The sequence below is a fragment of the Fistularia commersonii genome, chromosome 1 (assembly GCF_037954325.1).
Source record: "Fistularia commersonii isolate RoL2024-O1a breed Wild chromosome 1, RoL_Fcom_v1.0, whole genome shotgun sequence".
NCBI lineage: Eukaryota > Metazoa > Chordata > Actinopteri > Syngnathiformes > Fistulariidae > Fistularia > Fistularia commersonii.
Genome location: NC_141284.1, coordinates 17,835,960 through 17,897,074, shown reverse-complemented (window position 1 = coordinate 17,897,074; position 61,115 = coordinate 17,835,960). Strand labels below are relative to the sequence as shown.

The window sequence follows — 61,115 nt, the reverse complement described above, 5'->3', positions numbered from 1 at the left end:
GTTGATCTGGAGAACGTTAAGTTGGCACATTGGAGAACACCGTAAAGCGGAAACAATGGACAATGGAAGTTGAAAAAGGGTTGAATGTTCCATCGTCCTTTCAGACTGGAAATGTCGTAAAGCGCGGTTGTTTTCCTTTAGTGTGTGGATACACTTTAGATTCTTCCCACAAAACAAACCTTTTTTTTTTTTTGTCTTCCTTATCTCAGTCAGCGTCTGTGTTCACCGCCTTCGCTCCAGTGTTCGATAGAAATATCAGATGTCACACAAACTGATATCCGTAGAACGTGGACCGGGAACTGAAAGGAGGAAGCAAGTATTTCCTATGATCTCTGGTTCTGTATGTTCTGTCATTGGAGGTTTTGTAAGTTCTATATTCTCTGTGCCTGGATGTTCCTTCGCCCTGTATGCTCTATGTTCTGTATGTTCTCTCTCCCAACATCTCCAAAAAAAAAAAAAACCCCGCCACCCAACCCCCCTTAGTGTATTGCTGTATTGATGTTATTTTCATAGATGCACAATTAACTGCATTCTCATTGCATATATATTTATATGTGTATGTGCAGATATATATGTACATGTACAGATGTACAATATATTATCACAGTCTGATTATTAGATTTTTAAGATCTTTAGATTAGATCTTCAGATGCTTACGTTCATCCTTCAATTGGCCTTTGGGTGCAAATGAAGTGATTCGGTTTCCACTTCTAATATTCCCTGGTTCTGTGCATTCCATTCTCCCCAATTCTGTCTTTTCTGACTCCAAATGTTCTTTATCCCCTGATTCTGTATGTTGTGTGTTATCTGTTTCTGTGTTCTGTTTTCCTCGTACGCTGTATGTTTGTTCCTCGGTACTGCACATTCCACGGGGCACAGTTAAATTTCCGTTTCATGTTTTATTTTGGTAGTCCCCTTTCTTACCTCGCATCCTGTCTGTTCATCGTCCTCACCTGTGGATGATCAGTCCTCGTCAGAACGTCCCGTTCCCGGTTTGTTTGTCCAATCGGCCCTCAGTCGAGTCAAACTTTGGTTCCGCTTTCTGCTGTACTGGGATTTTCAGGCCTGGCCATTTTGAAGTTTTACTGTGAACTTGCTGAAAAAAGTGAACAGATCTATTCAGCTGAACATGAAGCTGACCCATAGGTCACAGGAGAAACGCCTGGACCGAGGGAGATGATAGAAGGCCGGCAGGAACTGCGGCACAAACCAGCGCCTTCATCTCGAGGCAGATGGACCACAGACCGGAGGTCCGGCCCGAAGATGCTGTCGCTGACCAGGTTTGTCCTGCTGTCACCATCGGGAGCTTGGGCACATGTCAGGATGTGATGGAAAATGCAATCGGCGTTCTGGATTATATTTACATTACATTGCAGTAATTTGGCAGACGCTTTTATCCAAAGCGTCACCGAAGATCCGAAGTCGGAAGACAGAAGTGACCACTCTACCAAATAGCCATCTCAGAACCATATACACATGTGATATCACATGTATGTATCACAAGATGATGCCGTTCCGGAAGCTTTGACAGCTAGGATTGTTCTACAGGCAAAATTTGGGCTGATCCAGCGCTAGCAAAGAGGACCCAGGGGAAAAAAAAATGTTAACTAATCAAATGAGATCACGGGGCCGGTGTTAACGCACAAGGAACTAGCAATGGTGTCAGAATGGTGGTGACTGTAGATTAGCCACATTAGCTTTTCTATGCTATCCTATCTGCTCGATGCCTCCATGGTTTTATACCATCCAGAGCAAAGTTTTCTGCAGTGCTAAATTTGAAAATGTGATTTTTAATCCAGTGGGGGGAAGGGCATTTACATCATTGAAATGAATACAAATTTAAAAAGAGAGGGAACTCCTGCACTCTCGCTCCATGGGGGTTTTAGCATCTGTTTGATTTGACGTTCAAAAAGGTGTCCAGAGCAGACAGGGTAAGAGAGGAGTCATGGAGCGGAGGCTTTCTGGAGGATTCCACATGAATCCAAACGGCCCGAGCCAAAGGGCCTCACTGGAGCTGAAGAGCTCGGCCATTTTTATCGCCATCTGGCTTCATCTTCTGCCAAGGAGCACTTTAATTGTTTCCCATTTCGGTCGAAGCTGCCGAGCGTCAGGCGTTCCAGTATATACAAACTGTCGCCCTCCCTCCTCCTTTCACAGACCTGAAAATAATTGCAACTTTTACTTTTAGCCTGGATTTAGAAACGGGGTTTGATGTGGCGTGTTTGTACAGTTTGAAGTTATTTTGGGGGGAAATCAAAGATGGCTGCAGGGACCTCTGGCTGTTTGTCCTGTCATATGTGGCAGCGGTTTTTAACGAGTGAGTGTGTCGGTCCTGGGTCTCCAGTGATAATGTATGTGTGTGCATGCGTTCCTGAAACTGGACCTTGGTATGTTGTCACTGTAAGTGTGCCAAATCAGCGATTAACCGTGCTCCCTCGGAGACAGGCGTGTCATCAAGTGACACTCGGCAACAGGTGTGCGTAAAACTATCCGGGCTTCAGTGTTCCTCAGAGGAAAAACCATGCCGGAATAGACACGGCGAGGGCCGATGGCGGTTTGCGCAGTGGCGTGGATGCATCTGTGACGGCAGGCTCCATCTTTGGAGCATCAGTCAAGAGGACAGCATTTGTTTTTCTTGCGATCTCCATGGATTATTAAATGGCAGGTAAAGTCAGTGATCAAATTGTCATAACTACTACGAGCTCTATAATCCCAGATCTGTAGATAAACCTGGTTCTGACCTCCTGCCTGTCAGTCAGCCGATCCAATAAGTTATACAGCATCAGAATCAGCCCCTTGACTACACCTCATTCCCCTCGCCAAACGTTGGTCTTTTTGACACATTTGACACAGGAAGTCCTCGGCTACAGTAGCAAGGAAACTGGTGGTCATACTGGTCCTGCCTAAAGCAGTTTCCCTTGAGATTTGGAGTATTAAAACAGTATTATGAAAGTATCCCTCAGTCCATTTAGTGATGAAAGTAGTGCTTGGTCTGCTCAGATGTGATATTTGACGTTACTGAAATACAAGCGACAAATGTGTTTAAAATGCACGTGGCTGTTAGGTGTTCATCACCCTGAACCGCTTCTCGGGTTGCTCAAACACATCGGTGTTTGGTCTGGAGTCGATGTAAACGGACATGAACCAAGCAATGCAATAAGAACTGAGTACTTCATTGTCTGTAGTGCCTGTCCTGCACTCCAGGTTGGGTTGGGCATGAACCAATTCCAGCTGACATTGGAGGCGTGAGGCCGGGTTAAAACTGAACAGGTTACCTGTCAACTCTTGACTCCCATTCGCACCTATGGACGACTTGGAGAGTCTCAGTGAACCAGCTGACTATTTTTTGGACTCTTGGCAGAACCAGGAAAGCATGAAGGTTTGATACAGAGAGAATTAGGAAGGAGGTTAAATGTTATACCCTGTGCAATGTCGGACCCCCCAGCCCCCAACGGAATCATCAGAATCCCCGAACACCTGTAACACGAAACATTTTACCTGGATAAGAATCGATACTTATGATTAAACGTACTTTTTTTAATTTCCCTGTCGTAAGATGAGTCATGTTTTGCACGAGTGAATATGTAGTGTGTATTTTTTTTTTGTTTGTTTTTTTGGAAGAGAAATTACTTCAGAAACACTTGAAAGAAAAAAAAACTACATTGAACACATCATTCTGTTCACAGCAGTTAAATGTCACCGATTTCACAGTGTTTGTACTTCGAGACAGAAGTAGCGTATAACTCTCAACTCCCCCACGTCCCGAGGGGAACCGAGAAGCGCACCCCTGTCAAAATGTTGGACGCCACTTCAAACCAGAGGCATTTGGAGCAAATTTTTAGAAATCGGTTTCACACATCTGTGCTGATCTGCAGCCGCAACTGCACGTCTTTCCCCCGCAGGCCAGCTGGGAAACAATTACCGCGACACATTTACGGCTTAGCGTCGGGTCGCCAGGCGACCACCCCGCCCCCAGGACCAGAGCTGGAAAAGCCCTGTCCAGATTCACCCACTGCAACGTGGGCAGGACTTGTTTCTCTGCAACCAGTGGGAGGCGGGAGAAAGTCAAGCTGGAGTTTTTCCATATATTTTCAAGGGAAGGGTGACATACAGTGGACCTGAGAGTGTGTGTGATAAAATGCAGTCCTTACTCATTTATCTGTTTGACTTTTGTCCATCTCTGCAGCCATGACGCCAGAGAGCCATTCCATGTCCATCCTGAACAAGCGGGACATTTTTGGCAACAGTATATTTGTGTTGACTCGTGACATGATAGTCATCGATTCGCGCCGTTAAGAAGCTGCAATGCTAGGCGATTAGCATCATCTGTGGTCGGCCGCCCTCCAGTTTGTTTGACCCGTCATCTAATCCCCAGGGATAGTGAGTACTGGCTGGTCAGCTGTTCGTAGTTACCACAATCAAAGACTCACATAAGACTGGTTCCTGCTGAAGTTTTTCTTTTCATTCTTGGGTTTGGTTTTAGACATCGGGTACTCCAGAGATGAAGCCCCGGCCAATACTTGAAGCACACCTGATGTCAGAACCTCAGCAGCTGCAAATCTTCCGGTCCTGCTGGAACCCCTTTGCCAGGTGGACTGGTACTGTTGGCATTATGAACTGGGATCTATCCAGGGTTTGGACCCCCCCCCCACACACACACACACACACACACACACACGCACGCGCAACCTCCCAACCCCCACCCCGGTCATCCGTGAAGAGATGAAGAACAGCGTTGGCCGCCAGTCCTCCTCCTGCCTTTCCATTTAAGGAACATCTGTTCCATCTCCATGGCCTTTTCCCTTAATTGCTGGATTAGATGGTTGGGGGGTATACTTGTTGAGAGTCATGTCTGAGCGCTGGTGACACATCCAGCCCCGGGGGGGGAAGTTAGTCCCTGCATCTCAGCCTTCAGCAGGACATGGTGTTTATGCTTTTCTGGTTCTCGTCATGGTTGTCAGGGGTCACCGCAGGGGGCGGGCATGCGGGTCAGTTTTATATATATATATGTTTTGTTTTTTTTTTCAATTGTCTATTTGCTAGAATCTTCATTAATGTTGTCTGGCATCTCAAAGATTGGGGTTCTTCATCACTGAGGTTGGCAAGGGGTCACCGGAGGTCGGTTCTCCGACATGGTACAAAGGAAGAGAACTTTGGAGAAGAAAGGGATGGTTTTCTGAGCCAAACTCCATCTTTGCTGTTCCGTTTATCTGCCGTTAAATTGAGCCGTGGAGAGGGAACCGGTTCCACATGTGAGACAAACCAGCAGGTCCCAGATGGACCAGATTCTCCATCCCTGCCTCCCCACTGCAATCTCCCCATATCTACTTCTCTATCACTCACTCCCCCTTTTCCTTTCTGTCCAGCTCCTGCTCTTTCTCCTCCTCTCTCTCTGCCTCACGCCTGATCTTCCACTTTTCTTTTCCTGTACAAATCAGCAACCAGTAACAGGAACTTGTCTTCTACCTCGTAACCCTGAGGCACACACACCCACGCACACGTACCTGGCTTTCTCTTTCCGTGTGTGTTGGCCCGTAGATGGAGTTGGGCGTGAGCAGGAGGCGATACGAGGGTGGGTGGACAAAGTACCGGACAACAGGGAGAAAAAGAGGAAATCTTTGAGGTCAATTTGTGAAGCCAATATTACAAACACATCCTTCGCAGCAGTTTGATCATCCATGGGCAAGATATTAATCAATGAAATTTAGCTATCTGTCGCTGCTCCATCTGGCAGCTATATTTTTCTAAACATGTCCCTGTTTGAGGGTAGTGGGTTTGCCTTTCTGTAACTGCATGGATCTGTTGGACTTTTCCCCCCCAACATCTGCCCTCTGGTGCTTCACTGAGGAACCGTTATTAAGTCCCATCGTTCCCCAAGAAGTACGTATCTAACGTCGCCGTGGCCGACAACCCAAGAACCACTGAAATGGCTGTATTCCAGCTCCCTCTAGAATAGATCATTTTTGTATTGATATATTAATCTCAAAATGTTAATCTCCAATTATTGGATAAGGAACAGAGACGTGACCTCAAGTTTTCACCCTGAGCAGACAAGGTTATCGCTAACAGGGCGAACAAACATCAACCAGGGGTGAAGACATCCAAAGATAACCTGACAACAAATCCGCCAGAAATTTTTTTTTTTTTTTTTTTTTTTCAAAATTAGCAAGAAGTTCCCTAACCAGGAACAAGAAATTGCATGGAAAAATGGGTAAGAAAGTCCTGAAATTACCAAGAAACGAAGTGAACAATTAGGTTAAAGTTATCAGAAAATGTTTCAACAAACAGAAAATGAAAACTAGCCTGGAATTGGAGGTTACTTGCACCTAAAATTGTGTTACAACATTCTGGGTCCTTTTGATCTCAAAGTGATAGGAAAGATAAACGATACTGTGGCGAGGCACGAGTGTTGGGGTTTATGTTGATGCTTGTTTTCTGTGTGATTTTGGGTTGCTGGGAATTTTGTGGGTGTGGTTTGGGGTGCACGGAATTCTGTTTTTTTTTTTTGTTTGTTTGTTTTAACCTGGAATTAAGCAGCAACAGTTAGTTGTATTGCAGGCTTGTGTGGCATGGCTGTGGCCAAGGACACCTATTGCTTATTTAACGAACATTTTACCGTCAACCGGGCGTTTTCCCTGACTAAAACGCTACAACACAACACAAGTCCAAGGAGGGATGGGTTCCTTGAGGATGAAGTGGTCTTCCTTCCTTCCTCTGACCAGGGAGATCCTATAACCACCTCAGGGCGGCAGTAACCCCCCCCCACCCCCCGACACACACACCACACACACACATACACACACAGCACAGGTGATCAAAGCTGCCAGACGCTTGGTGAAACCTGGGGGCCATTATTTAATAATGAGCTGATGACATTTGGATCCGTTGAACGGCTGCTGTGCATGTCGATGAGAGGATTCCCAACGTCAAGGAAATCTGGCCCTTGGGTCCCCAGGCAGCGGGGGAGGGGGGGGGCCGCTAGAGGATTTTCACTTCTCAAATGACATTTTTTTTTTAAACCATTAGAGATCGTTGCTGCAAAAAAAATTGCAAACCGAAATTTTACTTATGGCAAGTAGAGCAATTTAAGCAGAATAATCAATTTCCCTTTTAGATGCACTGAGTGGTAAGAAAGGATCTGAAATGTGAAAAAACACTAAAACTAAATAAGAAATAAATAACCTGGTGGTGTGTTTTGCTTTTTCAAAATGTAAGAAATTACCCAAAAAATTAAATTAGGAAAACACAAAAATCTGCTAAAGAATCAATTTGTTTAAAAAAAAATCTAAAATAAAGATGCAAAAAAAGTTTGATTCAAATAACAAAACTCTACTATAAATATATTTGACTTCAAAATACAATTGTAAATGATTTAAAATTCCAATTTTTTTTCATATTCAGCCCAAAGAAATCCGCTCTAAAATTCAACGCAACCAGGACATTTAGGAAAAATAAAATAAACAAAGCAACCAGCAAAGCACATCCCTGGAGGCAATATGAAAAATGATAAATAATTTAAAAGAATACATCTATCAAGAGATCAGAGGGTCTGCCACCAGTATGTGGATCACTTCTTCAGGATTTCATCAGCGGCCCCTCCTGCTGTGAAAATCCATTTCTAATCACCTACTGCTCTTCGCCTTCCCCTGGAAACAGTCACCAGTCAAAGAACTCTGGATTATGTAGCCAGGCGGCGTTAAGAGCGGTAAACATGGCTGCTGAGTGGGATACTGGGACCTCCTGCGGTTGGGAGGAGGAAGGAGCCGGACAGCGGAGGCCGCGCTTTGTTCTCGCCGATCAATTGGCTGTCAGGAAGGGAAGCCCCGTCAAAGTGACAGTGAGACGTGGCGCTCCTTGGGCCGAGGGGTGGGGCGTCCAGCGTGGCGTTTCCCCCGGCAAGCAGCTGAAATTAGCTGCCTTTGCGACCAAAACTAAAAATCAAACTTTATTTTGCACATCTTTGCGCCTCTTTGTAGCTTCCCCCTCAGCTAGTCGGCAGAAAAATCCTCCAGAAATGATCGCCATCTGCAAGAAAATTGTCCGAAAGCACGAAGTTGCTCAAAACTACAGAGGAATTCGGCAGCAACACCGAGCTGGATTTATTAAAGCTGCGATTGATCACAGAAACTTGAAAGTACTTCAACACATTGACTACCAGCCTGGCTCCTATGCTGGTACAAACCTCCTATGACGTATTTCACTGCAGACTCTGCTGTTTCTCACACTTGACATCGATGACTTATTTTCTGGTTGTAGGAACAAAGTATCTTGGAGGCCGTAAATCAAGTAATATAAAAACTGGTGGCCGTCTGACCCCTGTCGATAAAACTCTTATGCAGGAAGTGAGAGCAAGCGGGAAACAGTAGTCAAGGTCGTGTGTGTGTGTGTGTGTGTGTGTGTGTGTGTGTGTGTGTGTGTGTGTGTGTGTGTGTGTGTGTGTGTGTGTGTGTGTGTGTGTGTGTGTGTGTGTGTGTGCGCGCGCGCGCGCGCGTGTGTGTTTTCTCCTTTTGTGTGCATTAACTTTCTTCCTTTTAAGGCACCAAATGTTCAGCTCCCTCATTTCTCTGGACGTTGGCAGCCCTGCGGAACTGAAAGGAACCGCAGGCTGTGGTTTATAGAATAATTACATAGCATGTATGTCGGGTAATTACAGTATCGCGTGGAGCCATAGGGTTGCAGCGTTGTTTTTTTCCCTCGTGGTGCCAGAGAGGGGCCAAATATGTTTAAAATATAAAAAAAAAAAAAAAAAAAATCATAGAACTCGCCCGACTCTTCGTCTTTAACCCCACGGCCGCAACTGTGGCTTCATAGCATAGTTCCCATATGGTGTAACTGCAGCGCTGCAAGGCCATGCGTGTGCACACACACACTCGGTCTTTGTGTAGTATTCTAAAAACAAAGAATAAATCTTGTATTTCTGTGCCCTCAAAGGAAAAACATACTGTGACTGATTATGGTGTAATTATGTGGAGGATCCGTCCATGTTTATCCTGTTCTGGGTCACCGGGGGCCGGAGCCAAGAGGAGCATACGCTAAAAATTGTAATTATAGTAAGAATTGCAATCAAATGATTTTTTTTTTCTTACACCAGTGGCTGTTTTTTAAGAGGGTGACTGTTATTACGCTGCCCCATTTTTTTTTTTATTTATCCCAGTGAGACATTTGTTTTAAAGGTCATAAAAGAATTCACCAAAAAAGGGGTTGTTTATATCAAATGGGATTCAAAAGTTTCACTTTTGTTGCATACTGCTGCATTTTATTTTGGCAACCAAAGTGCCCATGGCGCCGCCCTGAGCAGACACACTTGGGTGGGCCTGGTTGTACGACAGTGGCTGAATTCATGACCAAAGCCAAACCCTGTCACGTCCAGCGTCCAAAATGAGCCAAAATGAGAAACCGAGGATTTTACAACATGGTATCCGAGAAAATGTTGTATGAAAAGCCGCACAAAACGTTGTATTGGAGTGACTCATAATATGACCTTTAAAAATTTGTCATTAAAAACATTGGACCAAACATGGACCTAAATAAGAGTCAGGTGACCAGAAACACGTGGATCAGTGTGAGGCTACACTTATGAATAATGATCAGTAATGATGAATATCAGGAATAATGATTTTAATTGTTGTTGTCATTTGTTTATTCTATATATATATATGTTTTATCCATTTATATTCGTATTTATTTATATTCATATTTATCAATATTGTTATTGTTGCGCAGCTGTAACAAACTAATTTTGTATGTTTGTACTAATTAAGTGTTTCATTCCATGTTCAAGCGGCAATATGATTGTCGCCATGACAACAAAATCATGAAGTTTTGAAATTTGTTATGTTAAGACTAAGGTGACACCTCGACCACACTACTTGATCCACATGAAAAACTTCTATAATTCCGTATGATGTGTAAAAGGCCCAAATCTATCTGAAAGTTAAAAAAAAAAAGCTCTTAAAACACATAAATGTTACCTTTATTGACATTTAGTTATTTTTTCGAATTAAAAGCCTGAAATTGAATCTTGCTTTTCAACAGTCCAATCAGCATCTTCCAGGACATGGTCATGTGTTTGGCCTAGAAATGTTTCACTGTTAGCTTCAACTGCTTCCATAAATCCGGACAGCCATCATGCTTGGTGAAATTTCTCCCTAGAGCTGCTCCGGATTTACAGAAGCAGAGAAAGGGGGGGACAAACACACACACACACACACACACACCAGAAGCACAGCCACTGGCTTCTGACTCCCAGGGTCAAAGGAGCACGGCAGGAGTGCGGCCAGCTCTGGCCCACGCTCCCCCTCTCCGGGACAACTGTTGACGGGCCGGGGAGACCCAACCGAGCCCGAGCCCGGAACTTCCTGAAGGAGGCGAGGGAGGAGGAGGAGTGACAGGGATATCAAACATGAACAGAATAGTTTTTACAAATTTTGCAAAAAAATCTACAACAGCGCCCTTTGCCTTCCAGTGGCGGAGGGATATTGAAGAAAGTGGAGTCCCCATGTTTTCCTGGTTCATGCCCAAGCAGTTGGCATCAGATGGAATAGGCCAATTTAAACAGATGTGTGTTGAGTTTAGATTTGAAGTGGACCAATGATTGAATGTTTCTGACTTAGGGAGGTCATGAATTCTAGAAACGCCAGATCAAAATGGTGGACAGGCAGAGAGGGTGAGGTTTGCCTTGCATGTTAATAGGAGTATTTTGAATTGGATAGGGAACTGATTCGGGAGACCGTGGATCAGTTGGAGGACAGGAGTGATGTGGTGGAGGGCGGGGGTTCAATGATAATATTCTCCTCCTTTCGGCTTTTCCCTTCAGGGGTCGCCGCAGCAAATCAACTTTCTCCATCTAACCCAAGTCTCTGTATCCTCCTGTCTCACACCAACTACCTTCATATCCTCGGTCACTACGTCCATAAATCTTCTTTGGTCTTCCTCGAGACCTCCTGCTAGGCAGCCGCAATTCCGGCATCAGTCCACCAATATGCTCACTATCCCTCCTCTGTACATGACTGAACCTTTGCAGTCTGGCTTCTCTGACCTTCTCTACGAAACATCCAACATGCTCTGAGACTCATTCCTGACTCATTCCTGATCCTATCCATCCTCATCACTCCCAAAGAAAACCTTAGCATCTTCATCTCTGCAACCTCTAGCTCTGCCTCCTGTCTTTTCGTCACTGTTGACATTTCTCGGCCATACAGCGTCGCTGGTCTCACCACTGTCTCTTGCACCTTTCCTTTCATTCTGGCTAATATTCTTCTATCACATAGTACCCCTGACAACTTTCTCCACCCATTCCAACCTCCTTGAACCCGTCACTTCACCTCTTTTCCACACTCTCTGTTGCTCTGGACTGTTGACCCCAAGTACCTGAAATCTTCCCACTTCTTGATCTCGACTCCCTGCAGCCTCACCGTTCCACCTGAGTTCCTCTCATTCATAAACATATACTCGGTCTTGCTGCTACCAACTGGTTCAATGATAAAATGGGAAACTGAAACCTGGTCCAGTTGAAATTGATGGAGGGATTTGTGAGGAAAACCAAAGAGGAGAGAATTCCAGAAGTCCAGACCGAAACTGATACGGCTGTGGACAAGGATGGCGGCGGTGGGGGAATGAGGGAGGGGCAGAAACAATTAATATTTCATAGGGAGATGTTGGCAGAGTGGGTCTCGTTATTGATATGGGATTGAAAAGATGGTGTACTCTCAAGGATCACACCCAGACTCTTAACCTGGGGTGGGCAGTGAAACAGGGGAGTGATTAGGTGAGAGAAAAGCTGTTGAGTTTGGATAAGGAGGATTTAGTACCAATGAGGAGAACCTCAGTTTTGTTACGGTTTAATTTCAGGAAGTATAGGGGGAACCAGGTTGGCATGAGAGCGGATGAGCATTTAGTGGTAAGCTAGAGCTTGTAGACAGCGACGTAACAATGCAACTGAATATTATATAGGGGAAGGAGGTAGATGAAGAGGAGGGGTCCCGGGACAGAGCCCTGGGGCACACCTGTATTGTTGCGGAGGGGATGGATGAGAAGGATTTAAGTTGAATGAACTGAGTGCGGCCAGAAAGGTAGGACATGAACCATGAGGAGTCAAGAATATGCTGCCATAAGGAGTTCATTGGTGATTTTGGTGAGTGCCCTTTCAGTGCCATGAAGTTGGCGGAAACCGGACTGGAACTGTTTATACAGCTTATTGTGGGATAGGTGAGAATGGAGTTGGGAGGCAGCTTATTTTCCAAGGATTTTGGAAATGAAGGGTAGGTTGGAGAAAAGACAGTAGTTGCTGAAGTAGGAGGGGTTTCCATGTGTTTTTTCCTCAAGATTGGGGTAGTGGCAGCAGTTTTGAAAGATGAAGGGACAGTACTAGTGGTCAGAGAGGTGTGGTTTATAGCAGAAATGAGGGGGACCTCGGAGGGTAGCAGGCATTAACAATTTGTGGGGGAAGGGGATGCAACAGACGGGTGGATGGCTTGAAGGTGGGGAGCAGGAAGGAGGAGAATGGGTGGGTGAGGGAAAGTCAGCTGAGATCCTGAGGTAAGGGCTCAGGCCAAGGTGCTGGGGAACATTGTTGATTTTGCAGTGAAAAGGGACATAATGAAGTTGCAGAAGGAGGTTGTGTGCAAGTTAGGGGGGAGAGAGTCCCTGAGTTGGGTGATCTTGTTCAGTAGGGAGAACAGTGACTTCGAATTTCTTTTATTTTCAGTGATCGTAGAGTAGTAGTGGTGTTGGTAATGGAGTCCTTATATTGTAAGATGTGATTATTGTGGTTGTTCTTTATAGATTGACTAGTTTTCTTATGGAGCCGTTCTAGTTGCCGACCTTTGCTTTCATGAGACAGAAATGGGGGGTGAACCACGGGGCAGTGACGGTCAAAAAAGCAGAAACGACTTTCAGCAGAGCAAGAGAATCGAGGATATTATGGAGTCCAGTGTCCTAATGAAAAACCAGATCATCAGGGGTGGATAGAGTGTGGATGCCAAGGAGGCCGGAGGAGTGGATACTTAAAGTGAAAGTGACAGGGTTGATGTTATTTATATTCCAGAATGGAATGAGACGCGGTTTCTCAGATGTTGAGAGTTTCACCGAAAAAGAGAGGAGGAAGTAGTCTGTTAAGGGGGCTTCATCCACTGCACAGTTGAGAGGGTTGACACCAGAGCAGCAGATCAAGTCCAGAATATGTCCTTTGGAGTGTGTGGGAACAGTGATATCCAAACCACTCCAGTATTTGGTGATGTTGTCCATTTGGATATTGAGATTGCCCAGCAATATTATGTTTGGTGATAAAGAGGATAGAGGAAAGCAGCAAAGCCATTTAAAAATCCACTCTTCGGTTTAGGGGGGATGTAGCAATGATGGTTGGCGTGGGACCAGGCAACTTGCAGACAATGTATAAATGAGGAGCTGGAGACGCGTGCAGACATCGTCGAGACTTTCTACTTTCTTTGGTAGATTATCACAAGACTACCTCCTGAGCCGTGGGGTTGACACAAGTAAACCTGCCCAGGAGGAGAGGATGTGTTAAGTAGTGAAAAGTCGTTGGGCTGTTGCCATGTCTCAGTTAGAGAAAGTGCTAACTTATGATCAGTGAGGAGGTCCGGGATGAGGCACCCCTTGCTTGTCAGCAGATTTTTAGCAGATCGATGATGAGTGAGGTTTTGTCGCAGCTGGTTGTTTTTACTTAAAGCTAAAATATCATTGGATATCTGGCAGGAGGTCAGATGTGCCGCTGAGTGAACCATCAGGTCATACAGAAGGATTTATTGGGCCCGGGGCAAAGTTTTGACTGTCAGATTTCTGGAACCAAAAAGACCAGTGTTTTAGACTAGAAAAATGTGTGGGTTCTTTATGTCCTCTTGGTTCCTGCATGCATACTCCTCAGGCTCTCCGCCTTCCTCTCACAGTCCAAAAACAGTTGGCAGATTGTCTAGAGGTGTGAGAGGGTCTCTATATGGACCTGTGATTGACAGGGGACCCACCCAGGTTACGTCCTGCCTCTCCAGCAATGTCGCCTGGGACTACCTCCCACCCCTCTCACCTCTCATGACCCCTGCGTGAAGAATTAGATTTGCATTTTCACTCAAATCGGTTTGGTCAGATTCGGGTGCGAGGGTGGCAATTCGTCAGGGCTTAAGTCGGAGCATCCTCTTTTTGGCCAATCAGAGAATTTCTTTCAGACCATCCAAACAGACTAACTAATCAATTTCGAGCCTGTTCGTGGGACGGAAATCCGGGGAAAGAATCTCAGTGTTTTATAGCTGCTCTTCCTCTTTAAGTCCATGAGGAAGAGGCTCTGAAGCCATTTACTGACACCATGCTTGCAGTTCCACAGATGGCCACTAGTGCAGCCTGTGCACATTCAGGTTTCATCATATACAAAATCATTCAGCAGGTTGAATTAGTGTCTTTCTGTCATTGTACTCCTTAAAACCCCCCTTTTCTTCTTTGAGTCATGTCCTTTCCTTTCGTTTATGTCCAGATGGTTCAAATTAGATTTTTTTTTCAAAAATTGTTATAGGTCCTTTAGCATTTTCTTTTATTCCTTAATGTCTTCATTTCAATTTGTACAGTATTTCTTTATTCATTTTTTTTCTGCCAGCAAAACCAGCACTTTGTGTTCTCCTCCTCAATTATTTCTCTTTGGCTCAGTCACTTTATTTTTATTTTATTTTTTTTATCTAACAGACTGGCAATATTTTCCCTTTCTGCTCAATTATTTCATATCTCTGAATTCTTTTTTTTTTTTGAAAATCACTATTCTCTATCAATTATTTTTAAGCTCATCTTTTTTTCTGCTTATTTTAGGTTTTCCTTTTAACCCAAACTGTTTACAATATTTAATCATTATTCTATTTAATCAATCAATATTTGAACCATTTCACAATTTTATATTTTGATTTTTTTTTTCCATTATGAGGATTTTTTTCCAATGATTTAAATATAAAAATGCAGCATCCAAGTACAGTGAAGCCTTTCTTTTTCATGCAAAAAATGAAACTTGTAAATTTATGCTAATCTGCTCATAAATGAGCTAAAAATCCCACTTGTCATTGTGTAATTATGGTAGCTCGTTAGACTGACGCCACTCTGCCAGCGTTAAATGGCACGTGGGGCACGATGGAGAGGGGGGGTACCCTCTCCGGTGAAAGGACCTGCTCTGTTCCCCCACTTCCCCCCTACCATTGGGGCTGAATTGCTTTGTGAATAATTCCATGCCTGATTTCTCACAGCTGTTAGCAACACACTTCATCTCCAAGAGGGAGGGGGAGTCCGCAGGAAAGGGGAGAAGGGATGGGTGTGTAGGGGGGGGGGTCTTAAACCTAGTTAGCGGTTGCGCTAAACCTGTCCGCATCCCTCCCCCTTCCCGCCACCCCCAACCGCATTCCCCCCGAAAAAAACCCAATGAGGTAAAGTGATACCCGCCCCAGAGGTAATAAAACCTCTTTGCTAAGCAAAACATCAGGTTAGTCAGAGAAACCGGTAAAAGCTATGCAATGAAGGGAGATCGGGATGTGAGGAGGGGGCGCTGTTGCCTAGCAACAGATAGGTGCTTTCCAAGGGATGGAATGATGTTCAACCAGGATTTTTGTCTTTTAGTCTCTCTCTCTCTCTCTTTCTCTCCCTTTAGGAGCTTTGCTCTGACACACTGCATTTTTTCCAGGTTAGAATTTAATCCCAGAAAAACTAAAATGAAAATTTAACATTTGAGTTCATTCTTTGAAAAAAAATATAGAAAAAAAAGATCAAAATAGAGATCAGATAAATCATAAAGCATCATGTCAAAAATAAAGACAGCCATTAGTTGAATGATCAAAGTGTACATATTTTTTGAGATTTTGCTAATTCAAATTTTCTGCTTTTGACAAAGATAAAGATTGAAATATAGATGGTCAGATCTGACTAAATTAGCAAATAAAGTAACCATTCAGAATTGATTAATACAGTATGTCGACAACAGCGAAAAATAATCTTAATAAATAAAATAAAAGCATTTACTAAATATTAAAAGATAGTAAAATGTGGTTGTTTCCCTCTTTTGCTTTTTAAACTCAAAAACAACGCAAATCAGATAGTTTCAGGGAAGGTTGGACGATGGAATAAACAATTTAATCGTCAATAGAATAATTATAATTTTTTTGAATCCGCCAACTGAAATACATGTTAAGTCAAAAACAAATCAATAATCAGAGTTGCTTCTGTATGTTCCTTCATTTTTTTTTGCATCAGTGCAAGGGTTCTGTTTACGGAGTTGATTGTCCCATTGGGCTGAAATGCCTTACTTTCTCTTTACATTATGAATGAAATGTTGTTTTTTTTTTTTCTTATATGTCATTTGTTCGCCAAACTTTTTCCGGATTTTATTTTGAAGTCTCCTGTACCGATGCCGCCGTTCAGCGAACCTTCCGAATTAGAACCCGTCGCACCTGCAGAACCAACTGGCAGGATGCAAACGCTGCACTCTGAAGGGTTCCGCCTCAGATATGCAATTTTCATGCAAACCCCACCCCCACCCCCACCTCTCCCTGAGGCAGCCCGGGGATGGGTGTCAAGATGAAAATGTTGAAAATCATGTTAATGTACGCAGCGCCTTTAATATTCCCCCCACAGATTGGGGGTTAAAAAATGTATTATCTAATCCATTAGCAGCTGGATTTTAGCCCCCCCCTCCCTCTTCTTTCGCAGTTGGGGGGTGATGGAGCCTTAATCACCCTCCTTTTGAAATTCCTCCCTTCCTCCCCCAGCAATGGAGGAGAGGGTTTTTTCAGAGGGGCAGACCAGCCATCACAGAGGTAAAGATGTTGGAGGGGCTTTGCGATTGAATGGAAGGAGAAGGGACGGATTTACAAAGAAAAAAAGATGGGGAGGGAAAGCCTAGAGGTCAACTTGACTGCCTTTCAAGCTCGGACTCTCTTTCATCTGCTGCTCCCACCCGAGGAGGAACGGGTTGGGGATGGGGGGTGGAAGAGGTATGGATCTGAAGGAGAGCAGGGGGGCAATAGGTGGGTTTCTACCACAGGAGCTCGAGGTTCATCTTCTTTTGACTGGTTTTTCAGGAAAGGTGAGGGGGGGGGTCATGCTTTAACCACACCAGGAAGAGAATTGGGCAGAGCTCACACTGATTGGCCAGTGGATGATAATTAGTAATGATTGTTTATGACCTCATTATTTTTGTTCTAAAACTGTAACATGCGCGTTTGTCACTGATTTTAACCAAATTCTACCCGCAGTCTAAAAACAGGCGCCAGGTGTGTTTGGGTGTGAAAGTGAACGGATTGTGGTCTCTATGTGATTGCCAGGTGATCTGTGCAGGTTAAGCCCCGCCTCTCGGCCAACGTCAACTTGGATTGGCTCCAGCCCCGCCACAACGCCGTGTGCAGGAAATGCAGTGAGGACAATGCATGAGTGAATGAATGAATGAATGAATGAATGAATGAACGAATGGCAGATTGCGCCCCAAAGGTGCACAGTCTGTAGGCCTTCAACCATGTTGAGTCAAAAAGTTGCAGTTTCTTTTGTTGGCACATGAGAGCTCCTCACCAGTTCTAGTTCCGGGTTCTGACAGCCGGGATCCTGCACGACCACAACGGTATCCACGGCAACGCGTTGCCGGCACGCATCCCTGCTTGTCAACAGTCGCTAGTATGTCCTCACATCCTCACAGGAAGTCCATCCTTGCTCAATAGAGTTGCAGAAAAAAATTGCCTTTGTGTGTGTGTGTGTGTGTGAGTGTGTGCGTGTGTCATATATCCACAGCAACGCGTTGCCGGTGCACATCCCTGCTCGTCTACAGTCAGTAGTATGTCCTCACATCTTCACAGGAAGTCCATCCTTGCTCAATGGAGTTGCAGAAAAAACTGCCATTTTGTGTGTGTGTGTGCGTGTGTGTGTGTGTGTGTGTGTGTGTGTGTGTGTGTGTGTGTGTGTGTGTGTATACATAATTCTAAGGCTGTGCCAGCAACCTCGCCCGAACCATGGACTGACCCCTAAAAATCAGCGTGGCCACCTTTCAAAAAGAAAAAATCCCTTGTGTACAGCTGCTCCGTAACTTCTGTTGATGTGGTTGGAAGCTCTGCTGTTACATGTCAAGGCTGTGGCGGAGGGTCGGAGAGCCCGCTGTGGTTGAGGGGCGGGGGTGACAGGGAGGTGGGGACAAGGGGCACAGCTGGGCAGCTGTTGGGGAAAAGACCAGAATCCCTCAGGTCCTCTTTTAAATGGGCCTTTTCATGCAACACCCACTCCAAGCACTTGAAGGAACAAAGGGGTGGGGGGGCGGAACCCAGGAGGCGAGGAGAACAAGCGCAGCGTACACAAAACCGGGCGTATCAAAGCGACTCGTAGACGTCAACCCATTCGCTCTGTGGAGGAAAGACGTGCTTTTTTTTCCCCCCTTCAGGTTGAGCTGCTTCAGTCCATCGGTGGAAAACTGGAAACCAGGAATCTTCATCATTGACCTCATGGTGATGTGTTTAATTAAAAAATATTAGATACTACTTTCCCTATCTGATCATCTCCGAGTTCATTTATTATTTTTATTTTCTTCATTTTGCTGTTTTGTTTCTCTCTTGAATGTGTCAAAATCAACACCATAAAAATTGACACAAAATCTCAAATTAACTCAAATTAGCAAAACGTCAGAACCTATTTGAGAATTTGTGGACACGTAGGGAAGAAATTTGAATAATCATCATACTTATAAACACATTTCTACTGAAATAAATATACAGTGGAACCATGACTTATAAGTGCCCAACTGAGTTTTGTTTCATTTTTGTTTTTGTTTTTTGTTTTTTTTTGTTGCTTTGTGATGAGTGTTTGATGTGTCGGCCGTTGTCCCTGAAATGGCTTTTAAAAACTAGTGACGGGAGAAGTTGTTGTTGGTGAGATACCGTGACTGAGAGCATCAGCTTTGAGAACGGCACGCGGATCGTTTTAAAAAAAAAAAAAAAAGAGAGAACTGGTGATCACTCCGTCACAAAATTACATTTAGCGATAAGTTACATTTAGAAAAATATTGTAGCATTGAAAGTGTAGCAAGTAAGTTCAGTTAAGCAATCAAGCATTAAATGAAAAATTCCCTCACCCCCCTTCACAGATCTCATCCACCAGCAACTTGCAGTTTATTTCTTCACATTTCCTTTCATTATATATTATTATTTTTATACATTATTTGTTATCTATAAAGTACGTTTTTATTTATTTGAAAAGACAACGTTTTGTTGGGGCCGGTATGTATCAATATTACTTTAACTCATTTGAATGGGGACATTGAATTTGATATACGGGTAAACTTAGTTATGAGCTGGGTCACAGAACAAATAAAATGCGAATAAAAAGTCGATGTTCCACTGTACTGTGAGTTTAAATTATTCAAGAACTTTTTATTGTGTAAGCCTCTTGTCCCATCTGAAGATGAGTTTTACGACGTTTTTTTTCTGTCCCGAGTCAGACCCCAGTCCATCACCGCCCTAAGATCGTCCATAGGTGTAAATAAGGGAGAGTACGGTCCGATGTCTTAGTACGAGGTGATTGACATCGTCTCCTTCCTGGTGAAGACATGATGGTTTCGGGAGGCAACAAAGATCCTGCTCACTTCCTCCTCAGATCAATTTCCTTGAGCTCCACCTGCTCTGGACAGCGCTGGAAGCTGAAAGTTTCTGCAGGCCCCCGTGGCGCTTTAACGGACACCCAACCTCGTGCGCTCGTCTAGTTTGAGAGATAATGGAGTTTTGTTTTTGGTTTTTTTTTCACCCATCGGGAGCAAGTGATTCATTTCAGTGGGAAATCGGCAGGATCCGTCAGCCGGGCTGGGGATTATGGACATCTACTGTTTCATGGCTGCCATCGAGGCGGCGGGGGCGGTGGCGGGGGCCGGGGGGGTGGGGGGTGCAACCGAAGAAAAACACACACAATATGCAAAAGAAAACTCCAAACTGCAATTAAACGGCAGCTGTGTAAGCGCAGCTGCGTCGGTCCCAAATTCATAACGTGAAAAATTTAATAGACAATGGGAGGCTGGGAAAAAGGATCCAACGCCGTGGCGAGTCTGGGGGAGGAAAGGTGAAATGGGGTGGGGGGGGGGGGGGGCAGGAAACGGAGGTCACGTGTATGATAGTCCTCGTTATGTAACCCTATAGCGGTGCGTAACAATCACGGCCATTCCAGGAATTTTGCGCGGCCTCACATGGGGGGGTGGCGTCCGTTGTTTTCGCCGGCACGGCAGCTGTCGCTCCACTCCCGCCCCCCTCCCAGGACCCCTCAACCCCCACCCTCCTCCATGAGGCACGACATTGTCGAGGGAGCAGAACCGGGGCAAAATGCAATACCTCAAGAATGTACCATCCCAACAACATGCCCCCCTATCCCTGCCGCTCCTACCAGTATTGTGCTCGTCACACGCACGGAACGTAAATACAACGTGCACGTGAGATTCGGTACCTGTCCGATGACTTTGAGTTGGCTTTTTTTTTTTCGTTTGTTTTTTTTTTTTTTTTCAAAATGACATCCGATTCGTTGTTCCCGTCACCATCTCAACGGTTCCTCGGTCGTCCTTCTGCACCGAGTCGGTGACGAAGACGAGCGCCAGCAATTTGGAACCGAAACCAAAGAAGATTCGTTCGAGTTGTTGATGGAGAGAACAAAAATTGAACCGGGAATCGGACAAGAAGAGAATGATAACCTGAAGCACATTCGTTCATTTATTCATTCATTATCAACGCCACTTATCGTGCAAAGGGGGATATCGCTGGATCACATACATCAAATCTGCCGTTTAAAGTCCAACCCTTGAGTAGAAATATGTCTCTTGCAAAGCTTGACTTTTACTTTCACCCCCGCGTGGTTTTTCTCATTCTGAAGTTGCTCACCGAGCGACTTTCCCGTTCCAACTTGAGGATCATACTATTCTGTGGACTAAATCATTTAGAAAAAATAAGGGAATGGCTCAGCTGCGGTTTCGCCTGGTCATTAATTCCCCTGTTAGCCGCGGGGGCGAAAGGCAGAACCTATCATTTGGCCGGTGAGTGATCGGTGAGTCAACATGGCGGCGCCTAAATGAGACCCAAGCGCCAGGACTTCTGAAGGAGGCGCCGCAAACTGACGCCACGCAAACCCTCTGCAAACATTTTACCCCGACTGTTCATTTATCACGCCGGACCTCTTTACCACCTAATTCGTCCGCCCTGTCTAAGGCCTCCACACATAAAGACAAACACACACACATGACAAGAAGGTTTACTAGCTCCTGAAACTGAGGACCTCACGCAAATATCTAGAAATCATACTACGGATGGCACACGGTCCATTTTGCCCGACATAATTACGATGTATTGACGATTATTTGGAAATAATAGGCTGTATTTGGCAACTTGATTGGTACATACTGAACTCTTTTACGACAGTTATTTCACATGGGTTAAACAATTTCATTTCCTGTTTGACAGTTCTGACAATTTAATATCCAGCTTCTTCCCTGTTGCGCTGATGAAACAATTGACTTTAGTATGCTTGTTTGGCTCTGTATCAGAGATTTTATGGCATGTTTTTAATTATTTCCTTGTAATAATTAATAACATAATTATTTCCTTGATCATTTTTTGATCATTTTTTTTCTCCTCATTAGCTTATTATTTCTTTTTGACTTTGGGCTAATTCAATGATGGATTTAAGGATTTTTTTATTTTTATTTTCAATTTTTTTTAGACTTTTTAAATTCCTTGATCATTTTTTTCCTCTTAGGTAAATGTATTATTTCTTTTTGACTTTGCACTAATTCAATGATGATTTTTAGTTTTTTGTCATTTTTTATTTATTTTTTCAATTCCATGATCATTTTTTGATCAGCTTTATTATTTCATTTTGATTTTGCACTAATTCAATGATGAATTTAAGGATTTTTTTTTATTTTTTTGATTCCTTGATCATTTTTTGATCATTTTTTTCCTCTACATTAGCATTATTATTTCTTTATGACTTCGCACTAATTCAATGATGAATATAGGTTTTTTGAATTTTTTTCCATTTTTTTTAATTCCTTGATAATTTTTTGATCAGTTTTTCCTCTTCATTGGCCTTAATATTTCTTTTTGACTTTGCATTAATTCAATGATAAATATAAGGATTTTTTGTTTTTTTTTCATTCCTTGATCGTTTTTTGATCATTTTTTTCCTCTTCAGTAGCTGTATTATTTCTTTTTGACTTTGTACTAATTCAATGATGAATTTGAGTTTTTTGTTTTTTTTTTCATATATAATTAGCTAATTTGAAGATTCTCTTGCAGTTCCAGGTAAACATTTTTTTCTGTGATTTGTCATTGCTCACACCTGTGTATTTGTTTAGTTTCTGCTTGACATGAACTTTTAAATCACTCATTATTTTGATATTTTTCCACCAACTGGGTGATGGCGACTGCTTTAACCGTTAGCCTCAAAACAATGAGCAGGTACTGCTCGGAAAGTCCAGCTTTCCCTGTTCCATCGGAGCTTCTGTAGCTGAATAGCCCTCCGTATACTTTTTAAAGTTCTCCTATTTAGAGCGGTATCACACGGCTGGCCTTGAAAGTTTGGATGAAAGGTCCCGTATGTTCCTTTGCACCATCACTCCTCATCAAAAAAATTAAAAACACACAGCAGACAAATAAGCCCGGTCAGAGTTCCAACGTGAGGCAACACTGTGGATCCCCCCCACCAAATGAGAATCATTCTGGGATGCATTTCATTATGGGGACATTAAATCATCCTTTTAGTTTTGATCATAACCACCCCCCCCCACACACACACACACACACACACACACACACAAACAAACGTCATTAAATTGGACCGTACCAAAACAAAACAAGTCAAAGGGAAGGAAATCCTCCGCGGGGTGAGGTCAGGCTCGACGTGCACCAGATGAAACCTGGATAGACCACATCGCCTACCCCCTAAAAATCCACCACTACAACCCCCCCCTTCCCAAAAAGTCACAGTTAATCCCGCCCCCCCTGCAGCCCCGCGTCAGCTGTCTGCACCCCCTTCCAGCTGTCTCCCTAATGATATAGCTAATGAGACATCTGGGGGGTCCCTCTCTCACACTACGCTAAACACACATCCACTTTCCCACGTGTCCCAGTATAGCAATGTGCCCCCCACCAATACACACACACGCCACTGTCTTTCTCCCTTCCCATTTCCTGAACCCTAATCTTGCATTTATATAAATATATTTTAGTATTGCAATTCCTGTTTAGCCCCGCCCCCTCTTCCAAACGTGATCCCCATCCCCCTTCCCGTGAAATGGCTCAGAATCTGAGATTCATAAGTGGCCGCGGACTTGAAAAGGATCAGCCCGAGTCAGTCAATCCCGTTCCAGTCCACACTCACACATTTTAATTTGATCTTTATATTAATTATGTATTTGTTTATTTCAAATATAACTTAAATTAGGGATATACACCTTACAAACATCGCTGTGGATACCAATGTCGGGGATCACACCAACTCGCTTGTTTAATTTGATTTTTAAGGACTAAAGACGTAGGGTCTCATAATTATTCACTGAACGTGAGTAGGGCTCACAGACGACATCATTGATCGAACCAACTAAGCATCAAACTCCAGAGATGCGTCAGTTCAGAGGGTCACCAAACATAGGGGACAAACTGTCTGCGCTGCGATCTACTCCGTCTTCCATTACCGTAGTCTTCTTTGGTTGTTCATATTGTTTGTTTTTAAATTCCTGTTAATTCCCATTGCCTTCACTTTCCTGCATTCCTCCATTTCTTTTTCGTTGGCTGTCAGCAACATGTTTGCAGTTTGGTAAGTAATCAGCACACTATCCCATTAACCCGAATTTTGTGCTTGTTGCTATTTCAAAAGATGATGTCAGGAAATGTATTACATATCTTGCTCTACATACATATATACATGTGTTATATTTAAACTGAAAAAGCTGCCGCAAAGTGTTTGGTCCTCTCACTCAAAAGTCTAAAAGTTGTCCGCGCGCGCGTGTGCGTGTGCGTGTGTGTGTGTTTGCGCACACACTAGCATGCACACGCACGTGTGTCTGTTTTCCTTGGCAAAGACATCCAATGTGCAGGAACATCGGTTACAGCAGCAACTCTTGTCGCAAAGCCTTCTCGGTTTTTACACAGAAACAGACTTTCGTTTCCAGATATCAAGATGAAGGGAAAAACAAAATAAACAAAATGAAAAAAAAATTTGACGCTTTTATTTAGGTTGTTGGGTCAGTAGGAACCATATAACCAAAGTTACCATGTCACTGTATATAAAGACTTTTGCACAATAACCATGTCCTCATCCTCTGGCTATCTTTGCCTTCTTTGCTTCTATTTCCTGTCATCCTGTGCCTGGAGAAGAAGAGGGGGACCTTCGCCTCCTCAGCGACAGAAACCATTAGCTCACACCATCGCCAAAACAGCTGATTCCACTTCCCCCCGGAGCTGAGATAGGCTCAGCGCCATCCAAGGTGAACAAAGTCCATGCAAGGTGAGCAGGAATTTTTCTTCTTCCTCACCAGATGAAAAATCTCTGCACCATCTTGCTGCTGGAAAGGCTTCTCTCTCATTTCTTGTTTTTTTTTTAGGGGGGTGGGGGGTGTAGTATTTAATGAGAATAAATGACCTCATCCGTCCGACGGGACCCGCTGTCACATGACTCCCCGCTGCAGGCAGAAAACAGGCCCGCCAACCGTGTTTCACTCAATTCATCTGGTTGAATTTGACCGTCATCAGTCCAGGAGTCAGCGGTCAAATTCAGAGGAGAGAAATTTATATTGGGCAAAACTAAAACTAAATTAGAGGAAATACGGTTTGTAGCGCTAATGACATATCTTTTTACAGCTTTGGTTAATTCATAAGTGTGTGATTTAATATCATCATGTCATCAATAAGTAAGCCGTATTTGCATATAAACAATTCATCGGTGATACTCATATTCATGATTGAATTCATAGATTAAATTCAATAGACTTTGTGTAATTAAATGATTCATTGCAGAACAATCGATTAAGCTATATTTGAATGTGAAAATATATAAATAGACCACTCTTAAATATTCACTGAATACCCATCCATTTACTGAATACCCATGCAATTATACAACTTAATTTCATAAATAGATTGCAAATTGACTGAGTGACATTTTTTCGAACGTGGAAAATTATGTAACTATGACTTTAACTACATTAATAAACGTAAACCTTTCTTAATGTTGATAAATATATTGATAAATAAGCTATTAGATATATAATTATATCACATACACTAATTAATTAAATGTGTAATTTTCAGTCAATCTTTTGAAATTGGATGAATACAACTCACAAATTTGAATTTGTATTGAAAACAATATTAATATCTATATCGAAATATCAATTTAAATATAAAAACAAATCTTAAAGAAATGACCTGAATAATTAGTTGAACATTGAAGGAAAATTACAGAAAACAAATTTGAAAATATTGCAAAAAATGTGAAAGCAAAGAAACTCATACCACTGAAGTACAGAAAAAAATATTAAAATTATCAGATAAAATATTATAAAACGAAAGAAATATGTAAGTAAAAGTACAACATAAATTATAGAAACAAACTGATTAAAATAACATTTAAATTTTTTTTTAAATGAAATAATAATAATAAAAAAATGAAAGTATGTTTACTTAAAAAGCAACTAGTGAGGAAAAATGACATGAAATCTGCAAAGAAACCACTATAATTTAGCATAAAAGGTGAATATTTTGAAAATAGCTGGAAACTCTGACAGAATTTTGTTTTTTTTAATTAAAATAAAACTATCCAGCTCCGCCCGACGACAAGCTGCCATCAGTAAGCGCAGATGAGCGCTGGCACCTCTTCACCTCCCTGAGTGTGTGTGTGCATGTGTGTGTGTCGATGCCCTTCAAATACTCCAGTTCTTGGCTGCATAAATGAGATTGAATACAGAGGGGAAGTTGTGAAGGAGGAGCTCGGGGGCGGACTCCACCTGCCTCCCCCTGCGAGAGTGTCTGAGGGGGGAAACGGGTTGGATGCATGATTGAGGACGAGCCGGGTGGAGATCCTTTTCTTCTCAAGGTGAACTTCATCCCTCCTCCTGCCATCTTCACCTATGGGGGCGAAAATAGTCCAGCAATACTGTTCTCTCCAAAATATATGTGTTGTCATTTATTTTTTTTTACTTTTATATGTATACATATATATGAATCCAAGATATACAGATACAGAAATATTATTCAGAAGAACCAGGAATTAAAATCAAAAATTTAAACATGAATGATTTTCTGAAAAAATAGACAAAAAAAAGCATTGACTCACTTCAACTGATCAGCGGTGATTAAATTACAGACAGACCCTGGAGCATATAACAAATCACAAGGGGAAAAAAAGAATGATTACGATTATTTAAGATTGAAGTGAAAATTCAAATGACATAATTATAACAAGTTTAATCAAACAATCAAAAGATTCCAATACAGTAAAATGGTCAAAACCTGCTTAGCATTTAATGGTACAAATCCAGGTTTAAACAGCAGGAAAAAATAGATAGATAGATAGATAGATAGATAGATAGATAGATAGATAGATAGATAGATAGATAGATAGATAGGTGTGTGTGTGTGTGTGTGCGCGCGTGTGTGTGTGCGGGCACGCGTGTGTGTATGTGTGTGTGTGTGTGTGAGCAGAAAATCATAAAAGGTTTGTAAGAAATGACAAATGAAGAAAAAAAAACTCTGACTGAAATTGCAATCTGCAAATTAAAACTGAACAAGATCAGAAAGTAGAACTTTTGAATATTTTCTCATAAATTCCCTTGAAAATTACAAATTATATTATCCCAAATGAAATATATTAGATTGGAATTGAATTTGCAGATTTAGAAGTTGTGGAAAAATGTAATATTAATTATGATAACGAGAAGAAGAAGAAGAAGAAGAAGAAGAAGAAGAAGAAGAAGAAGAAGAAGAAGAAGAAGATCTCCTAAAATTGTAAACATTAAATGAGAAAAATCTTTTTTTGAAATCACAAAGAAACATCTGAAAATGCATTAAAAAAAGCAATATTTTTTCAATTATTAAATTTTGCCTGAGAATTGCCAGGAACAAGAAAAAGCTAAAATAAAATTAATTAGGAATATCCAATTCCAAGGATGACCACCCTAACCCCCAGTCACATTGCCCTGTCATAAATCCAATGATGAAAAAGAAAAATGTACCGGAAATTGGTCCAAAATTGTTCCAAAAAATCACAAACTCACACATAAAGGGACCAAGTGACTGAACCCCTGACTCATCCATAATAGGTTAAACGCAGTGGTCAAATTTCACTGACGTGTTTTATGTATAACTGAATGTGGCAAATAACGGTTTTTCTATTCTAAGGCTCATATATATATGTTGTACATAACCTTGAAAAAAAGACAAATTATTCAACATCACAAGGGTGAACTGGTCTAAGTCTATGTCTTTTACCCTACAAAAACATGTAATTTGTGCAACCTTTCCCATTTGAACACAAGAGAGATGTGAATGAGGGGGATAATAAGTGACCCGTGATCGTGCCGGTGCCCAGTCCTTCGTCATCAGACACTGCTTCTGCAGTAGCGGGATGTTGACATGCTTGCAAGAGAACATCCAGCGTCTCCTGCCTGTGGTGTTCCTTAGAGTGGGCTTCACTCGTTTCCCGGGGCCCTCCTGTATGTTTGTGAAAGAAAACTCTAGGCACGGTGCCTTTGAAACCTCCGAGCTCGTTTGGCAGCTTAGCTCGGCTGAACGCGTCGAATGCATCTGGAGAGAAACTGTGAGAACACAGTTGTGGATCCTTAGGAAGTTGTGTACGTCCACATACGTTTTCCCTTTCCTTTTTTTAATTCCTGTTCCCTTTGAATGCGATGTAATTGCACCCAAAAGTGGGACAATGTTGCATTATTACATTATTACCTTAGATATCATACCGAGCCAAGGTTTACACTAGCGGAAAGCTTAAGTGAACAAAAAGCAACCTGTAAACGTCATCAATCCAGCACTTGTAAAACAACTGCTCTACCCATACGTTAAAATATTTGTTATAAGTTGCATCGGCGAAGAATTGCATTCTAAAATGAATTTCAAAGAAATAACAATTCTTTGTATTTTTTTAACAACACATACCAGTGTGAGACAAACATTACAGCATATGTATGCTGATCAGGCCTCCCAGGCAGAGTTCCCTTTTATCTGGAACTGCAAAATTAACATTTATTTAAAAAGATAAATTTAAACCAAACAGATGAAATGAATTATCTGAAAACAGGTTCTGGATCCTGGAGCTGAATTCATTGTCCGACTCGAATTTGTAGTTTAAAATGGCAGTTCATTATGTTTTTGTTATTCGATTTTATTTTTTTGAAGCAGCTTTTCTTGACTGTTTTTAATCTCATTAACAGAAAAATGATGCTCTTAATTTTCAGACTGGTCTTGATTTATATATATAAAATGAGACAATTTTTCAAACATTTGGAATTTTTCATTTAGGTCTTTATTTATGATTTGTTGGGTTTGTTCGGAAGGGGTTCTTTGTACTTTGAATATTTTTTTAATCCTTTATTCTTGGATATGCGGCTGATTTGCGTATTTCTGTAGTTTTTTTTAAGCATTATTTTTGGGAAAACATTTCTGGGAGTCTGATTCAACTGCAGACTGAACTGAAAACATTAAAAGTCTTGGCTTCCTGCTCAGGGTTGGAGAGGCTTCAGCTTTTTTCAAGACTTCACATCTTTCAAAGTTCGGACCAAACAAAAAGTAAGACACAACTGTCAGTGTAAAAAGCCTTCAAATGCTTTTATTTTCTTACATTTCATGAGGAAAAGGAACCAACATGAATTACAGGATCAAACTATAATTTTCCAAATTTCACTTTCAAGATCCTAATATTTGATGTGAGGGTAGAAAAATTAAATTTTTTTCTTCTGAAATGTAAAACAAATATTCCTGTCAAGTTTCTTTTTTCCAAATTATTTTCAGACATGTTATCAGACATGTGGGTTTATTTTTTTGTTTTTTGTTTTTTTCCCCACATACCTGCACATTCCAAGGTAAGTGTTAAGTATTTTTGTATTCCATTTTTTTCATTCAATCAAATGTCAACTGGAATTCAACGTTTTGACCACATTTAGTGGCTCAAAATGAATAATATTCAATCTTGATTTCAATGACAAAAAATATTTTGATAAGATGAAAGGCTTTGATGGTGATGAAGTATCTCAATTTCTTTCAATGTTGAAATTTTCCAGGGCTGATATTCTATGTATTTCTGGAGAAGAATTTGTCAGATAATCGCTGTTTTTTATTTTTCATTTTTTTATTTTTTTCATCTATCTGCATGTTTTCATCACAGGACAAGAGAATGAAAACAAGTATTTTTTCTTGTTATTTTTCATTAAGCATCATGCCCCTGCATCATTTAGTTCTTGCTGATGTTGATGTTAATATAGATTTCCCTCTTTTCCTTTCAGTTGCTCCCTCCAGGGTCACATCAATATATCAACTTCCTCTAATATATTCCATCTAATATATATATATATATATATATATATATACATATATATGTATATATTAAATGCTCTCTTGCTTTTTTAATTTGTTTTTTTTTTTGGCCGAATTTTTTACTTTTTTTACTTTTATGTCTGTTTAATTATTTTTATTTACTTATGTATTTAAGGTTTATTAATATATTTGTTTATTTTTATTGCCGTTGTGGCTCTCGCGGCTGTTGTTAAATACTTAGTTATAGTTAATAATCTAAGTAGTGTAGACCATTTCTTTATTCTCTATTCAAGAGTCTGACAGTAGGGATTTTGAATGACAGTGGCAGGAAAAGCTCAAATTGGCCAATATGATGCAGAGGAGAAAGGTAGATATACATTGTGTCCAGGAGACCAGGTGGAAAGCATTTGCTCTTAAGTTGTTCTATCTAGTTGTTGTTGTTGTTCTTCTTCTTCTTCTTTCGGCTTTTCCCATCAGGGGTCGCCACAGCGAGTCAACTTTCTCCATCTAACCCTATTCTCTGTATCTTCCTCTCTCACACCATTCATATCCTCTCTCACTACATTCATAAATCTTCTCTTTGGTCTTCCTCGAGACCTCTTGCCTGGCAGCTCCAGTTCCAGCATCCGTCTACCAATATATTCACTATCTCTTCTCTGTACATGGCCGAACCATCTCAGTCTGGCTTCTCTGATCTTCTCTCCAAAACATCGAACATGTGCCGTCCCTCTGATAGACTCATTCCTGATCCTATCCATCCTGGTCCCTCCCAAAGAGAACCTCAACATCTTCATCTCTGCAACCTCTAGTTCTGCCTGCTGTCTTTTGGTCATTGTAACAGTTTCTAGTCCATACATCATCGCTGATCTCACCACTGTCTTGGACACTTTTCCTTTTATTCTGGCTGAAAGTCTTTTCTATCTAGTTGTTCTATTCCTCAATAAAAGCAATTTGAGGGATCAATGAATTATTCTGATTCTGATCATGATATTGATAGGAAGAGTAACAGTTATTATGAAGGAGGTGTTTGTTGGGAATGTTCTGGAGATAAAAAGAGTGTCTCACAGAGTGAAGGGTCTGGGGATAGAAATTGAAGGTGTGATGCTCTGTGTTGTAAGTATCTCTGCCCCACGGTGGGACGTGAGTTAGAGAGGGTGAGATGAAGTGATGCAGAATATCCCCAGTAGAAATTGGTTCAGACTTCAATGAACATGTTGGTGCCGACAATAGAGGTGGTGAAGAAGTGATGGACAGGTTTGGTATCCGGGGTTGGAACATAGAGGACCAGATGGTGGTAGATGATGCAAAATGGATGGAAACGTCTGTAATTAATATTTTTTTCAAGAACAGGGAGGAACGTGGAGTAACTTATGAGAGCCAAGGTAGGAGCACACAGGTAGACTACATCGGATGTAAACAATGTAATCTCAAGGAGAACAGTAACTGCAAAGTAGTGATCAGTGACAGTGTATCCATAAAGCATAGGGTGTATAGAAGGAGATGCATTGTGTTTTGGTAAATCTAGAAAATCACATGAAAGGGCGCTGGATGTATGAGAGCTGTAAGACATTTATGAGGTGTGCTGTAGGTGTGACAAAGGAGTTCAAGCTGGAGGTGGGTTTGCCTCTGGGATCAGCTCTGAGCCCCTTCTTATTTGCAGTGGCGATGAACAGGCTGATAGATGAGGTTAGACGGGGATCTCCATGGACCGAGATGCTTGCAGGTGCTATTGTGATCTGTTGTGAGAGCAGAGAGCAAGTGGATGAAAATCTGAAGAGGTGGAGGTGTGCGCCGGAAGTTTAGCGGCACCAAGACAGAATTTGTGTATGACTGACAGGAATACAAGTGGAGTCGTGAGGCTGCGGGGACTGGAGATAAAGAAGGCGCAGCATTTAAAGTTCCTCGGGTCGACCATTCTTCACCCTACTCATGCATATGGCTCTTTAATCAAAAAGGCGCTATAAATAAATGTATTATTATTATTTATTAACAGTCCAGAGCAGTGCTGAGTGTGGAAAATAAGTGAAGAAAAGCATTTGAAGCTGAACGGGTGGAGAAAAGGATCAGGTTGAATAAAAGTATATCAGCCAGAATGAAGGGAAAGGTGTACAAGGCAGTGGTGAGGCCACTGAGGAAAAGACAGGAGGCAGAGCTGGAGGTCGCAGAAATGAAGATGTTGAGGTTTTCTTTGGGAGTGACCAGGACGGATAGGATCAGAAATGAGTCCATCAGAGGGACGGCGCTGGTTAGATGTTTTGGAGTCACGATCAGCTCAGAAAAGCCAGACCGAGATAGTTAGACGGAACCGGTGGTCCGGAGCAGAGGTATTGGGATTAAGATGCGGAGGAAGAAACTGCCAGACAGTAGGCCTGGTGGAAGACAGACAAAGAGATTTATGGAAGGAGTGAAAGAGGACATGAAATTAGTAGGTGTGAAAGAAGAGGGTACAGAGAATAGGGTTAGAATAGGGGTGCGCTATTATTTTGGCCAGCGGGCCACATTTCTTATTTAATTTTTCTGCACGGGCCAACCAGGTATCATGTATATTGAACACAATGAAAATTTAAATTCAAATATTTAAAATTTTGGTATTTTATTTCAACTTTAAAATCATTAATGATCATATAAATGTAGCAACATTATTTTGGATGTAATCATCCATACAAAATTAAATAAAAGGAAAAAATAAGGGGTTTCTAAATTTGATATCAATTGAAAATACTTGTTAAAATATTCAAATAAAATACTTTGGCGGGCCAAATAAAAAAGGAAAAATGGGCCAGATGTGGCCCGCAAGCCATAAAATGCCCAGGTCTGGGTTAGATGGAGGAAGTTGATTGACTGTGGTGAGTCCTGAAAGGAGCAACTGAAGTTTTCTTGCTGATTTTAACAATTCTTTTATTTGATTTTCAGGTAATCGATTGGCATTTTTCATGTTATTGCATGTTTTCGGAATATAAACTGTACGAAATCCTCCCTCATATTTTCAGCTGATTTCTAAGACATCTGAGAGTAATAAATTTAAACTATGCTTTCATTTTTTTTTCTAAGGGATGAGTTTAAATTCTTCCCTGCAAAGTCACACAAAACTCTTTACGCTTTAAATCAACGAGAATAGCAGAGAAAATTTTGGATAAAACATTAATGATTACAAAGATCAATTTTAATGATTATATTTTCATCCATTACATTTGTGTGAAGCCCCCCAAACCAAACCCTCCATTTCTCCTGGGCACGTTTGACAATCTGTTGAAAACCTTGTCAGACACTGTCACCCTGTGGCCACAGCATCAACTGTGCTGCTGGCAGGAAGCAGGACCCGCGTGAATAGACCTCTCAAAATAGTTTTTTTTATCTGTAGTTTCAAATTCGTTTTGTATCTTTTATAAAATAATTCCATGGGAAGGTTTTGACTGCAAAGTTGCCGCTTTTGTGGTTTACTGTATTTTTAACCCGTTTTTCAGTTTCATGCTTATTTCTGAGTGATTTATTCGTTATTTTATTGTTTTGATCCTTTCGAATGACCTCTTTTAACTATTTGTCAGGAATTTTATAACAATTGCTCGGTAATTGTTTTGTCAATTAATCTTAGATGGCTTAAGGTCATTTGGGTCTGATTCAAGTATTTGAAGATTTATACATACGCACATATGTGTGTGTTCATATAAATTATTCTTTTATTCAGGTATTCATTTCTTGTTAATTTTGAATAAATTCCTCGGTGTTCCGTTTTAATTGGTGGACGACCAGTCGGTGTTTTCCCAACAACAATAGTGACAAGTACATGTTTTGTTTTGTTTTTTCTATTTCATGAACTAAACTTGAAAAGTAAATAACTGATGATGACAACAGACGGCGGGAATAAGTTTGACATGGATATCCATTTTGATTACTAGAAAATACACTTTACGCATCACTTATTAGAAAGCACAATTATCAGAAACTGATTTCTAAGTGCGAGTTTGTTTTTGTTTTCTTCATAGTTTGTTTTGTTCATATTTTTCAAAATGTTCTTGTGATTTCTTTACAATTATATCACAAAGTCACAATGCCATAGTAGAATTATAAGAATCAAAACATCAAGGTCAAGTTGATGAAAAAAAAAAAACACAGATAATCTTCTTAGTAGCTCTCACTATGTGTCAGAGAAGGGGTGGGCAACATCCGCCCCGTTGGTCTTTTTGATCCGGCCCGCCAAAGATTGCTACAGAATTCATACTTGATATGAATGATTGAATGATTGGATCAATGAATGTGGGAGCTCAAACAAGAGAGCTCATTTTTGGAGCTACTTGAGAACACTTGAGAATTTTCCCGAGCTGAATGACACAGATTTGTGCCCACTCCAGGACGAGGTTATGCCTCAAGTACAGAAGCTCAGGTTTCTTGAGGTCTTGTTCACGAGTGAGGGAAGGATGGAACAGGAGACCAACAGGTGGGTTGGTGCAGCGTCAGCACTGATGTGAACTCCGCACCAGTCTGTCCTGGTGAAGAAGAGGCTGAGCCAAAAGGCGAAGCTCTCACTTTACCGGTCAATCTACGTTCCTACCCTCACCTGTGGTCACGAGCTGTGAGTCTTGACCAAATGAACAAGGTTACAGATCCAAGAAAATGAGTTTTTCTCATTAGGGTGTCCAGGCTCTCCTGTAGAGATAGAGCCTCTCTGCTTCGACTGCTGCCCCCAAGCCCCGATTTTGGATAAGAAGTAGAAGATGGACAAATGGATGGTTCTGAAAAAAAATTTTTCAAGGTATCAAGTTTATCCTTACTCCACTTTTATGCAAATTCTACTAGAATAAACAAATATTTATTGTAATTGTTTCATTTTTTTTCATATTTTCAAAACTTTTCTAAACAAGAAACAAGCAGGAGAAAGTTAAAACAGCACATAGAAGGAGAGAGAAAAAAATGAAAGACGAAAAATCCAGGATCCAGGATCTTACATGATTTATTACACAGTTATTAATGATGTTTGTATACATTAACTCTTGATTTGCGCTGAACAAAAACAAAAAGACACAAAATGGATGCTTTTTACATAATTCAAGTTTAAGCTGAAGTGAAATCCACTCATTTCCTGACAACACTTCTCAAATTTTGGTTAAAAAAAACTTTCAATTCATTAAATAAATAAATAAATAACATGATAATGATTTCAAATATAATCTAGGCAAATTACATGAGATTTTTAACAGGATTTAAAAAAATATAAATCAATGAAATAAGCAATATTATTTATTTCAATATTATGTTCTTGATTTTAAAATCCTCCTCACCTGGAGATTTTGCTTTCCCTGCCTTTCATTTTCATTTTTCCAGAACTCTTTCTGAACCGGAGTTCCCTGAGCTTCTGCTTCTTCTCGTCTGAAGAAACAAACAAACTTCTGATCCTGATTTTTTTTTTTTTTTTCTGACGCCTCTTGTCTTTTCACCTTTGCAAATTAAACTACCAAATGAACCAAATGAATAATTAGAAAATAAAAAAATACTTGCATTCTTAAACCTCCTACAAACACTAGTGTTTCTCCAGTGATAAACAATCTGGTGCAAAATATATATATTTCTGTACAAACACTTGGCTTAGTCTTTCTGGAGCGAAGCTACATGGTAATAACACATGTCAAATAAAAAGATCAAACCGAGTTCGGATGAAATTAATTTGACTTTTGGAAAAGTAAAATCCATCTTTCAGTGTTGCAGAAACCAATTATTGCTTTAAAATGTTTTGCTCCTGAACGATTCAAGCTTGGCGAATCTTTATTGGACGGTTTGGACTCTTCCTGAATGCACACACACATACACACACACGCACGCACGCACACACAAGCACACGAACGCACACACCTCCCGCCCCTTCCACCATCCAAGCTTAATTCTTGAGGAAATAATGCATTACTGACACAGAAACACTCGGCAGCAGATCATTCAATCCATCCAATAATTGATCTTCTCTTTCCCAAAAAGGTCATCAAGATGATCGGGAATTCAAGGTCATTGACTTGTCATAACAAGTCTTACGCACGCAAACACACTGCACAACAGTACTTACTTTAGAAGACCATTAGCTTGTGGGAACAGTAAAATAACTGTTTCCCATAAGATAATTCCTTGCTGGGCACAATATGATCAGGTTTTTGGGGAATAAGCTTGTTTTATCTTGTCCACAGGACACCGGGACCTTATTGCTCAGGAACAGGACACCAGAAACAGGAGGGACAACAGGTTTCCCCTAAAACCTGTTAATTAACTCCAGCCAATCAGGAGGGGCTGACTGCAGTCAAGAAGCAGGTGATAGGACTCGGACAACGGGAAGCAGACAATGAGAAGCAGGTGACGGGGGGTAGGTAACAGGAAGAAGACGACAGGAAGCAGGTGATGAGAAGAAGGAGATAGGAAGTCGGCCATGGGAATTAGACAACAGGAAGTAGAAGACGGGAAGCCAATGACTGGCAGACGGTGATCGGAAGCAGGTAACAAGAAGGAGACAACGGGAAGTACGCGACAGGAAGCAGGTGGCGAAAATGAGACGACAGGTGATGGAAGCAGGCGACAGGAATACAGCTACAGGAAGTGAAGAACAGGAAGTGAATGACAGGAAGTGGTGACAGGAGCCAGGTGACAGGAAAGAGACATCTGATTGCCTCCTCAACTGAGAAACTAACTGCTCCTCGGAGCTGCCAGTTTTATCCTGCCCCCCCCCGCTTCCTGCCCCAGGTGCTTTTTTAAGTCCCAGACTCTGACGGGCCTCCTGTCTGTTGGCAGGAAGTACGGCTGCCAGGTTTCTTATCAGGGCATTATTAGAAAATAACCCTAATGAGTAAAAGCGGGTGTTGAGTGAAAGCTTTGAACTGGCTCCATGTAAACCGTGAACGTCCGGGCAACAGAATTAGCAGCAAATGTTTACACCACAAGCGTTCTTTCAATCTATCAGTTTAAAGTTGCATAAAAAATTACATCTTTGGCTCCATGGCATTTTTTTTCTCATTCAGTGATCTGTCGAATTTGAACAATTTAAGCAATTCTACCTTTGGGATCCGCCATGTTTTTAGGTCGGACAATTAAAGTGAAGATTGTACCTGAGCTTTTTTACAATTTAAGTTTTGGGAAGGAGCTAAAGCCTTGCATTCTAGCATCACAAATGTTTCAGAGGCTGCTCCTGACTAATGTTAAAGTGCGTATTATCTTCAATTGGTTTACATTTGATCTCGTAATTTGCAGGTAGGGTCAGGATCTCAAGCTTAACATACATTTCAAGAGATTGTACAAACTTCAGCTTCGTTCTTTAGATTTTAATCAAGGTTTTCAATTGAACCAATCAGGTAAACTGTGAGGTGAGTCAAACGCAGGTTATGTTTTGGACTTTTCTACTGTATTTTTCATTTGTGCCTAGAAACTAGGCTTCATACTGGCCTCTTTACTGATGTAAGTGTATTTATGGTTCAATCAATGTATGAAAAGACTGTGTTTACCTCCCTCCCACCAATCTGCTCCAGGCCCCCCCTGCTATAAACAGGGATGGAATACCTGCACCCGCAGGCTCCAGGAGGGAAATGAAGGAGGTAAACGGCGCTTTTAAATGTTACCATGTTCCCTGGCAAGACACGGACAGGCAGATGGAATGACTCCCTCTGCTGACAGATCTGCAGTGAAACTCTGTCTGGAGATGAATCAGCAGCAGGGCCAACAGGACGACCAGTACGACCCATAGAAGAACAATCAGTACGATGGACCACCGGCAGGACCAATAGCAGAACCATCAGTAGGACCAACACTAGCACCAACGACAGAACATCCAGGAGGACCTCCTAGTCTGATCACCAGTGAGACCCTGTAATCCAATCAGAACTAGTGGGACCACTGGTGAGTCCTCAACCCTGGTCAGAATACGTCTGAGGAATACAAATCCTCCACATCAGCTTGTAGCAGGTGTTTGACTCCTGGTTGTTTGTTTTTTTAAAGTTTGGGTTAGAATCAGTGTTTTTCAAATATGAGAAGATGCAACTTTGATTATTAAGCATGAAGAGGCCCACGAAAAAATAAAATACATAAAAAAGGGCGTTACTGAACTGAAAGTAAATTACAGTCACTCTTAAGTGCTCGCAGTTTCTTCAAGAAGGTGCTAATCTGCTAATCCCACAAATATCTAGTGGAATGATGAGCCTAGAAATCACTATCAGTATACTTTTAATTTCTAGAAATATGAAGTGACTGCTGACTTAGTTTGGACAGTTTCAATACGTCGTCTCTGGGTTTTATTTGTCAAACAATCTGTTTAGCTAACAGTGCCCTTGCAAAAAAAAAAATATTTTCAGAATTAGTTATTATTATTCAAATAACAAAATAAAGCCTTTGATTTCAAGGCCAGTACAAATTATATGGAAACTGGAATGACGGCAATGGCATTAACCTCGCTGTGCAAAGCCCGGAAGGAAAAAAACTTAATTATTGTCCGAGATGCTTCATGTCAAACTAAAACAAGCTGCTCTTCATTTCAAAATAAATACAATGATCTTTTTTTCTTTACAAACATCACTTTGGACCAGTTCCTGCTTGACCAAATCTTAAGTCAGGAGAACCATCATGTTATAATGCTCCCAGCGTCATGTGACCAGCAGTTCTTTGCTTTTCGCCAATTTACTGTCACGTGACTGAATTGCCGGCAGACTCACATCCCATTGGCGTCCCCGATCTGTCCAGGCAACAACATCCGAGAACTGTACAAAAACGTCTTGACACTCAATATACCTTTCTCTTTTTACAAGTCCTCCATGTGTGTTTGTGCGTGTGTGAGTGCTTGCTGGCAGCAAAAAGTTGAGTTAGCTGTTACGTGTGGCAGCCTGTTCCTTCTCAGCTTTCTCCTTGGCCTTCTCCTTCTCCATCAGTTTCTCCTCCTTCTGCAGCATCACCATGATGTCAGTCACCTGAGAGGTGGAGATGTCGATGTCCTCCTTGTCGATGAGCTCCACCACCTGAAGGTGGTAGCGCGGTTACAACACATACCCGAGAAAAGACAATAAGCAGCGAGAAAAAAAAAAAAATTGTACAAGTTTCGCCTTTGATGCATTCAAATCAACAAACCCCTCAAAGAGAAAACTTGGGAGAAATTCAGCTAAAATACGATTATTTCAAAAATAATTTTTCTGGACACAGTGCAGGTGAGGCTAAAACCACCTTGTGTAGTCTATGACCAATCTGAAATCAACTTCATTAATCCCTCTGTCCAATTTACCGAGGCAGCCACTTCCATCGACCAAGATGAACCATTCCTCACGGAGGTGTGTATCCGTTTAACTGTGGAATGACCTTCAAACCCTCAGTGCTCATCCTTACGATCCCCCCCACCGTGATTGCCGCACCCTTCCCGTTACACGAACCTTGATGACGTCGTCGATGTCAATCTTGCCGTCTTTGTTGTCGTCTAGGGCCTCGGCGATGCTCTGAAGCTTGTGCTCTGGAATGTTTTGGATCTGCCGCATGACGCCGATGAGCTCGTCGATGCTGATCAGGTTCTCCCTGAAGGTGTAGAACAGACTGTATACAGGGAACGGTTACCAGGTTTGACTGCTTGTAAAATGGGTGGAGGATTTAACATCAGCACCGGCGGAATTGTTTGAATCTCCGCCCACAGCAGGTCAACGGCAAATCAGATTAGCTCAGCCATGCTGCCGACTTGAAACCTCAAATCTCACTGATCGGTTGTTAAAGTTCTTTTTTTCCCATGCTCGTTGCCAAATACGAACAGGACGAAGAAATTAGTCGGCTGTTAAGTCGTTAGGTGTTCCCGGGTTATCACGGAAACCGTGCCGACACACACATTGAAACTCACGCATTAGTCCCAGAGCGATGGGAGAAGCTGAGATTAAGGGTAGATCCCGACTGAGGCCGCAGCTGATACAAAGAAGATGGCAGTACACCGACTGACATTCTTCGGACGTTAAGTCCACAAAGTGTCTTGGATCATCAAAGTCCAAAGTCAACATTTCCATGTTTTATTGATATTAAAGGATGTATGGAAATGATGTCCCAGAGACGTTCCATTTCGGTTAGTTGAACAACTATGAAACAGTCAACCACAGATGTGCTGACTTTTATCAATAGATATTAACGTTGGGACATCAGTATCTGCCTTGAAGCTAACACAACAAACCAATCGTTGCTTTGACTGGGTGGGATATGATGGGTGATTGACAGATCTGAGGAATACACCAGCATCAGTCGGGATCTAGTTCAGTGGAATGAAGAGGGCAGCGATGAGCTGAGAGGCTGAAGAGTAAAATGTACGTGCCGATGATGAAGACTCACTTGCCAGAGCAGGCAAGCAGCTTCTTACCTGGTTGTGTCGCGAAATTTTGTAAAGAATAATCTGTAAAGATTTAATATTAATTAAAAAAATCCAAATATCCAATAAGCTAAGACCGTGCAAAAATTGTTTGGTTTTTGGAAGGGGAAACCTTTCGTGTCCCCGTTTATCTCCACCACCATTTTACAATGACAGCAATGAGGATGAGGAAGATGATAGCAATGAGGATGAGGGTGGAAACATTTTACAACAGCAATGAAGGGCAATGAGTGAACATTTCAACTAAATTCCACTAAACTGTGAAACTAGTTGTAATGGACATGCATGCATTTTGATATTTAAGGTAAATAAAACATGTTTTGTGTAATAATAACGATATGAAATTATGTATTTCATATTCACATTTTTTTTGCACCAGCTGCTCTGCTTTCTGTTGTTTCAAACTCTTTCTTTATACATTTTTAGGTTTTTGTGTTTTTCTAAAAATCTTTGTGAAAGTGTGGGTGGAAAACTGCCTTGTAGTCAATAAGTATCCTCCTGCTGCTCAATGTAAAATATGTCTTCAGTATCAGAAAGAATCAGGAAGAGACCTCCAGTGACACGTGGATTTCTTACCCGACAGGTGGCGTGGTTCCGCTGTCCAGCTGCCCATCCAGGATGACTTTGTCCTTCTCCAGCTCCAGGATGATCTTGTCAATGCGGCCGATCATCCGGTTGACTCTCTTGGACAGACGGCGGCTTGCCTTGGACTCCTCCAGGGCCTTCTCCTGCCCTGTCCTGGACAGCTCCTTCTTGATTTCCTCCAGGTCCTTGGGTGAAGACAACGACAGCACTGGCGTGAGCGTTGGTGTGTGTTAAACGAACTAACAAACAAACTAACTAACTAACTAACACACACACACACAAATAAAAGAAACAAAATGGCCCAATCATGCAAGTCCTCTGTAACAAGAGGTGCACATTATATTAAAACTATTGAGATCAATACATTTGCAATCGAGATTATACCATTCAAATTGTTATAGAGATAATTTACCAAAAAAGAAAACAAAAACAAGCAAATGATATTCTTGAATGGCATGAAGAATTTATATAAATAAAAAATGAAAACAGGCTGAGTCTCAAAGATATTAAATTTATATCATCATTAAATGTATGTATATAATATTCCTGTTTTTATTATTTTATTTTTCCATCACAAGGGAATGTCTGCTTTATGATTTTTTTTTATTTTGTGAGTGAATTTTAAAGTTCGCCCCAGTGACCAGGTCAAAGGTCGGAACTGAAACCGAAATCATGTTTTAAGGCTCACCTCATTGTATTCCTGCACATCATCCTTGAGCTCCTCCAGCTCCTCCTTCTCCAGCGTCAGCAGCCTCCTCTGCTCCTTCAGCTTGGAGCAGGCGTCGCTCAACATGTCAATTTCCTCCTTGGTGATCTCCTCACCCTTGAAGAAAGAACAGTCCCTTTTAGATCCGTTTGTGATAAGGGAGCTCACATTTTTAGGAGGCTTCATATGTTAAAAAAATAAGTAAAAGCAACCCCATACAGGACAGGAAAGAGGTAAAATCAGGACACTCGCTTTAACACAGAAGGAAGGGACCATTTGATTCTAGGACCTGTGCCGGGTTCTCTCGGCACCGCTTTATTCATCAGGACCCCTCTGGTTGGGGTGGATGAGAGAAATTAAAAAAGAATGGAATTGAAAATTAAAAAGACTAGAACAAGCGTGAATGAAAATAAACTGCTTACGAAATGCAAAAGGCAGAGGGTAACGATGGGAAAGGAATAACAGAAACAAGAACAAAAAACAATTAACAATTAAGAAAAAGTGCTCTCATCTTATTGAAAAGGGTCTGAAGCCCATCAGGAGGGTTGTGACTTAAGCGGTGCAGCATGAACCCGGCTTCAGGACACACCATGGAACACCAAGGGGAAGTCACCTGGATTGGGAGGGTGTTACTGACACACTGGAAGGACCATTGAGGGACAGAGTCTGGTCCACATGGATAAATGTGGGCAAACAGTGCTTATTTAAAACTCAAGATTTGGCCAATAACATGTCCGTCCGTACGGAAATTGTTCAATTTTACACCTTTGAGTGTGTTTTCGGCTTAAGGAGACCCAGAGGACGACAGTGGAGCAGCACTGCAGCATCTTGCAAGTTCTCCCCCATCAGACCCGTTTGTTTGGGTTCGGACAGCGAAGTGAAAGTAAAAGGTCGAAACATTTGCCAGGGCCGACTCAGCAACTACTGAACCCTCATGGAAGTCCTGCGGTTGACAGGGGGGAGGAGGGGGCGGGTGTGTCATTAAACCTAACCTGGAAACGCAGGAATGTCTGCCACTGGTCGTACTGTGGAAGAGGAGGGTAACCAAGAACAGAACAGTAGAATGACTGTAACAGCGGCTTCTTGGGACACAAAATTTGACGTGAGGGAGGAAAAAATCTCAAGTATTTGGTTGAGAAAAGCCAAAGTTCAGGGAAAAAATTAGATAAGTGTAAAACTACATAGAGAGTTTATATGTTTATATTTATCATTCTTTTGTAAGACTCAATCTGGACAGGGGAACCAAGACATCCAGTTGTCTTCAGGAGTGGACGCTTCAGGCATTTACCTTGATGCCATCAATGACAGGAGCTGTGTCTCTCAGCACCTCCAAGCGCACAGTCGCTGCTGCCGCCTGTCTATCTGCATGCCGGGCTCTCTCTGTGTCCAACTCCAGCTCACCCCCCTGCAAAGGACAGAGAGGGCCATGTGGATTGGACCAGACAAAAAATACTTTGAACATAAAGCCTTTCAGTACTGTCCATGTCCGGATCCGTCGTCCTGCTGAAAAACTGGGCGAGAGGTGGGGTTTAACCTTAACGGGACTCCTGTAAATAGATCAATAGCAGGACCCCATACGCTCAATCTAGTGATCTAACATTTCTTCTCACAAGGAAGCTAAGCTAAGCTAAGCCTGCACAGAAATCATCTTTCTTTCTCTACAGTCAGGAGGTTACGTCTCCATTTTGAGGAGGGGAGGAGTTACCCTTGCTGCCTTCTCTGCCGCATCAGCAAGCCTCTCCATCTCCCGTTCCTTGTTGTCCTGGCGTATGGCTGCCTCCTCCTGCAGCGTTGTCTCCACTTTGGTCTTGTTGTCCACCTTGGAGAGCTCCATCTCTGCTACGATCATCTGGGCCTCCTTAGTCTGCACAGACAGAGTTATAGAGAGAGGCAGTGGGTCCATGGGGCAGAGAAGGAGGGCAGAGGCACCACAACCGCCTTCTAACTACATTTCATAACACCTGATGACGTAACAGGTGCGCGCTGCCAACGTACCACCATCTCAGGGAGGGTCTGCAAGGTGGTCTTTAGCTGGTCGGCGGGGGACAGGGTGTCGGGGAGGTACATGGCCCGTGACAGCAGCAACAGAGATGTGGGGATCTGCTGGTTCAAATGGAGCTCTAGCCACTAATAGCATGCAAATACACACACATACACACACGCACAGGGAAAAGTCAACCATCTCGACTGTTAACATGATCATTTCATTTTTTTTCTCCAGAATAACAACATTTATGTGTAAAATTGTGATCTATGATTAAACACAAGAATAATCCAAAGCAATATGAGGGAACAAACTTGTAATCTGTCGTTCATCAATTCATTATTTCTGCTTTCCAGCTACCATCATCATGGTTACCTGGCTGAGCTGTTCTCTCAGTCTCTCCTCGGTGACACCGAGGGACCTCATCCCTCTGACGCGGCACGCTGCCTGGACCTCATTCACATTCAGGCTCTCCACTCCCTCCTCAGCGATCAGCTGGATCAAACACAGCAGGTCAAACAGAGCAGGTAGGCAGAGAGAGGGGGGCGCTGTGAACTAAAAAAGCTTCCCACCTTGTCATCGGCCCGAATGGCCCGAAGCTTCATGATGAGCTGGAAGCGCAGGAAGTTGTTGGTGCCGATGGACTGGAGCTCCAGTAGGCGGCACAGTGCCACCAGCTGGGGCCGCGTCAGATTGTCCAGCGTCAGCTCATCCTCAAACAACTTGGAGAACCGGATGATCTGCTCGTTGCTTGGACGTTCCCCAGAGTTACGAATCTAGGGGGGGGGGGGCAATTAGAGCCATCTCAGATCTCTTGTCTCAAGAGGATACATTGGATAGAGGGCTAAGAAGCTACGTGAAGCATCTGATCATCCCCTCCACTCAAATTAAACGGCAGAAACACTCAAGCTTAATAAAGAAAAGCTCATCTTCACTAAGCTGTCTGGACATTTATGGAGGTGGCCACCAGAGGGCAGCAGGCCTAAGGAACCAACCTTCTGGAAGAAGGTGGAGAACTCCTCTGTAACGTTTCCCTGTGCCACCTTGTTACGCAAAGCGATCTCCTCGATGGTGTCCTGCAAGAACTTGGCCATTTCCAGTTTCACCCTCAGCTCCTTTTTCAACCTCTCCTCCTGGAAAGCAACACAGATTTTCACGATGCCGACACAGATGAGATGTGTCGCAATTAATGGTGAAATGATACAAATCAGATCCCGGCCTTGGTATAGCTGTTTTACAATCACATGCTTGGTTTAAAGAAAAGAAAAACAATCACAGCGATGACATGCTACTAACATGTATCTTTTTGATCTGCCATTCAAACCTTATCCCACGGTAATTACAAAGGACAGGTGCACAGAGGGGGACGAGTGTCAAAGATGTGACCGACGCCTTTCCCTGAAATGACTCTTTCATGTTAATTCTCAAAGTGCTTGGAACCATTTTCTTGGGTTTTGTCTGCTTGCACTTTTTTCCCGTCTCAGAATCAAACACCAGACGTGCAACATCCCTGTGAGTCATTTCAAACTTAACTGAGAATACGGGGTTCAGGTTGAATTTTCTGACTTGATGTTCTCAATTACCTTCTTGGACTGTGTCTCGAAAGTGGATGGCAGCATGTTCGGGAAGAGTTTCAGGGCGACCGGCAGCAGGAACTCCATGAAGGGGACGATGATGAACACCAGGAATGGAAGGAGCCTGAACACGTCTGCACATGTCCGGAGGAACTGAGGAGACATTTGTAAACGAAAAAAGGGGGATAAGATATACTTTACTGTTCCCCCCATGTGAATTTTTTAAAATGTCAATCAAAAGTACTTGAGTGCAAAGAAAGGCACCATCAAATAAAATGCATAATCATTATTATTCATTATTTCATTTGTATTGTAAGAGGGACTGCTTTCTCATGTTACTGCAGTTTGAGCCTATCTCCACCAGAAGGCAGCAGCAAGACACCGAGCCCCCAGAACCCACGTTAATGTTCACCTCCCACTTCCTTTGTCCCTCGGTACGAGCCCCCAGCTCAGTCCCCCTAATAACAGTTCCAGCGGTCAGCACTTTCACCCCTCACGGCAAAGGATTACCATGGTAACAGAAGCACGCAAACTCATCGGTGTTTTATGTGAGTAGGGCGAACGTTCTGCTCCCCTCTGAAGGCTCAGGCTCCGTCCTCTTAAGCTCCCCGTGCAAGCCTGAGGATGGGACTAAGATCCGGGGGTCTCTGTCCCTGTGGGTGTCCAGACACAGATGACCGAATGGCCCGGGGTGGTGCAATACCCGGGGGAGAGGACTAAACACAGTCCCTCCCCCAGCTTTCCCACCTGTATACTGGCAGGCCAGCAGAGTGAAGGCGTTAAGGCCAGCGAGGGTGAAAAGGCCTTTGTGAGGCAAGTCATTGACATGGATATTATCTTTATCAAAGGATGGGGGAGGAGGAGGGGAAGGTCTGACAGGTTTTTAAAAAAAAACTTAAACCAAGGCGGAGTGTTGTTAGTAAATATGTAAGGGGAGATTAAGAAGGGGAAGGTGAGGTGAATGGGGTGCTGTGGGATCAGGAGAAGCAGGCTTTAAGAAATGAGTAATTATTCCCTTGTTTATACAAACATGTAGTGAATACTGTGACTGTAACTACACAGTAATACAGAGTTCACCATACAATGCCTTCAAACTTTCTGGCAGCTTCCCAGGTATTTTTTTTTGTGTTGTTTTTTTTTCTTTTTCTAAAATTTAAAATACTTTATTTACAAATCCAGGTGAAATAACAGTTTTTACTGTGTGATTCCATGTGGAAAGTATAAATAATATTTTAATCCTTTCATTATGACAGGGTTTGTTTTGTGCCACGAAACAATTCAGTTCGCCATGAAAACCCACAATGTTTACCATGGATCTTGAGGCAAAATCTTTATACAGAATTCTCAGATCCAGAATAATTGAATATGAAGATTGTCTCCTTCTCTTTGGGTTGCCTACATTTGTGGGAGAGGATTACCTCCTAAACTCTGCTATAATATTCAAATATCAAAGAAAATTGACTGACAAATATGTGAGACAAAGATAAAAAACTACCTCTCTACTACTTTTTTCCAATGGCATTAAGAACAAATTAACCTATTTTGAGGTAGGTTTAAGAGTTTCAGAATTGATCAAAAATGTTTTGATCAGTGAATCCCTTGTTTTTTAAAAAAAAAAAGGTTGAGAAGGCGTCTGACTGAAGGGCTGATGGTTTCCACCACTGTCAGACATTACATTTTATATTAAACTACAGTCATTGGCAGATGCTTTTATCCAAAGCGGCTTACAAGAAGTGCAATCCAGTCACCGAAGATCCGAAGTACCAGTAGTCAGAAGTCGAAAGTGACAATTCAACCAAATAGTAATCTCAGAACCATATACATACATTCAGTTTTTCGTTATTTTATTTATTTATTTATTTTTTTGCGGGGGGGGGGGGGGGGGGGTTTGGGGCTAAGAGCAATTAGTAGGGTAGTGCTTGGTGAAGAGGTATGTTTTCAGCAGACACTCAGGGGTCTATCCACAACCCTATGCTATTTATATTACGCCATCCCTGCTCACTTGTTTGGGTAGCTGGAGGGATTTCACCAGGTGTCCCGTTTGGTTTTGTTGCTCGTGTGGCCTATCACTAAAGTTTCCATGTTCCTAGGAGATGAGACTGCCTGATTTGATACAGACTGATTTGTGCGTGTGTTTTGTTTTTGGCCCAGCGAGTCGATTGGGATTTGAATCATCCTTATTATGTTTCCAGACAGGAGCTGCAGAAGCCAAGGCGACTGGAACAGCCGCTCAATACTTCACACTTCCGAGAGCAGCTTTCACAGCCGGCCAACAAATCACGTCCATGGTGCCGAGGACCAGCAAGTTCAGACAGTGTGCCCTGAGACGACCTGCTCACCTTCTGCACTGCTGAATCAGATTATTGCCTCTTTTCAATTCAGTTGCTGAATCGATAAAGTGTCTCAGATCTTTTATTGGTATTTATTGGTATTTCATCTAATCAGTTTCCAAATTCAAAACTAAATCTCCTAAATGTTAAATTACATTATACGGACTTCATGGCAACTGCAATTATGCAATATTGAATATTTATTCGTTTATTATTTGTAGCTTTGTTACTTTGATGATCAAGATGTTATTTAGCTGGGGCGAAGGCTGATATTGTATGACGGACATTCTGATTTAACGGTTTCCTCCATAGAGCCACTACCTCTGTATGATTTGCTGGATTTGGGGTTTTAATTGACATCTATTTTGCCAAATAAATATCTTAACCTGGGAAACTTAAAGACTTCATGATTGTGGCTTCCAGATCTCTGTGGACGTCATATTGGGCTTTATAGAGACAAATCCGAAAATCTATGAAGTGATTCACTTTAAGTGCTTTTTTTCCGCCTAAATCTGGAAAAACTCATCTGCAACCCAGGACACATAGATGATCCAAACACCTTAATGAGATTGTTTATCTCTTATTTCACGGCGGAGCCTTTCACGGGGCTGGTGATCTAAATGTGAACCTCCTGTCAGGTTATGGGATGACTCCGCTCATCAAAGCGGAGATGCAGGGCAGCTTCCTAAAGGGCTATAATCAAGGTGCACTACCTTCTGAGCACCTGGTGAGTAAACACCCAGCGTGCATCCATTTGCTGTAATTGATCCCATTAGGTTTAAGAAGCTGTGGATTAAACATTAAAGAACACTATGTCTGGGCAGTAAGACTTAAATACAGGCTTGGTTGGCCCTAATCTTTTAACTCATGCTGGCTGAAACCCTTGACACCTAATCAGACAGGTAAATGAATGGTCCTAAGAAAATGTTGGGATTTAAGAGTTAACCAACAAATGAAAAAAATGGTGTTCGCCATGGGGGAAAATATTTTCCTCAAACTGCAGAATTTAATCAAACGTGTATTTAATGTACTCAAACTACTTGCCAAACAGTCGAAAAAGCGGTAACAGCTTTTCTGACATTTATTTCAGCAGGAGAGGGGGCAAAAAGTGGTGTCTTCTCTGTTACATAATGTCAAATCCACGCCTGCAAATATCAACAATCTGACTTCCACGCCAGCACCCGTCTGACCTTGTCAAGGGATCTAAATTCAAGGTACATTCGGGATTTATTTGACATAACTCCCAGACTGCTCAGTTTCAGCAGCCACCATTGTAAGTACTCGGAGACCCTCAAAGCAGACGCATTGAGGCATCCCTGCTACTGCAAAGGCAGGAGTCTAAATGACAGGAAATCTGTGCTGAGCTGACACATAAGTATCAATGAAGGTTTATTCAGCTCCAGCATGCCAGTTTAGAAGATTTCTCGAGCTCTGCTCCCTTGGTAGGACTTGTGAACGCAGCATTGTCATCAGCGTACAGAGTGAGCTTTTCCATTTGTTGACTTAGATGAAGATGAAGTCTATGATGATGACGACCAAATGATTAATGATTCCCCATTTCATCCCCTTGTTTTGATTAAAATCATGGAATAACTCTGGAGCTATGATTCTGACTTGAACAGGCAGTGTAGAGAGTGGTGCAGAGTGCAATGTACACCTTGTATTTTAAATCCTAAGCACATAGGGTTTCTGGTGACCTTGCATAACCCTTGTTCTTTTTACTGGAAGAGGATGACCCATGGCTTCATCTCTTAAAAGTCAAATCAGTGCAGGATAGAAACTACCCTTAAATCTGGGTTTCATCCATTCTCACCACGTTGGTGTCAAGCAAGCTACCCCAAAAGTGGGTCGACTCCTCTGCATCATCGCCACCTTCACAACACCCAGCGGGGGCAATTAAGGTCACCACAGACATATGAACCAACAGTACACATTATTGGCAGAATGTGATGGAAACCAGGTTTAAAAAAAGGTTGCAGCTACAACAATGAGTGGGAAGCTGTTTAGAACAGGGTCATGCCACTGGAAGGCAGTTCTCTGAGGGTCGTCTTGCCAAATTCACCACAGTAAGTTTTCCAACTTGCATGGAAACCTTGGGTCTCAAAGGAGATTAGTTTGGCAAAAAATAAAGTGGTCATCTACAGATGCACTCAATCTGAAGACAACAGCAGGATAATAAACTAGTCTTTACTGGAGAGTAGCCAATCATACACGCTAGCCCACCATAGTAAGCTAGCACATTTTTTTCATAAAGACTGAAAAACTACCAAAAACATTACAAACTCCATTCCGCCTTGGAAAATATATCCCGCAGTACCCCACATCTGAGCATCTGGTTGCCCTCCAAGCGATTTATATGGTGTTGTTACCATTTACCTCAGACCACCACGATTAAATTTTATGGGAGAAACACTTTGACAAGGAAAAAGTATCTGTCCTTTAGAGGTGAAAGTAAAACCAATTCCTGCATTAGATCAGGTTACAGGACAAACTGTTTGAAAAAGATGGGTTCGTAACAACAGACGGTATAGATGGGAGGTCCACTGGGAGTCATTTGAAGGTGCATAAAGGAAAAAAATCTGTTTTTTTGAGGGCCGTACCTGTCTCCTCTCCCGTCGAGACAAGGACTGGCCATTCAACACCCTCCACAGCATCCGCCCCGTGATGGTGGTGTCCACCCATAGCAGCCTGAAGCCGTGGTAGTAGTGCTTTATCTCTTCTATGACTCGCTGTCGAAGCGTCCGTCTGACCGGCTCAGCGTCCAGAGTCGGGCTGTATACCGGCCCACCCTCCTCCAGCTTCTTTTTCTTGTCCTTCAGTGAACGCAGAGATTTCTCAACCTTGGAGTCATCCAACCTTCTCCTGGAGGTGTGTATCCACCTCACACCGGGCACATCCTGTCGCCACGCCCTGGCCCACTTGGTCCCCGTTGTGATTATAGGCTGCAATGAAGGGCAGACGCCTAAAGCCACAGCGCAGTAGAGCCGCTGCGAGTCCAGGTCCTGGAAGGGGTCCGTGTGCCCATCTAATCGTAGCAGGGAGGGGCCGAGTGAGGAGATCTGTGCTGAGCTGCCGAGCCTGAGCCCGTCATGTCTATAGAGGCAGAACACATAGAACAAATAAATTTTGGATGACCGATAAAACTTGATGATTTTGTTTTTTATTTTTGTTTGGACTCCACTGCAGTACATTAAGAACTTTGGATCTGATTACATTCTTTCCAAATTTGAAGGAACAACCCAACCTTGAGAGGGAAATAAACCAGCTTTACAGTATTAAAACATAGAGTCCCCATATCTTCAGTGGCATGCAACTAGTACTAGGTGAAAGTATGCAGTGGATCTGCAAAGATCAGGCTGTTTACTCCCATCCACCACATATTGCAGGATGAGAGTAAAAGGCACATCCTTTATTGTACCACATGGGAGTAACAAGTAAAAAAAAAAGTAGTAATAAAAAAATTGATCACTTGAAATGGTCACTGTGACACTTCACATCATCATGTTTGTATTTGACTGAAACTTTAGCCGAATGTTTTATAGACTTACTTTTGACTGCAGAGTCTAAATGCTGTGCAGGTGAAACATGTACCATCTTGTAGTTTCACTGAAAGGAAGAGACAGAAGAAAGCTTTACATTAATATAAGAGCAGGCACAAGTTATTGCTATCTGACGAGTATATTCCCGTTGCTTTTGGATTTCAAGGCGGGATGGGTTAGATATTCATTTATATCTCGTCTTTTCTGCATAGTTATGAAATTTTCTCGTCTTTCAGGTTAAACCCTGATGTAAAGGTGCCAAGCTGGAGGGCAACAAGTAGCCCACATCTGCTCTATGGCTCTCACTGGAGACACAACCAGAGTCCAACCCCCTCTCAAGGAATGGTTTTGGAGACCAAGCTATACATCAACTATATCTAGCCAGAACCTTTTAGCCTCACACAGCAGTTCGGGTTCCTTCCCCACCAGATAGGTGGCGTTCCAAGTCCCTATAGCTGTCTTCAAACAGCCAAGGATCAGACCATCAATATCCCCACCTTCTATCACTTCCCAACTCAGGCTGCACCCAAAACCCCTGAGCTCCTCCGACTGCTGATGAGCCCACAGGAAGGGGGACCCATGTTGTCTTTTCAAGCTGTGGCGATGGGTGCAGGCCCCACAAGCAAGTGGTCACCATCAAGCCCAATCTACAGGACAGCGTCCAGGTAAGAGAAAACTAAGTCAACAATTGTTATTCTTCATAAGGGATCTTCTGAGTCGCACTTTGTCTGGTCCCTCAACTAGGACCTGTTAGCCTTGGGTGACCCTACCAGGGACAGAGAGCCAATGGCAACTGACCTCAGAGAATCATTGGGGCATGCAAAACCCTCCACCAAGATTAAAAGAAAAAAAATGGTTCCTGGCACCACATCAGTGAAGAATGTACAGGGACTAGTTCAGGACTTCAAGAGTCCATGGAGTCACGCAGTAACCTACAGTGGAAGGTACAGGGCAGCACACACATCTATTCAATTATACAGCACTGATACAATCCTTAAGTATAAAGCAACAAATCCTTCATGTTTTTTTTTCGTTTAACCTTTTGTAAACATTCTTTTATTTTGAACAACTGAAAATTTATAAAATTAAAAATTAAAGTAATTGTTTGGACGAGACCAGCCCTGGAGGAACAGTAGTTGAAACGTTGGATGTCTTCACAAAGAATTAAAGAATTGTCAAAAAAAAAAAAAAAAACGGCTGACCACTTCTTCAAAATATTGTCAAAAACACAAAGGATGTCTTTGTTTGTCCTTATGAGGATGTTTGGTAGATTTATAATGTATTATTATACATGAATAGAGAACTCTGTCCATAACTTATCTATATGTTTAGCTCTTTTTGCTATTACATGAACTCACATGTTTTGTCTTACACAGTATTACATAATATTTCTAGCTTTATCTTTGCACAGCCACATCCGGGAGGGCTGAATATTCACCCTGTGAGGCCCACATAAGGGAGGGCTCCATTACCACTGAGGCTCTGTTTGTGTGTGTGTGTGTGTGTGTGTGTGTGTGTGTGTGTGTGTGTGTGTGTGTGTGTGTGTGTGTGTGTGTGTGTGTTGAATATGCAGAGAGAAAGAGGGAGGACTGGTGAGTCACTCCCCACCAATGGCATGCGGACAAATGGCTCAGCCCCACCCCTTTTGCTCGGCCCCCCGCCCCAACTGACTGGAGTGAATCTAGTAAGACCCGCCTGAACATGGCTGAGAGTTTACTGGAAAACAGCCACCTTTATGACTGGGTGGCCAACGACCACAGAAGGAAAAGTCTGGAAGCCATGCAGGTCACCGCTCCATCAACTGTATGATGGCGTTACACAAGCAGGCAGTGGTATGCAGTGGTCTGGTGATGCTCAGGGCAGACCTTAATTGTATGCCCCAAAGACTTAAGTATAAGGCCTAATATACTGAGAGATATTATGAAAAAATTTAGAAAGTATAAACACAGATGTAACATGAAATAAACGCTTTTCTAGATTTTAATAGAAATCAGTTCTTTTTCCTGCATGATGCCTCCTGTCACAAAACACCTGAACTACTTCATTTTTTACATCAACTGAATTCTTTTTAAATGCTTATTAAAGCCAGCTTGAGCAGTGACATAGAAGACCTCAGATATATTTTTATTAATTTCACTTTGGAAAATTACCTTTCACAGATGCACAGTTATTGTTATAAAGCAAACAGCATCAGAAACGATCCCATGATAATATCTGAGTAAATATCACCAAAAAAACTATAAAAAAAACATAGTTGCACCCATTCTAGAGGTTGAGCTTCACTAACCTGAATAGGTAAACTAACTAATGCAGATGAACAAAAAGCTGAAGAGAAGAATTATGACGAGGAAACACAGAAACACAGGAACAACAGCCACATACATCATGTGCTTGCATGTGGGGGAATTGGGAGATGTTCCATTTTCCGTAGGCAGAAAGGGTACACCATGTTAAAGAAATAAATGGCTAACAACTGCCTCTGCAGTTTGATTAACCTCCAAAAACGTATCTTATCACCACTGAAATTTTTAAATTACGAGCACATTTCCTACTCTGAAATGCCATCAATGGATGTCCAGGGCCAACATATTGATGCCCCCCACCCCCGCCCCCCAATGCAGACCCCCTCTGGTTTCACTTCAAAGTTTGAAATAGTAATCAATCACTGAACAGTATTTTAAGCACACAGCATGATGACTGTTTGATTTGTCACCAACTACATTCATTCATTTCCAGACCAGAACAGGGTGGAATGGAGTTTAGGATAAAACTGGGCCTGGGTAACAGAGTGTGTTTCAGCATGCAGTACTGATAGTAATAATTTGTAGATTATCAGCAAAATAAGTAGTTTCAATTTGCAGTGGTTTGTTGCTATTTCTTCATAATTCTTGTAACTTCACTGCAAGTAGTTTGTTTCTGGTTAGTATTCATGTGTCTTCCTTCTAATTTGGTAGTTAATTTTCTTGCTAATCATGTTAATTCCTGCAAACTATGCTATTTGCTTCTTGCTATCTTGTAATATCCTGAACAGTTTGTCATTAATTCCATGCCAATATTTATGACATTTCATGCTTATTTTGGAGTTAACTCCCCGCTCATTTTATAGTTATTATTATGTTAATATCCAAGCCATTTATTGATAAACTTGTGGTGAATTTCTTAATATTTTGAGGGGATTTCTGTCCTGTTTTCAGATGACTTCCTGCAGCAGGCCTGTAACCTTAATCTTGTCAAGTTCTCTTATTCTAAAATCTTCTGTAAATAAGGCTAAACATTTCAAATGTCAACTCTGACACTGCATATAGCCGTGGATCATATTAATGACGGGGCAGCAGTGTCTGGTGATAGATTAGGCTGTGAGTCATCTATCATGTCACTAGTTCTTTGCCACCACAACACATTGCCAATAAACTTTACTATTCTTCAATGGTTAGTTGGAATAACTTGATAAGTTAATAATTACCAACACTTTCTCATCCCTTTCTGGTCCCACTGTTTCAGTCATCTGATAACATGTCTGCAAAGTCTGCATTATGAAGCACTGACCTACTATACAGGAACTTCTATTTAATTTAGTATATGTCAAGGTTACATCATTTAAAAGAATTAATCAATATAAACATCCATGTTTTAGTTGCCGGCTCAGTCTGACCTTGGCTTCCTGGCAGTCAACACTTGACCCTGAGGTGACCCTGTAGCTGTGCAACAGCCAAGCACTAACTGCTAGCTCACGCTACTTCCTCATGCACGCAGCGAGTGACACTGAGGGCAAACACACACCTCAGGCCAGTTCAGAGAGTGGTTCCCCCGCTATCAGGTGAAATGAGGACAGAGAACAGGTTTCACCACCAAAACAACCTGTACTTTCAATTCTGAGATTCGTGCCTAACTGATTTCAATCTCCTGGGCCACAGCTTTTTTTAATTAGTTGCATTATGGTCTCAAACTATATGTGAATTATATATTCCATTCACAAGAGACACTACATAATCAAACCATGATCCTGTTCTCCAGATTGTTGTTTTTCTTCTGTTGCTTTGCAAAAAAAAAAAAAAAAAAAAAAAAAAAAAACAACAACAACGTATAAATGAAAACATACATCTCCATTAGGGAGAGTGAAGAATGACTTGTGGTAACGCTTGTAACAACCAGGCAACCAACTAAAACAGGTTCTGTGGAGTGTCTGACATGTTTTAATGTTCTGAGCGAAGCAGAAGAAGAGCAAGACTGTTCTTGCGGGGGCATCTTTCTTTCCATTTTCCTCCAGGCTGCCAGACATTAGCCCAGCCTCTGTTAAAGGAGACGCTAGGGGCAGGTAAACAAATAAAAAAGCTCAGGAAGTGAAAGTCCAGTATTAGCATTCTTATTTTGTGACTTAATGTGGAGATTAACGCTTCAATAATCAATAAAAAATATGAGTTCAAGTTACAAGGAAGAAAATAACCCCTCCCATGATCTGGGCTTCCCTCCCCTTAAACAAATTGTTGCTTAAAGTCTTAGCATGTTAGGACATCGATCCAGAGCTCGGAGACTAGAAACTAAAACGTCTGATATCGGATTTTATAATATTCTTATATTTCAAAGCCAGAATCTAGTTAACTGATCATGACAGAGGCACCAGAAATGAGAGGAAGATGAGGCCTAATGGAATTTAGTTAGAAATGTAAATCCGTTTGACCGTTCATACACACACTAGCACACTTCTATATACACGTGCCATCATGTTTTCTTTACCAGGGAAACTTTTCTATTGCCACATCTAAATGACAGTTGGGAGGCACTGCAATCTGCACAACTCAATGTTGGTGGCGTGTGCTTGTGTGTGTCTATGTGCGTGTGTGTATGTATGTGTGTGTGTGTGAGTGTGAGTGTGAGTGTGAGTGTGAGTGTGTGTGCACGCGTTCGCGCCCTGGTTAATATCCAGAACCCTGTGAACCAAGGAGAGTGGTTTTGTCTGGGATCCCCCTCTCCCCTTAACCAAGTGACTGATTGCAATAACGGAGTAGCCATAGCGATGAGAATAAAACAAGAGATTATTTAAAAAGAAGTGGTGTGCATGTTTTTCTACTGAAATGTGTTTTTCTCAGTGCCTGTCGCACTTTTAAGCCCGTTGACCTTTTATGGGGGATGTAGTCTTTGCTCTTTTTATGTTCCATTTTACTAAGTTGGGTCACGCGTTCACTAATTCAGTGTCAGTATCAGCACATTTTTGTTTTTGTTTTTTTAATCCCATATCAATCAGACTACAATGCAAATACACAACCACAGAAATATAAACTCCAAACCATAATTGGGAAAATGATTGTGATCTTTAAGAAGGTCTGGACTACAGATTGAGACCATTGACTCATTTAGTAAAGCTAAATAAATCAGATGCGACATCATGTGGTCATTTTCCATGAGATTCACGTATCAGTTGAAATCGACATGCAAATGACAAACAGCTGAGGGAAAGGTTGCGGGACTCAGAGAAGGGTAAAGTCAAGTGGACTTCAAGGAAGGATGACCTTTCCTTGTGAAAATCCAGTGGTTTGTCTGATTCTCTGGGCCCCTGACCAGAAATACCAACCCCCCGATGATCCAGACAGACAAATTGGCCTCATGATCCTCATCTATTTATAAGTACAGCTTCAATGCATCGTTGGCACCGCAGCTTATGTGAGCTAGAAAAGTCCTGCATGTTGGGCCCACCTGCCCGGCGGCGTGACACAGCGGATAGTCAGCCTCTTTCAGACATGCTGGCTCGATCATTTTTGAAATCCAGTCTCAGGTCCACACTCTTTTTAGATGGTGACTGTTGCCATGGTTACTCAACACGTCACCAAAAGGCAATCGACAGTCATCCCGGGCAAGACACACGTTTGCTTGGTTTTTGGATAATATTACCAAAAAAAAACATGAAACTCCAGTGGTGAGTCAGCTACTTGCTTTGATCTATAAAAATATTTGCTTGTGTGTATATTTGCCTGCTCTGCTTGCACTTCACAGTTCCTTAATTGTTTCCATTATATAATCCTGTTTCAAAGGCTCTAAGTGACAGCTATCAAGACATCACTCTGGCCAAAGGGTGTGTGAAATATCTGACCCCTACCGTCCACACCGTTACATAATGGCGAGCCCTCCACTCATGCCTCTCACACGTGGGAATGGTTGAGTTTTGACCTTGGGGCAATCAGTCAGACGGGAATTAGAGTAATAAAAAATATGTTTAACGAAGGTCACATGATGAACTTATGTCGTTGAACAATCGCGTGTAGCCGGCCATTTTTGTGCCGATACCGACAGATGTTTGGAAGTAAAAAACAAACTCCCAACAGACAGACACAAGAAGTCACAGTGTTTGGATGCTTATATTTGGGTTTTTGATGAATTCTATGTTTGGGTTAGCTAAAAACTTCTAAACAATCCAATTTCAATGCCGGCTGGTCAGCAGAATCTAATCAAACAGTCAACATCAGACGTCCTCATAGTGATATCATTAATACCCACATGTAAACAATGGGAGCATGTAAACATGTCCAGTTGGGAGCATATATCTTTGACTGGGTCAATATTAACCTCTCAGGTTCCCGAAAACATCCGAGAGTATCAATCTTAGCAGCACTGATATATCAAAAGCAATAGATCGATATTTGCTCCAACAACCGGGTAACTCACATATCTGTCTGTGCTTCTTTTTTTCAATCTCCCTATCCCACCTTGGAAAAACCAAGTGTTTTTGACATAAATCGTTTATCCCTTCCAACATGCTCACTCCCAATGATGAGTGTTGTTTTCATTATATATGGAATTTAAGCCATTTTAATTTGAAAACCGACATGGATATGAGATTTATGACTTTGTGTCAGGTGAAGATTTCCCTGGAAGGCCCAGGGACCCTCCCTGTAAGAGATGGCGTATCATTGCGACAAGCTGATGATTTTATTTTTGTATCCCCTCCTCCTCATCACCATCAGGCTCATAAAATACACCCCAGAGCAGTTTGTGTTTCCACCTGGCTGTGGCTGAAAGGAAGCCAGAAGAATCCTTTCATTTAATGCAAATGCTGTCTGACTTTCTTAACCTTGTAACTGGTAACATATTTTCAAAAGCTGTATTGACTAGCGGGATGCTAACCAATCTGTAAGAAATCCTCCATATTTTCTCACACACACACAATGCATAAGATGTGAAGGGGGGAAAAGTCCCGAAGCAGTCCGATTCGCGTAAATATATCTCAACGTAGCATGAATACATGAATATTGTATCTTCAGGGGGGGGGGGAAAGGGGAAAATACTGATTAAAAATAAAAAAGCTGGCTGCCATGGCAACGTGCACCTCCATACACGCCGCAGTGTCCTGAAATGACCCGAATCCGAAATGTTTTTGCTCGCTACAACAGTAGGCGGCGGCGTATCTCACCGCAACGCAGCGTTTTCATTCGTAATTATTATTTAATATGAAGAAATAATGATAATATATCTATAAATAATTACTAATAATAACAGTATTCCTAGAGTGTGATGACTCGATGAGATTTCCATATCACCCCACCTCCCTCCCTCCATTATCGCGGATGTCGGACTCTAACAGGCCAATGGTTAACTGTGATAAACTGGACGGAAATTGTTTAGTTAAAACTTGTTTAGCTTAGAAAACAAAGTTCTTACCGTTTCCTTTTCGGAAGTCGTTCTTCAGTGACCGAGACGTCTTCACTAAAGGTGCACGAGATCTCGTAAACAAGATTAGCGCCATGAGGAGGCTCTTCTGTCCGACGCGGCGAAGTTACCTTAAACTACACTCCAAGGGTCTCGAACGCTGGCTACCGGTGTGTTTTTTGTGTGTTTTTATTTTTAATTTAAGATAGCGACTGTTCTTTCGAATGATGTCGGTGAAACACAAAAACGACGCGACCGCCCTTTCTCTCTCTTTGTTTAACAAAACTCGACGCATATGTGGCTGCACTTCGGAAAATGTAGCCCCATGTCATGCCCTTCCAGTCGGATGACAGAAAGCCGGGCTTCCGAGTGACGTCAATCGGGTGTTGCGTTTCAAGCGGGCCGGAAGTGGGAGGTACTTCCGGTCTGTGATTTATAAACTAAAAGGTCTCATTTATATCGGTATTGGTCATTGTTTGATAAGTTGTTTTAAAACTGATCTACATTTGGAATGCCTAAATTGAAAGCCCGAATAAAAAAATTGGAATTCCTATTATAGCTTCTCTGAGTAATTTCAGCTTGACTTTATTCTGCATTTTGAAATGTCTACAGAGTGCAGCACAATGCACTGTGGTTGAACTGTGTATTTTCTAAAGCAGGGGTGTCAAACTCATTTGGTCCATTTTGATATCAAAGGGGCAGGACCGGTAAAATCTTTACCAAGAAGTAACACTAAGTCCAAATTTTTCCTTTGTTTTAGTGCAAAGGAGGTAAACAGGTTAATTATAAAAATCTTTATATGTAATGAACTGTTCCTCTAAAAACATACATGATAAATTAATATTAAAAACGAGTATTAAAAAAGAATTGATGAAATTACACCCTAAAAATATTGTTTAGTTAAAAAAGAAAATCTTGTCACTGTCAAAAATTTTCCACTAGAATTTATTAGAAAATTGATTGGTAGTATATATAAGAGGAGGTATAATGTTTACAAGGCTAATGGTGGCTATTCTGGTTATTAATCAATATTTATCAATATTTTTAATTTTGCCCGTTTTTCCATTTTATTTGTTTCTATCGTTTTTCTGTTTTTATAGAGAAAATAAAAGAAATAAGAAAAGAAAAGATTGTTTTAACAATGTCTCTAGCGGTTTTTTTTATCAAAAAATTGTTTTGTTTTCAAATTGTAAAGCAAAAAATACATTGCAGTGTTACTTTTTCATCTTTTCCTTGCCCCCTTTTTTTTAAACCAACTGAGAAAAAAGATGCAGGCCACACTAACACAAATATTTCATTTCAGGCAGGGGACACAAAATATGGTTCCATGGGTCACAATTGACCCCTGTTAAAAATGATTGAATGATTGAATTAATTATTATGCATAACCACAATATGAACAAAAATAAACTGGAGGTTAGAGGTTTGATTTCATCACATTGAGGGGGTATAGAAAAGACAAATAATTACAAGACATTCAAAATGTAAAAAAAAAAAAAAGAAAAAACTTACCTCAAAGTTTCATCATATAATCACAATCTAAGAGTTTATACCGCCCTCCATTTCAGTGTGTTCATAAAAGGCTTATCTTCCACGAGCAGGAATCAGACCCTAGTGATACTAACTAAAAAGAAGTAAAAGTTTAGCTTGGGGGCAAACAATTTAAACACAAGGTTCAGTTTATCAGCCAGATACCTTTATTCTGAAATGTAGGGTTTTCCTGTGTTATCGTCAACCACCAAACACCCTGTTGTGATAGTTTCTCAGTTTTTTTACAAATTAAAAAAAACACTTTATAATACTACTAGCTTCATTTCCATCATTGTAATTGTAACATTATGAGTGTTTATGTTTTCATAACTTCCTAAAACAGACTGGGTAGATTCCGTAGCTTGGGTCATTTTCCAAGAAAAACACTCAAAAGTATTCACAAGATATCAAAAAGAAAAAAGAATTGATACTTTGACTAATATAATCAACAGGTAGTAAAAGAATAGTAGATCAAACAAACCCAACTCATGGACTCAACTGATGTTTTCAGAAGAAGACTTTGAGCTGTGACTTTGATTTTCATTATGGCAGCTGCTTGGAGTCATGAAAAGACCAAGAAAGATGGGATAATACTTTATTGATTCCCATGGGGGAAATTTGAGTGCCACAGCTGGGCAGGGTAATAGGACAGGTATCAAAAGACATTAAAAGGATGAGGACAATAAATAGATGATAGATAAAGGTATTACATAGGACAAAAAACAACAATAAAAGAATAAAAATGGATTTAAAAAACTGCTCCTGAAAAGTTGCAGGTAGTGGCCAGTAAGTAGAGATTCAACTCTGTCAGATAAGAGCTGTGTTCTGTCCTGACTGCTGTTGTACAGTCTGATAGCTGTGGGCACAAAGAAGCACCAGAAGCACTTGGTTCTGCACCGGGTTGGGATGATCCACTGGCTGATTGAGCTGCCCATCAGCCACAGCCCATCATGTAGAGGCTGAGGACTGTCCAGGATTGCACCAAGTTTATCCTTCACCCTCCTCTCAGCCAGCCAGTTTCTAAACAGTTCAAGTTCAGTCCCACCACTGAGCAGGCTTTCTTCCCCTGCTTGTTGAGCCTGTTGACCAGTCCTAGCACATTCCCACAAGCAAACAGCGAGGAAAGCATACTGACAAGCATTGACTGGTAGGTCTTGAATATCCTGCTGTCCTAACCCGTAGAGGGCATTTGTGCTATGTGTCCAGTCTAGTTAATTGTTTATGTAGATCCCAAGACACTTGTATGAGTCCACAATCCTCCTGTAGTCCACATCCACCTCCATGGTCTTGCTGATGTTGTGCAGGTGGTGGTTCTGGTTACCCCACGCAACAAAACTCTTGATCAGTCCGCTATACTCCTCATCATGATTG

The 61,115-nt window shown here is 41.8% G+C and overlaps 1 protein-coding gene across 7 annotated transcripts; it reads right to left on the bottom strand.

Annotated features, from left to right (window-relative positions):
• Positions 1-34,453: 34,453 nt before the first annotated feature.
• On the bottom strand, positions 34,454-58,576 carry letm1 (leucine zipper-EF-hand containing transmembrane protein 1). Of its 7 annotated transcripts, none has more exons than XM_086152205.1 (16): positions 58,227-58,576; positions 50,586-50,643; positions 49,638-50,130; positions 44,717-44,860; positions 44,129-44,266; positions 43,706-43,909; positions 43,509-43,628; positions 43,145-43,276; positions 42,855-43,013; positions 42,438-42,554; positions 42,142-42,174; positions 41,132-41,266; positions 40,435-40,628; positions 39,850-39,882; positions 38,894-39,050; positions 34,454-38,488 (listed from the first exon to the last, which is right to left on the bottom strand). In XM_086152205.1, the coding sequence occupies exons 1-16, from the start codon at positions 58,309-58,311 to the stop codon at positions 38,336-38,338; spliced, it is 2,355 nt and encodes a 784-aa protein (XP_086008331.1). In that variant the 5' UTR covers positions 58,312-58,576; the 3' UTR covers positions 34,454-38,335. The 7 variants fall into 7 exon arrangements, with proteins under 7 accessions (XP_086008331.1, XP_086008341.1, XP_086008356.1 ...); XM_086152215.1 differs by having other exon boundaries at positions 38,894-39,032; XM_086152230.1 differs by lacking the exon at positions 39,850-39,882.
• Between the last annotated feature and the right edge of the window lie 2,539 nt (positions 58,577-61,115).

Bases quoted from the DNA above. Each gene is read 5' to 3' on its own strand.
- letm1 (XM_086152205.1), bottom strand. From the start codon at position 58,311: ATGGCGCTAATCTTGTTTACGAGATCTCGTGCACCTTTAGTGAAGACG. The intron at 41,267-42,141 runs GTTAGGTTTAAT...TCTTTCTTCAAG, and splicing joins AGACATTCCTGCGTTTCCAG to GGTGAGGAGATCACCAAGGA. The intron at 40,629-41,131 runs GTGAGCCTTAAA...TCTTCACCCAAG, and splicing joins ATGTGCAGGAATACAATGAG to GACCTGGAGGAAATCAAGAA.